The sequence below is a fragment of the Hibiscus syriacus genome, unplaced genomic scaffold, assembly GCF_006381635.1.
Source record: "Hibiscus syriacus cultivar Baekdansim isolate YM2019G1 unplaced genomic scaffold, ASM638163v2 tig00110050_pilon, whole genome shotgun sequence".
Taxonomy (NCBI): Eukaryota; Viridiplantae; Streptophyta; class Magnoliopsida; order Malvales; family Malvaceae; genus Hibiscus; species Hibiscus syriacus.
Genome location: NW_024062576.1, coordinates 1,311,941 through 1,384,029, shown reverse-complemented (window position 1 = coordinate 1,384,029; position 72,089 = coordinate 1,311,941). Strand labels below are relative to the sequence as shown.

Here is a 72,089-nt window from a genome sequence, read left to right as displayed (position 1 = left end):
TTCGGAGACATGGTCTTTTAATGAGCAAGTGGGGCATTAGATTGTAACAACCATGAAGATCTAATCGAGAACCCACATGTCTGATGAGTAATGGGGCATCCTAATTAGGAAGAGATTGTTTCATCCATCGTGAAGCTCTATTTCACTTGCATTGTCTTGTTTGAGTTTGTTTTTATTCTTTCTTTCTTTATTTACCTAAATATTTTGTCAAAAAGTATGGTGATTGAACTTATGTTACTTTTAAGGCTATTATGAGAAATAAATAAAATTTTTAATCTGTTAGTTCTTAGAGTATCAACTGAATTAAAGATTCTTTTAATTTTTTAAGAATTATAGATCTTTGGAAAGTGGCAAAATTAGACCTTTCATATCCCTTCCAAAGCTAAAATCACAATTACTTGATTTTTTACCTTAAATAATTCATGGCCACTACCAAAAACAAATTTTGATACCACATTTATCTGAGACTCCAAATACACCAAATTCATATGGAGCCAATATTTTTATAACACTATCTTTCTCCGTATACACGACTTCAAAGTCACATCATTGTCTTCTTAGACACAACCCTCATTTTTATACCAATAAAATCGAAAGGCCTCGAGTGAAAAACTTTCATTTATCCATGAATCTTCCTGCAAGAATAGACGAGATGGGGCATCATGGGTCAACTTTTTGATGAGAAGCTCGAATAATTGGGGCAAGCTAGAAGCAAAAAGAAAAAGAAATAAAGGGAATGATTTAAATAATTCTATCATTCATTAATTACAATGTTTTCATGTAAATAAAAGTTAATCCTGAGTATTCATCCCCTGGGGATACCTTTTTTTGCAAGGAATTATGTGTATGAAATGATCAATGACTTTCTTTCATTTATCCCCCCACAAAAAGAGAAAATATATCCCTTGTTGTCCCCATTTGAGCCTCAATTATTTTTCTTTTGATTCAACCCTAACCAAGGATCACCTACACATTGGGGGCAAGGTAAAGGATATATTCTCGCAGGAGTAAAGATCGTCAATCCAGTTTTATTACAGGGGCAAGTCTCCGTGAAATAAAGAGTAATAACAAAGAATTACAAGGTAGATCAAATGCAAAGTGCTCGGAGATCAAATTCAGTCGAGAATAACGAAAGAACTCCCAAATGCAAGAAATAAATAGGACAAGAAGGTGCTCAAAGCAATTGGAATCCTATACTCATCCAATAAATTCATAAAAATATATAAAAGAGAAAGAGAGAGAGAGAGAGAGACAAGACATAAAATGAAAAAGAAAAAAGAAAGATAATAGAGAAAAAAAATAGAAAAATAGGAAAAAAGAGAAAAAGAGAAAAAGAGGAAAAAGAAAAAAAAGAGAAAATAAATCAAATATTTCAAGATGAGTGACTCATTTAGCCTCAATCTACAAGGTTGATCAAGTGCAATCGTTTCAAAGATTCATATTTAACAAGAATAATGAGAAATGCTGAAGATATAAAAAATGGAGATGAAATCTAGGGTGAAAACTCAAAAATGGGTAGTCTAGAGGGATCTAGAAAAAGTAAAAAAAAAACAAGTAGTAAGCAGATCCAAGTCAAACAAGGCAAGATTGAAGGCATCAGAATGAATTGATCTTTGGTTCAATTACCCTTAAACACTTGTTTGGGCCTATTTATCCCTTTCTTTCATAATCGTGAGCCTTGGCCTATGTTACGTGCCTGAAAAGTCCATTCTAATCATACATGGATTTCTAAGTGAAAGAGACTATCTTCAAATTTCATTCCACTTCTCATGATTAATTTTTTTATTTGCAAATTTTTTTTCTTAAATATGTAATGCATGATAGGAAAATAATAATGTAACATCCCAAACTATGGGTTAGTAACTAAATTGTAAAATTTCAGAATTTAGTGATTAAAGTGGAAAAGTTGAAAAGTTCAATGATTTATTTGAAAATAATATCTGAATGGTTATTGGTAATTATTGAAAGAGTCAAAGGGCGAATATGTCATTGAACAAAGAAAATAATTAAATAATAATTAATGGGTATTATAATACCATGTGGAGTATATGTTTTTGAAAACAAGTTCCAGACAATTCTCTTCTTCATCTTCTTCTCTTCTCCAACGTGAAGCTCCAAGCAAAGGTGAGTTTCTTTATTAGTTAATTATTTGTTGATTTTATGGTTGGGTTTTTATCATTAAATGATAACTAAGCTTAAGGAAATCTTAAGTTGTCTTAAAATTAAAAGATTAAGAAGTTATGAAAGATTAAAGAAAATGAGTTTTTAAGTGAATTTTTGGAAAAGAGTTGATAAGTTGAATTTGAAACTAAATTTGACTTGTCATCAACTTAATTAAGAGATATGAAGTGATAAAATTGGATTTAAAGCATCTTGAAAATTTGGTATGATTATTGATTTCCATATGATAGATGGAATTTTGAGTTTAAAGATGAGATAAATGGATATAAATGAGTTTAAGCATGTGTATGTGAGTTAAGGATATGAAAGGGGTTGAAATATGGCACAATTAAGTTAGAAGGAAGTAATTTTTGTTCATAAATGAGAATTCTGGATTAGTGTGCATCGGTACACATTAAACATGTACCGATGTATCAAGGGTAAATTTTCAGAAATTATTTATTGTGCATCGATGCACATAGGTAGGCATCGATGCATGGGAATTTCGAAGCTATTTTGTGTAGCGATGCACCCATAGTGCATCGATACACTCCTAAAGGAAAAGTGAATTTTTGGTTTATTAGATTAGCCTAAGTTATTAATACCAAGTTATAAGGTTTAGGCTTCTGAAAATCATCTCAAAATTTATGTTGTGTAGATATCGAGCCTAAACGAGTTACAGAACAATCGAAGAGTTGGGATTGAATCAAATCAAGCAAGGCTGAGGTGAGTGCAATTTAATTTGTGCTTATGTTATAGAATGAACATTGGCTTGCGATGAGCCAGTGACAGAGTTATTATGGTAAGAAGTAACCCTTACAATGTTATGGTATATGACATGATTACATGTATATGTGATATGTTGGATATATTGTTCTATGTGTTGTGTGATATATATATATATATATATATATATATATATATATATATATATATATATATATATATATGAATATAAGTAAACAAGACATGACATATGTGCTTACATAAGAACATGAGAAATAAAATAAGTTATGTGATAAGGATACAGAGAATGAAATGAATGACATGAAATGCATGTATGCTTGATTATATGAGTGAATATGTACTTGTAAATGCTATGTGACTTATGTAAATAAATAGGGATGTGATAATAAGAATAATAATAAGGATAATAAAATGATATGTATATGTGAATATATGTATATGAGAAGACATAAGAGTAAGATATAAACAATGTAACAAGAAGTGTGAAATGACATGAAAAGTTGATATAAGTTATGCCAAGGTGATTTACATGACTATATGTATATTTGATCCAAGTTATGTGAATATATGAGAATAACATATGAGAATAAAATATGAGAATACATGCCTATGTAATGAGCTATGTGAAAGTAAATACATGAAAATAATATATAGTTAATGTGATATAAGTGATTATGTAAAAATTGTGAGAGAAATTATATGGCAGTGATATATGGACTATATGAAAGTATGTATATGAGTACATGTATAAGTTTAGATGTTATTCTATGTGCTATGTGATGTATATATGAATATATGTGAACAAGAAATGACATACGTACATGAACAAATGAGAAATGATATAAGCCATATGAAATGATCTATGTGATTACATGTAATATGAAATATATGCTTACACATACATGTGGTATGTGAAAGAATAGAAAGAACAAGTGATATGAAATGTTATAAATGATAATTCCCATGTTATGTGATATGAGAGCTAGGGGTATAGTTGGCATGCCAAGAGTCGAGGGTTTACCTATGTTCTACGGAACATATGGACAGAATTACCTATGTCTTTCGGGACATATGGACAGTATACCTATGTTCTAAGGAACATATGGACAGTTTACCTAGGTTCTTCAGACCTATGGACAGTTGCCGAGGTTCTTTATGACCTCTGGATAGGTCTTTCGGGACATTTATACGAGTTGTAGTGACAACATAGTGCACAATCTCAATGTACTCTAATACTTTAAGTTCTCACAAGTGCACGTAGGTTAATAAAGAAACAATAACAAATACAATACATATGATGTATATGTTTTGGTGATATGAAATATGTTACATGAATTATATGATGTTATGTGTGTTATATGATATACAAAAATGATAAGTACAAAATCATATGATAAATAGAGATTATGATGATTATGGTATATGTATATGTATATGTATATGTATGCATTTTATTATATGAAATGTTCTACAATTTTATTATATGTTTTATATGCCTCACTAAGTCAACGACTTAGCGTGTGATTATTTCACACATAGGTTTTGAGAAGAGGAATATTGATAAAAGTTGTGCAAGACAGGTCAGTTCCTCCTTTCTAAAGATCAGATCAGAAAAGAAATGTATAGTATGTATTTTGTAATAATGATAGTGGTTGGCATGTAATAAAGATTTGAATCCAATATGTTCTAAATGGTTTGTAAAATCATACGATTGAGTTTTGTAATGTTTTAAATGTGTATATGTAAGTGGTAACTTTATACGGATGAAAACTTAGATTTTTTTTTATGAATTTATACTTATTTTACGAAAGTTACTATAGAAGTGCATCGATGCACAATTTATATTCGAAATTTTTTCACTGTTCATAAATACGTTTTACCTTAAATTTTTATAATGAAGCACAATTTAATAGTATTTATTGTATTTTCTTAATATAAGTTCAAATGTTTTGATATTTTGTAAGAATATTGTTTTAAAAAATCAATGTGACATCTCGAACTCATATCCGGGTCGGGTACGGGTTGGGGGTGTTACAAATAAAGGGGGTTCAAGACGTAAAATTTTGAATAACGTCTTGAAGGCAAAGGAGGATTCGAGTTGAAAACATGAAAAGGTGACTTGAATGTTAAATTGTGCAACTACGACATAAGAAGCGGTCTCACAAACCTCTTGATGAAGCATCACACATCCCAAATGTGTCCCTAAGAGTTTGGAACCAGTGATTATCTCTAGAAGATTAGCATAACAACCACTTCCTCAAGTTAGTGGTCACCAAATAACTAATTACGCTATAATAAAAAGGTCAACCTGAGAAACCTTACCTTTCCAGAGTTAACCCATACCTTAAATTTGTCACTAATATTGACACTTGTCAAAGAGCTATAATTCTTGAAGAATCGAAAGAGCAATTGATTTGTTTGATACTCAATAAACTCATGTTTTATAATTTGTTTCAATTGCGAGTCGGTGCATGGGGCACTCATTTTCAAAATTTCTTCATCAAACGTTTTCATATTTTGAAAATTTAAAAGAGGAAGAAAAACATTCTTAAACAGGACAATCTCTCGAGAATAAAGGAGATCCTTGAAGAACTTGAGATTTGTTCTACCTCAAGAGCCAAGGCAAGAAGAATAAAAGGCATATGAAAAATGAAGACATTCTTCGTTTTCTTTTGAAGCAATGAAGTTTGAAAGATCAAAAGACTCAAGAACAAAACTTTTCACACTTTGATGGGCTGGTGATTTTTGATAAATGATGCGAGAGTGAGATCAGTCAAGGATGAAATTTCAGCACCCAAACAGGGATGAGTAGTGGAAGTACCTACATTGGGGCATGACCAATGACCCAGATCATGCTGAGATAACAAGGTTCAGACCAAAAAGATATTGAGAATGAGCCTCACAACTTGGAGTGTCAAGGGAAAGACATGAATTTGAGTAGAACTTACCTTGTGGAGCACATCAGTCGAGCATTAATTAACTGTAGAGTCCTGGAAAAACAACTTTGATAGCGCAATTGAGTTGAACACAAAAAAGGGCATCAAGGTCATGTTCCTGAACGTAGCAAGAATCTAAGAAATGAAACATCTCTTTTGAGACATTAATGCAGATAAGAGGAAAAATAGAAAAAAGGCAGAAAACAAGGACCACAAGATGATTGGGCAGATCTTTAGAAGTTGCAAGCTTAAAATTATGAGTTGCTACGCCGATATCTGAGTAAACCCATAGAGAAGAATGATCAAGAGGAAGAAGGCTTGGTTCCCCACTTTGGAGTCAAAGAAAAATTGAATCAACATTTATGTATGCATGAGAACATCATTTGCATAAAAGAAAATGCATTACATTGCATTCACATTTCACACACAAAAATTTGGTTTTTACAGATCTTCCAAGGAAAAAAAGATTCATGGTATTAAAATCCCAACAAGTGGAAGCCAGAATTTAAACCTCAAATATAGGTAATCATGTTTAAGGAGGTAGAACCTGAAGAACAGGGTGGACTCAATCAACAGAGGAAGCATTACTTTGAAGTGGGGCATGTTGCCCGACCATTAAGTCGTTTTATAAGTTAAAAAAATGAGAAATCTTTCTTATTCAAATCTGAAAATTAATTTTTTTTAAAGTTAGAAAGATCATCTATAAGTCTTTCGAGCAAGATGATAAGTCCTTTGGGCCATCCATAAGATATTCGAGCAAGATGTTTTCACACGTCTCTTGAAAAATGAGAAAGATTTCTCATTTAAATCTGAAAATTAAATTTTTTTGAAAAGTAAGTAAAGTTTCTTACCTAGTAAACTATTCTCAAATTTGGTAAATCCTTTGGGCCATCAGTGTCTTTCAAACATGATGTTTAAATCATTCGAGTCATCTGTAAGTCTTTCGAGCAAGATGGTAAGTCTTTCGGGCCATCCATAAGACCTTTGTGCAGGATGTTTTCACATGTTTTTTGAAAAATAAGAAAGGTTTCTCATCTAAATCTGAAAATTGAAATTTTTGAAAAGTAAGGAAGGTTTTTTAACTAGTAAACTATTTCCAAAATTGGTAATTCCTTTAGGCCATCAGTAAGTCTTTTGAGCATGATGTTTAAATCCTTCAGGTCATCTGAAAGTCTTTCGAGCAAGATGATAAGTCCTTCGGGCCATCCATAAGAATTCTCATTTAAATCTGGAAATTGAAATTTTGAAAAAGTAATGAAGGTTTTTTCCTAGTAAACTATTTCCGAGTTGGTAATTCCTTTGGACAATCAGTAAGTCTTTCAAGCATGATGCCTAAATCCTTCGGGTCATCTATAAGTCTTTCGAGCAAGATGATAAGTCCTTCGGTCCATCCATAAGTTATTAGGGTAGGATATTTTCGCATGATTTTTTGAAAAATGAGAAAATAATTTCCAAAGCTTTTAATTTCAATCTTTTCTGAAAAATGAAATTTTTGAAAAATAATCGATTCATAGTCCCAAAAAGTGAGAGATTTAATTGACACTCAAGTCGAGACAGACTCCCATATTCAGTGGCTACGAGACAAGTTTCCACACAAAAAATCGATTTTCAAAGATTACCTTGAAGTCCAAATCTTCAAGTATGATTTTTCAAATTTTCAAACATATACTAACAAGTGGTAATTTGCAAATTTGATATTATCGAAGACAAGAGAAGCGAATCGAAGTCGATTCAATCTTCCCTGAGTGACAGTGAAATGAATCAACACCCCATATCTGATTTCCCTCAAGAGAAGCGAACATATCCCTCTCTTCTAAGATTTGATATTCTCTGAGTAACAATGAACAAGTCTGCCTCGATTCAATCTTCCTTGAGTGACAGCGAAATGAATCAACGTCCCTAGATCTGATATTCCCTCCAGAAGAAACGAAATATATCCCTCTCTTCCAAGATTTGATATTCCCTGAGTAACATTTGAACAAGTCTACCTCGATTCAATCTTCCCTGAGTGACAGTGGAATGGATTAACGTCCCCAGATCTGATATTCCCTCATCATATTCCAAACCATGAAGTTGATCGGACGAAAACTCATTGTCTCTTCGTCTTTTCCTATTCTTATTGACACAAGAATGGACAAAGAGGGACAGTTGTCGACACTCATTTTTTGTCTTGCTATTATTATTATTATTATTATTATTATTTGTTTTTACAGACCAAAAAAATAACAGGCCCAATCGGGCCACCAATCTGACCTAACCTAGAAGTAAACTGGCCCAGTACCAAACACCCAACTTCAGGCCCAAACCCAAGCCTGATCTTACCCAACTAGGGTTTTTAAAACCCTAATCTACCATAGTCATCACCAGCCGCCACTGTCACTGGAGCCGACTAGATCTGCCGCCACTAGAGCTAACCAAGTCTGCCGCCCATCTCCACCAGTAGGTTGCCACCAGTTCTGCAACCAATCAAGCCACTTGCCGTGTCAAAAACCTCAAGTCAACAAGAAAGCAAGATCAAAGAAAACACCACACACAAACGCTATTTGTAATCATTTCCATATTCGAAAGAAAGAAAAAAATCTGTAAAAATCGGGGCTTATAAAGCCTCAAGCAATTCTGTAAAAAGGGGGCTCCCCGGAGTTCGAACGAAAATAAAAAAGCAACAAAAAATTTCCAGTATATGTATATTTTTTTCTTCTTCTTCTTCGAAATCAAGTTATTTTAACAGCAAACTAAAAAAAAGAAGTAAGTAGATATACCATTCGGTCAGAACCTCGTTGGCGATTGAGGCCCTTGTTGGCCAATCCGGATGGTGAAGAGAAGCATACGAGGGATGAGAGCAACATACTTCAAAGTGGGCCCTATCCAAAGGCAGACGACGGCGATTGGAGCCCGGGAGAGCCGAAGGGTCTCGACCATTTTCACGATGATTGAGCCACCTTCACAAAAAAAAAGACCCTAGATCTGAGACAAGTGGGTTGAGGAGGATCTCTGGTAAAATTTTGGTGGTGTAGTCGACGGCCAGCGATGGGTCGAAATTCGAGAGAGAAGCTAATTTAAAAAAACAGAAAATGAAAAAAAAATTGTATTATAAAACAAGTTAGGGGAAATTACACTTAGGTCCCTTAACTTGCGCGTGTTTTTGCAAAAAGGTCACTGATAGGGACCGTTTTTAACATTTTCCCATTTATGTTTATGCTTGGTATTTTTTGATTTATTTGTTGTTTAGTCCCCCTAGTTTAGCCGTGTTTTTGCATGTTAGTCACTTGTAAGGATTGTTTTTGTGATTTACCCATTTTATGCATGTTATATATTTTTAAGGTTATTTTCTGAATAGTCTATGTATGTTTAGCGTGTTTTTGCATTTAGGTCATGTGTGATGTCTTTTAATTTTTTTAAAATATTTAGGGATAGATTTAATAAATTTACCTTTTTTATTCGAATATGTATATTTTAGGCTAAAAAATAATATATTTAGGAATTGGTCCCTGTATATTATGCATGTTTATATTTCAACAACTTTAATTCTTATGTAATATCCATTGAAGTATCACAGATTAATCGAGAATTACTTCCTTGCAACTGAAAACGCATTGCAACAAATTCATCTTGTATGTCTCCAAAATTGCTAACAAAATCCGCAACAAATTCCTTCAAAATTCCACAGCCCGAACAATAGCTCATGATACCACTTGTTAGAATTCGAAAGCGAAAAAAATAATAATCAAAGTGATATCAACAAAAAATAAGACATGCACAGGAGATGAGATTTAACGTGGTTCTGTGTATAGATATAGAGAACACGAAGAGTACAAGTACATGATATCACATGTATCCCAAAATCTGATATAGATACCAAAACCCGGTGTATCCCAAAAACTCTCTCAATCCCTACAAAACTATCTATGTAACATAAACTTCGAAAGTTACAGATATCCCAGAAAGATTACATCTCTGCAAAATAATTCTCTCTAACAACTAGGTTGTGACATTATCTCTATTTATAAAACCAAATACTTGATCACCAAGAATTCTTAATTCATAAAAATTCTTACCTAAAATAAGTACAATAAAATCCAACTTAATTACCAATTATAATTTGGATCAAAATATAACAATCCACAAATATACTTAATTGAGCAAAAAGGGAAGAAAAAGAAGAGAAAAATATACTTGAATAAATCACTTCACTAATATATCTTTTGAGCATTTAGTTTCTATTAGACTCTTATAATCTTTTTAATCCTCAAAAAGATTCATCATCGATTCTAAAATTTAAGAAAGAAAATGATCGTCAATATAAAAATATCATTGTTATAGGTAAAGTGATTTAGTTGAGCCTATTGTAATGAATCTACTAGAAAAATTTGAGTTATGATTTGTCCAAAAAAAATATTTTTTTTATATCTATCTCACATGTATTATCGATCACTAAGGTTGGACCATAGATTTAACTTCTATCATTATTGATTTCTTTACACTCGATCTTTTGAGGCGACTTTCATTTTTAACATGATTCATGTCCTTTTTAATATGATTGTTCATTATTATTATTTTAATTTTGAAGATGATTCATCTTCAACATTTAACTCTCCGTTAATGCTAGAACAATAATTATATTAGTGAGTAGAATTATTGGAACCTATTGGTTATAGTGTACTTTGACACCAGCCAACAGTCGATTATCATTAATTATGACTCTTGTTTAAATCAGAAGGGATAAACCGCTTACAACCGCCACAATTCATTCGATCTCATCAACATGATACATAAATTTAAATCATTCCAATAAATTCCCATCAAATATCAAAGATGTCCCATGAATCAAAGAAATTCCATGTAATTCTCTTGTTCCTCTTTTGTTCATTACAAGATTCATCCTTCTTTCCAATTATCGAATTTGCTGCTGTGAAATCGACAATTTTAGACTTGATAATAGTACGTTGTATTTAATAAATGCTAAAAATTTAGTAAGTGTAAAGCATGGTATCACATTGTAGGGTGAAACCAAGGGATGGTGAAATTTTATTTCAGCTGAAATGCCACAATCTCCATTGGTGTGCTTGATGGTGTTTTTGGACCCTACCCTATACTTAACTTCCATCCTAGTACCACAACAAAGCATGAACGGTTAACCAAAAATATCACCACCAAAACCAAACTTAATTTCCCATAAATTTTCACTTTCGTGGAGCTTAATCTTGTCTAAAACCTCTAAGCAACATGTCATTAGGCCGCGTATTTTTTTATATTTCTTTTTAATCATATTTATTGTTTAATACTTATTAAACTGAGGTTTCTGTCTTTATGTCTTCCATTCACTTTTCTTCTATGCCTTTTGCCTTTTAGGAAAATAAATTCCAGAAGCACAAGCTGATATTTAAGTGTTACTTTTTAAATAAATTCCATTCACTTACTTGTACAAGTAACTGATAGAACCATCAATGTTCCAAATTGTATTCAAAAAGATCACTTGGTCCATGGAAATGATATTTTTTTATGGATTTTTTTACAAATTTGTGATTGGATTTCAAATTAATTGGAAAATGTGATTAAGAGTTTTAATGACTTAACTTCCAATTAAGAATTGGTCCTAAAATAACTTAAAGTGAATCGCAAGAAAGCATGGGTGGAATCATGTTATTTCTCGATAATTCTTTGTTTCTAGAGGATATGCACATTCATCCACCTAACCAAAGAAAAATGATATGGCAGCAATTGCTCTCTATCACCCTTTAAAATGGTGTGTGTGTGTTACCGAGTCATTTAAGATTGGAACCGAGTGATTAAACAAATGACAAAAGAAAAAACAAATCGAGCGAACGAGGAGAATAGAAAAGAAGAGACAATGAACTCTTGGGTTCGAATTTTAGTACTTATCGCCTTCTTGTTTCCTGTTCTTGTCGACTCTGCTGTTCGACACTACAAGTTCAATGTAAGTACATAGTTTGATTTTCGACCAAATTGTGTTTGTTCGGATTTTATGATTAATTTACGTAACATGCGTAGGTGGAAATGAAGAATATGACTAGATTATGTTCGAATAAACTAATCATGATTGTCAATGGCGAATTCTCGAGACCGACTTAATACGCTCGAGAGGACGATACATTGCTTGTCAAAGTCGTTAACCATGTTTCTATACATTGGTTAGGACACAAATAATCACAGTTCATAAATTAAATACAACTATTTGTTCATTTTTTTGTTCACTTAATTGTGCATGCATGGTATAAGGCAGCTTCGAACAGGATGGGCAGATGGTCTGACATATATTACACAATGTCCAATCCAGATAGGGCAAAGTTATGTGTATAACTTTACCGTCACAGGCCAAAGAGGGACATTGCTATGGCATGCGCATATTCTCTGGCTACGGTCCACGGTCCATGGGGCGATTGTTATCTTGCCTAAGGCTGGTGTGCCTTATCAGTTCCCGAAACCGGACGACGAAGTTGTTATTGTTCTAGGTGAGCGGTGGAAATCCTATATTGAAGATGTCATCAACGAAGCACTCAAGTCTGGACTGGCACCATATGTCTCAGACGCTCACAAAATAAATGGTCATCCCGGACCGATCTCAAATTGTCCTTCCCGGGGTACTCTCTTTTCCTTTTTCCACAATTTCGAAAACATTGATTGAAACTGTGATCTCTGATGTGAATCTCTGTTCCGATCATATGCAGAAGGCTTTACATTACCGGTTGAAAATGGAAAGACCTATATGCTACGCCTCTTCAATACTACACTCAATAAAAAACTCTTTTTCAAGATTGTCGGCCACAAGCTCACTGTCTTTGAAGTCGATGCCACATATGTTAAACCATTCAAAATCGATACGATCGTAATTACCCCAGTCCAAACCACTAATGTCCTTTTCTCGGCCGGTCAAAAGTCTAGTAAATAGTTGGTCACAACCTCCCCTTTTGTAGACTCTCCTATCGCAGTCGATAACTTTACCGCAACAGCAACCTTGCACTACTAGGGCACACTCGCCAACACAGCCACAACTCTCACTACCCCACCACTGCAAAACGCGACACCGATCGCCAACAGCTTTACAAACTCTCTCCGTGCCCTCAATTCTAAGAAATACCCTGTATTAGTCCCGTAAACCATCGATCATAATCTTTTCTTCAGCGTTGGACTCGGGATCAACCCTTGTCATACTTGCAAAGCATGAAGTCGTGCAGTAGTCGCTATCAACAACATGACATTCGTCATGCCCACCACGGACTTACTTCAAGCACATTACCTCAACATCAGTGGTGTTTTCACCGCTGACTTCCCCGGTAACCTACCACACATGTTAACTACACCAGAACTCAACCAAGTAATCAACTAACCACAAATAAAACAAAGGTCTTCAGACTGTCTTATAACTTGACAGTACAACTTGTTTTGCAAGATACCGGGATCTTAGCCCCTGAGAACCACCCCATCTTTTGCGAAATACAACTATCGGATAAAGCAAAATCGCAACTGATAATTTGAGAAAATGAAGATAACGAAGACACAAATTTTACGTGGAAAACCCCTAAATAATATAGGGTAAAAACCACAGGCAACGGTAGAAGAATTTCACTATGAGAAAATAGAAATTACAACTTCTCTCGATCTAACAAGGAGAAAACAACTCTCAAGAAAGCTCTCTAAATTCTCTAGTATTGGGAGAAAGCTAGAATGATTTGGGAAGATTTTGAAGCTAAATGAGTTAGGGAATTTATAGTTGAAGCTTAAGGACTAATCTTGTAAATACCCTAAAGTTTAGAGACTAAATGAACAATTTTCCCATTACCATTTTTTCAAAAAAATCAAGCTGCAAATTTCGGTGGAGTACTTTCAGTGGAATTCGGTGCATTCACACCAATTTTTAATAATCTCCTACTTGAAGATTTGATTGGAACAATCATATCTTCACACCATTCTTTCTACCTTGTACCTTTATGTTGCTTACATTTCTGACAGGCTATAAGAGGATCGACACCAAGTAAATTTATCAGCATTGATCACTTTCGTCATGAAATCTGCTATGTTGTCTTTGGTATCAATCTTCTACATATCTACCGTCTCTTCTTCCACCTTTTCACGAATGAAATGGTACTGAACTCGTATGTGTTTTATCCTTGAATGAAATGTTAGATTTCGTACTAGATACAAGACGCTTTGACTGTCACAAAACAGATAGACATACTCTTGATTGTGCCCAAGCTCCTCCAATAACATCGTCAACCAAATTACTTCTTTATTGGCTTGTGTAGCTGCTGCATATTCTGCTTTTGTTGTTGACGTAGCCACAATTGACTGTAATTTTGAAACCCAGCTTACAGATCCACTAGTAACTTTGAACACATATCCTGTTGTAGATTTGCTTTTAACCAAATCCCCTGCATAGTCAGAATCAACATACCCATTGATAAGTAAATTTGATCCTCCGTAACATAATGTAACATTTGAGGTCCCTTTGATGTATCTCGGGATCCTCTTTACTGTATTCTAATTCTCTTTGCCTGGATTTTCCATGTACCGACTAACAACTCCCACTGCTTGTGCAATGTCTGGTCTCGTGCATATCATAACGAACATTAAACTTCCCACTGCCGATGCATACGTCACTCGTGACATCTCCATCCTTTCTTCTTCACTGCTAGGACTCATACTGGAGGATAATTTGAAGTTAATAGGAAGAGGGGTAGAAATTAGCTTACAATCTTGCATGTTGAATCGTGACAAGATCTTCTTCAAGTAAATCTTTTGTGAAAGCCAAATCTTTCTATTACTTCTATATCGGTGAATTTGCATCCCTAGAATCTTGTTGTTGATCCCAAGTCCTTCATTTCAAATTCCTTAGCCAGTTGTGCCTTCAATTCTTCAATATGAGCATTGTTGGGTCCTGCAACCAAAATGTCATCCACATACATCAGTAATATAACAAAATCATTATCACCAAACCTCTTGAAATAAGCACAAGGGTCTGTATTAAGTCTGTTGTATCCAAGGCACATAATGAAGGAATCAAATCTCTTATACCAACACCTCGGCACCTGCTTTAGACCGTACAAAGATTTGTTCAACCTGCAAACCAAGTTCTTCTTTTCTTTTTCTTCAAAACCTTCAGGCTGGATCATGTAAATCTCTTCTTCAAGATTTCCATGAAGAAAAGATTTTTTAACAAGACTACTCGAACTGTTGTTAGTCGAACCACAGGAGAAAAGCTTTCATTGAAATCAATACATTCTTTTTTATCATATCCTTTGACTACCAGTCTTGCACGATACCTCTCAACTTGATCGTCACCATTTCTCTTGATTTTGAAGACTCATTTGTTACCAATTGGCTTCCTTCCTTGTGGTAGTGCCACAAGGTCCCATGTATTATTTTTATGAAGGGCTTTAATTTCTTCTAGCATCACCATCATCCACAGTGAAGTATCTTAGTTATTTATTGCCTCCTGGTATATTGATAGCTCACCGTCCTCTGTCAACAGATAATATGCAATATTTCCTTCTATAACATAATCTGAGTGCCAATTGGGACGTCTTTTCACACGATCTGATTGACGAGTTGTTGGATCTTTATAACTCTCTGGTTTTTGTTCATCATGTGTTGGTTCTGCTTCAGAAGAATCTCTTTGTTCAAACTCCTTTTCTATATGTATCTATGTAGTCTTTGACTTTTCAGCGCTATCATCGTCTTCTTTTCTTTATAGTTTATCTTCTACAAAGATAACATTCCTGCTGATAATCACTTTGTGGGTAATGGGATTTCACAAGCGATACCCTTTTAGTCCATCAGCATACCCCAAGAATTTGCATTTCCTGGATTTTGGATCCAACTTTGAAATTTCTTGGGAGTTGTACATCATGTACACAATACTTCCAAATACATGGAGGCTTGAATAATCAGCCTGTTTACCAGTCCACGTCTCCATTGGTATCTTTAGCTCTATTGCAGTTGATGGAGCTCGATTCACCAAATAACAGGCGGTATTGTCTGCTTCTCCCAAAATGATTTTTTAGGCCTGCAGTCCTCAACATTGCTCTTGTTCTTTCTAACAAGGTTCTGTTAATCCGCTTTGTCACTCCATTTTGTTGAGGAGTATTCGCCACTGTGAACTGTCTTTTGATGTCTTATTTCCTACAAAAGTCATCAAATTCTCCACTTGTGTATTCTCCTCCATTATTTGTACGGAAACACTTGATATTATTTCCAGAATCAAGTTCCACCCACGCTTTGAAGTTTTTGAAAGTTGAAACACATCTGACTTCTTCTTAATAGGGTACACCCAACATTTCCTGGAGTAGTCATCAATAAACGAGACAAAGTATTTTGTTCCACCTAGGGATGTAACTGTTTCTTGCCATACGTCAGAATGAACCAATTCTTGAACATTTTTGCCTCTAGAATTTGACGTGTTAAATTTTAATCGGTGCTGCTTATTTGTTATACAATGCTCACACAAAGTAAGTGATACCTTTGTTAAGCCTGGAAGTAGTTTTTGCTCCACAAGGACTTTCATTCCTTGTTCTGACATGTGTTCAAGTTTATAATGTCATAGCATTGCAGAATCTGAACTACATGAGGCAACAGAGGCTTCTGCTTCTAGCAAAGTCTCTCCCTTCAGCATGTACAAGTTTGCTGCTATCTTTTCATCTTTCATCACCACTAGCGCTCTACGGAACACCTTCATGATTCCTTTTCGTGTTTCAATCTTGCTTGCATTATTATCCAACAATCCGTAGGATAATAAAATTTTCTTCAGGCCTTTTACGTGACACACATCTCCAACAATTTTAATTGTTCCATCATACATCTTCAATTTGATGGTTCCAACGCCAACGATCTCTAAGGCATGATCATTGAAACTATACACAAATCTTCCTGTGACAGATTCATAATGATGAAACCATTCTCTTCTTGAGGTCATGTGATATGTTGCTCCCGAATCAATGATCCATATATCTGTAAATCTTTTTCTACCTTCCACAGTGGTTGAAGCTTCACAACATAGAGTATCTCCATCATCTGAAGTGTTTGCGGTATTGCCTTGTGGATTGGAGTTTTTATTTAGGCTCCAACAATCCTTCTTCAAGAGATCTTTCTTTCCATAATTGTAGCACTTTAAATTCTTTTTGCTTCTCGACTTTGATCTACCATGTTTGTGACTGCTGCTTTGGCCACGTTATGTTGATCTCCCTCTCATCGTTGTTAACACTTCTGCTTGTTGCAGATTTACTTATTTGTCTTCCTTGTTCTTGCGCCGATTTTCTTCTTGTGGAACAGCAACTGCAATGTCATCGAAGACTAGACTGGTGACATTATTGTCTGTCAAGTTGATGATGAGTTGATTATACGAATCTGGTAGACTTTGAAGTAAAAGTTTAACACGTTCTTGTTCTCCTATTGTACTTCTTAAGGATGTAAGCTAAGAAAATAAAGTGTTCAGTGTGTTTAAGTGCTCCGTCACTGAAGTAGATTCTAGCATCCGGAGAGTGTACAATTTCCTCTTAAGGAAAATTTTATTGTGCAACGATGTTGCCTCGTACAGTTTGGTGAGATGATCCCATATCTCCTTAGCTGTCTTCTTCTCCTCGATGCTTGACAATACTTCATCTTCTAATGCTAGATGAAAGTTTATCACAACATTCCCGTCCATTTCGATCCATTTTTTATCATCCGTAAAATCTATCAGCCTTTCACTGATAGATGCTAGACAACCGTCTTTCCTTATGATGGCCTTATCTTTAATTTCCATAATGAGAAATTTCTCCCATTGAACTTTTCAATATCAAATTTCGTTGCCATAGCTTCTATTACGGATAGTTCCCACTATTTCACTATCATGAATAGTTTTCTGGAACCTTCAAAGAATGGGTAATACCTTCTTACTTTCTTATGTTGGAGGATCCACCTTTTGGTGGTAACCACAAAGACAATAAGTAGATATTACATGCTCAAATATGGCTCTTGATACAAATTGTTGCGGAATACGGCTATCGGATAGAGCAAAATCGCAACTGATAATTTGAGAAAATAAAAATGAAGATAAAGAAGATACAAATTTTACGTGGAAAACCCCTAAATAATATAGGGTAAAAACCACGGGTAATGGTAGAAGAATTTCACTAAGAGAAAATAGGAATTACAACTTCTCTCGATCTAACAAGGAGAAAACAATGTCAATTCTCTCTTGATAAAAAAGAGAAAACAACTCTCAAGAAAACTCTCTAAATTATGTAGTATTGGGAGAAAGCTAGAATGATTTAGGATGATTTTGAAGCTAAATGAGTTAGGGTATTTATAATTGAAGCTTAAGAACTAATCTTGTAAATACCCTAAAGTTCATAGACTAAATGAGCAATTTTCCCATTACCATATTTTCAACAAAATCAAGCTGCAACTTTCGGTGTAATACTTTCGGTGGAATTCGGTGCATTCACACTAATTTTCAACACCGTCCACTTGCATGGATTCAATTTCTTTGTCGTCGGTAGGGGACTTGGAAACTATAATTCGAAAACCGATCCTCGAAACTTCAATCTCGTCGATCCAGTCGAGACAATTGGGGTACCATCTGGTGGATGAGTATCTGTAAGATTCCGAGCATATAACCCAGGTAAAGAACGATGTTCCAATGATTTCACAAAATCTTTCCCATATTCATTAATACACTAAATCTGTTGATTTGTTTGGAAAATTTGCAGGAATTTGGTTCATGCATTGCCATTTGGAAATTCATACGACATGGGGATTGAAGATGTCATTCTTGGTGGACAATGGAAAAGGACCTAATGAGTCACTTATTCCACCTCCAAGTGATTATCCAAAATGTTAAGGAGGCCGCTGAGATATTTAAACATGCAAAGTGATGAGGTGAGTTGAATTTGTTTCTTGGGTAAATAATGTAAGAATTTACTCAAGCCTGTTTCAATAACATTTGATTAAGCATTGTTGCTGCTGTTACTATTTCTTAAATTTTTGTAATGTATCGGAAACTTTTATTTAAATCTAAAACATCTAAATCGAAACAAAAAACAATATTATCGTCATGAAAACAGAAACATGCATAAGATTTTATGTAAGAGGTTATGAGCTTATATCAATAGCTGATATCTAATTTAAAATCATTATTTTTTTATCATGAACATACATAAAAAATTTGTAATGTATCGAAAGCTTTTATTTAAATTTCAAACTTCTAAATAAAATGTTAATAACAAACAATTAATTAATCCCAAAATTTTATTCAAAATTTATTATCATCCTTCGACACTCACCATCCAAAATTCTAAATGACAAAAGGAAAAAAAAGATCTAAAATTCTTTCACTTCACCGCGAAAATGACCAAACACGTGTTTATACTAACGCTCTAGTTTTCCAATAGGTTTTCCCTTCAACGTCACCTCTCTTATTATGAACCGTCGTGTGACGATCTTGTTGGTCAAGTTTCTTTGCTTAAGTCGAGCATGTAACTCTTTAATTCGTCTTTTGGTATTAATATTGTTTTATTCTATTGAAGTATTCTAGAACGAGTCTAGAATGTTGAATGATCTGCTTTGTAGATGTGCATGTGGTGATGTGTAGCTGTGCATGTGTTGAAGGGATGTTAAGGTAGGTAGTTAGTCGGTTATGCCAGAATAGGGATGTCACACCCCAAAAAATGAGGCTTGATTGATAAGGAAACTACTTGAGAAGATGAAGAAGTGACAATAAATCACAGTTATTTAGGTTGCACCCTGATAGTTAATTCTGTTTCAATGGCATTTGAAATTGCTTTAATTAGTTAAATTACTTTCAACAAATCAAACAATTGTGATTTACGTTTATTGTTTCATCTTGCAATTTTTACTTTTATCAAACGATTACTCACCATGGACGTCCAAATGGCTAATTCTAAAGTTGTGTTTTCTTTTATCTCCCATAGGTCCCTTGTCTTCCGTGATGTCCATTTAGCTGACAGCAGGTGTAAGGTTTCTCGTCGTCACCATCAAATGGCATCTAATGGAACTGTCTATGACATGTCTGTAGATCCCGTGACGGAGGTTGTTGTCACTGTTGGGCAGGTAATTTAAGATCTTGTCATTTCTAAAGGAATAATTGCCATATTCCAATGAAAGCTTCAAGCGATACCTCAATTACTGATACGGGCCCCTTAAATCCATCGTATGGTTAACACTACACATTAATAACTAACCTCTAGTTAACCGCTTGACATAATTTTCAGATGCCACATGCTTGAAATCCTCATTTGAATTGATATGCGGTTACTTTTTACTTGTAGGATAAGAAGATAAATATGTTTGACATTTCTAGTTGTGACTGGTGTCATTTTTTTTACCAGATTGCAAGCATATAGTTTCTGTAAGTTTTTCTCATGCTTAATTATATTTTTTTGACATCATGTATCATGTCTGGATTGAATTTGAACTAATTCAAGGTAACTTGTTTGTAAATTCATTCACTCAAATTCTTCTCAATTTTATGATGCATTCAGGTAGGTGGCGATGGTTGTATTTTTGTGTGGAAACTTCCCAGTCGCTTGGCTTCCAGGATGCTACAGAAAGGGAAGGAAAAATCTCTTTTGTTGTCTCCAAGGGCCCTATACATGCCATTGGCCTTTACTCGAACCACAATTTCTGGAGAGGAAAACAAGTCATGTAGTTCCAAGATTTCATCGGTAGCTCAGAGGTGCAGCCAACATAAACAAAGAGCGAATTGTCATGGATGGGATTCCCAAGAGACTTGTGCATTTAGATTAAGCGTTTCTAGACTTCCAAAATGGGCACAAGACAAAGTAAGGAGCACTGATTTTGTCAGGAGAAATTTTGATATCACTTCACCTCAGGTATTATTGAATATTGATGGTAGACTTTGACATGATGATTTGCATTCATACTTCCAACGTAAAAAGGCAAAGGAAAAAGAAAAGTGCTTTCCCGGACCTCATTTATAGGATCAATAATAATTCTCGTCCAATTTTTTCTGTCGTGGTCTCATAGTAAGTAAAACCAATAAGGTTTTTGGAACACGGAAACTTCCATCAGGGTCTAAGGATAGTCTACTCAATGGATAACTATATGGCTTTAGTGTTTGGAAAGTTTCAGTGAAAGCTTACCATAAAAGAGGGCTGTACTTTGTGTTTCTATAACCATGCATACTGAGACACGATTGGTTTCCTATTTTCAGTTCGGCTCTTTTCAGCCATATTACTTTCAGTTTTAGCCGGATTTATTCATAGATATAAACTGATCACTTTATTCCAAAAAGCATTAGGAGAATTTTCACCATCTCTTGTAGCAAAAAAAAAAGTCAATGATGAATGGTTTTGCATTTCATTGATCCTTGTTTATCTTTCCCATTGATGCCTCTAGCAAATGCAAGTAGACCCAAAAATTTCATCACCTTTGATTAGCAGTGGTGGGAACTATGGTTTATTGAGCTATGAACACCAAACAGCATCTGATCGTTGCTCAGGAGCCAGCAATTCGTGCCCCAGTGACATATGCAGAAGTAGTTCCAATGCTACTACCGAAACCCAAAGTTCTGCATCACCAGATAAACTAGTTCGGTGAGGTTTAAACAATCTATTCTCTTATGCTTTGCATATGTTATGTTATCACTCACCATTAGTTTCTAACTTCTTATCCTAATGCCTCGTGGTCCTTTAACTGTCAGCAGCTCTGCAGCTGAAGATCATTGGTTTATTGTCTACAATGTACATCTGGATCTACTAAACTCCCCAGAGGTGCAAAATCTTGAAGACGTAAAGATGACAGTGTCATCACCAAAACTAGGTAAACCCAAGTTTTTTTCTTCTTGAAATCAAAGTTTTACTGCTCTACTGAATGGCTGCAAAGTGGAAGAAATAGCTACAAATTTCTCAAGGCCAGTTCATTGTAATTCATCATGATGGAAAGATTCCAATGAAATTCAGGATGAAACTGAAGATATAAAACAACAATGTTTATTCATGGACTTGATACTATTAAAGTGCAATGTCAAGAAGGAAAACTAATGGATCCATATGTTACAAAGGGGGAAATTAACTAAAGTAAATCTTAGCCTAAGATGAGCTATTATTAACCCTTTTGGTATATCTTTTGCAGTGCAAGGCCTAGCTGAAATGCCAAGAGAAAGTGAACATTCTTTGGGTCACGGGCCATTTCATTGATGATGGTAAGACTGCTACCTCAGAACATGTCTTAGTAGTTAGCCAGGAGGAAGTTCCCGATGTGATAGAGCAATTCTATTATGATAAAACAGAGCAAAGTGCTATGGATGTTAATGCTTTCTATGTGAAGTCTGAGGAGAGTGATCTGTTCAAGGAGCATTTTGGCAACCTATCTGCAACACTCGAGGTTAGTTTTCATGCGTGGTATTTTTTTTAAAGTAACTTGAAGTTTCAACATGTTTTTTCATTCAGAATATTGGGAGAAAAGGGATCAGATGTGGCTAGAATTGGGTCAGTCGATATTCTTTGAGCCTTAGGCCCAATAAGCTAAAGCTTGAAACTGAAACTGATGTTGCTTTAGTATTTAAACTGGGGTAAATTTACATTTTGATACGTGATATTGGTTTCAAGGTTCAATTTGGTACCCAAATTATTATTGGTCTAATTAGCTATCTGAAGTTGGTCTCGAGGATCAATTTGGTAACTATACTTTTTTCGATCTAAATAGGTACCTGAATTTTTACATTTTGGTTTACATTAGTATTTGAACTTGGCTTCAATATTCAAATTGGTTCAAATAATTAATTTACAATCAGTACCAATTTGGTCTGAAAAGTCAAGTTCATGTACCAATTTGAACTAAGAAATCAAATTCATGTGCCTAATAAGACGAAAGGAAACTTTAATACCAAATTGAACCTTGAAGCTAATGACATGCACCAAAATGTATATTTACTCTTTAAACTATGGGTGTTTTAACATTTGAGAAGACAAAATTCTCCCGGAAAACAAAAGAAACAACCGATTTTTTTTTTCTTTTAGCTGATTTTCTTTCTCGTTATTTCTTACCAAATGCGGTGTAAAAGTTAATGTTTGACATTACAAAAAGTACTTGACAGACCATATAAACCATTTGGTTGACCCCAAAACTTTCAAAGTCTTATTACTATGTGTTTACAGGTTGAGAAAACGCAATCATCTACTAGGAGAAGGTACTCTTCGCAATATTTTGTACGGCGGGATTATTTAGTTGGCTGCAAAAGATTTTTTAACTCGTCCATGCAAAAGAACGAATCGACCACCAATATCACTTTGGAGGAAGTCACGCAGGTGGAGTAAAGCTTGGAATTTTTTTGGGTTTATTAACAGGAGTGTTAACAAAGATGAGGATGAAGATAGGTATAGTAGAGCTAATGATGTGGGGAGGTCGAATTCAGAATCTTGGCCAGAGTTGAGAGGGGGTAATCCAAAGAGTTTGAGGAGCAATAGCAGTGTAAGCTGGAGGAGTTTGAGTAGTTTAGGCAGACCATTTGTCGGTGAAAGGAAGAATTGTGTTGAGTCAAATGGGCACTGTAAGAAGAGAGATGAATTTGCGTTGGAAAGGAATAGGAGTGCAAGGTATTTTCCGAATAACATCGTTAATGGACTGTTAAGATTTTACTTGACTCCGATGAGGGGCAGCCGGAGATGCGAGTCAGGCAAAAACAACGCAAGCCAACATTCCATTGCTAGGAGCTTACCGAGGTTGTATTGAATCTGAGATTCATTAGGTATTTTCTTTGGTTTTTAATGTTTACTAATTTTGCTGCATTTCACACATTTACCTGTTTCATATTCTTCCTGTTGGTTGGATAAAACAAAACATTAGTCTGTATTTTATGGACAAAATTGGTTTCTTTTTGTGTTTTGATAGCTGAGTTATTGCTAAATCGATCTCATACGTTGCATATTCCTAGTAGAAAAAGAAGAAAAAAACAACCAAATATCATCAGAACAAACATCACATCCAATTCTAATTCATAACAATAATATAATAAAATCTTCAAATCAAGTCTACAAATTCCGAAGCCATGTTTGAGTCCTATGCTAAAATGTATTGTTCAAAGGTGTCCCGCCACCCTTTTATACGTATACCACCTTGCAATCCAGAGATACACCAGGAAGTTAAGAAGACTAAGGAGAGCTAGAAGTCAAAAGAAAGTCAAGATTACCCCTATTCAAGTTATCTGGGATCCATCCGAGCTTCTCGTCCCAAGTGGTTATCTTTGTCACAGTGCTCAAGTAGTTTCCTAGTGCATCAGTCGTTAGTGAACCGAGGCTTCTCATTGCATCAGGTGCTTGGTCGTAGAAAAACTCCAGCTGTCCGACGATTGTGAAAACTTCGACACATCAGACTAGAAAATATTCAGGGACCTGCCAGAAGATTGACATGGAGATAGTCTCGAGATCATAGTAGTTGTTCTTCTGGACAATTCGAAGCTGGACAACCTCCAAGATACCTACAGTGATCATTGCAAAGATGGAAAGGACAAGGTCAATGCCCATTCGTTGGAGCATGGTGAAGAAATCTTGAAGCTCGGGCCCATGTGTTGATCCGTTATATTGCCTTGCAAAACAAACAGTGTTCATTTGGCTATAAACAGTAGCAAAGACGATTCTCATACCGGAAGCAATCTGATAACCGATTTCAGCTCCTCAACTTGAGTTACGGTGCACAGCCTCCACGAGTTTAATGATTCCCCGATATAGTCACTTTGAGTATCTACTGCAGCCTTGTCAAATAACCTACAAGTTCAAAAGTTGAAATAAAATCAAATCAAGTAAAAGGCAAGGTTGTCTACGTAAACTAAGTATAAGCAAAATTGTTACCATTAACAACATACTTCAACTTATCCCTGTGCTCTAGCTTTAGTCTCTCATGAATAACAAATTCATGGTTAGCAATCTCTTAAAGGAGAGACAGATCTGTAGGAACTTTGACGTTGAGTTTTCTAAAGGATGCAACAATAACCTGACAAATCCTTGTAAGTGGATTCCCCCAGGTTTCTGAAGGCGATACATTCGACTACCAGCAAAGAAAAATGCAACGGCAACAACCATTGCAACAGCTGGGATTCCACCCCAGTCCCACCCAACATTCATTTGCATCCATACTAGAACAGAAGAAGTAATAAATGCTCCGATATTGATCGAGAAGAAAAACCAATTGAAGAAAGAGCTCTTTTTTCCTCTCAACTTCATCAGTTTCATCAAACTGATTAGCACCAAAAGACGACACACATGGCTTAATCGCACCAATAACAAGAGTAATTAAGTATAAGGCCACAAAGAAGACTGCAGTTTGTCCTTCAGTTGGTAGCAAACATTCTCATTGCACGATGGCTTTAATCTAAGTGCAATATTCTTTGTAGCCTTATACTTGATTGCTCTTGTCAATGGTGCGATTAAGTCATGTGTGTCGTCTTTTGGTGCTGACCAGTTTGATGAAACTGATGAAGTTGAGAGAAAAAAGACGATATTTTTCTTCAATTGGTTTTTATTCTCAATCAATATCGGAGCATTTATTGCTTTTTTTGTTATAGTATGGATACAAATGAATATGGGGTGGGACTGAGGTTTTGGAATCTCAGCTGCTACAATGGTTGTTGTCGTTGCATTTTTCTTTGTTGGTAGTCGAATGTATCGCCTTCAGAAACCTGGGGGAATCCAATTACAAGGATTTGCCAGGTTATTGTTCCATTCTTCAAAAAACTCAACGTCAAAGTTCCTACAGATTTGTCTCTCCTTTACGAGATTGTTGATCATGAATCTGTTATTCATGGGAGCCGAAAGCTAGAGCACATGGATAAGTTGAAGTATATTGTTAATGGTCAACAATTTTGCTTATACTTACTTTACATAGACAACCTTGCCTTTTACTTGATTTTATTTTATTTCAATTTTTGAACTTATAGGTTCTTTGACAAGTCTACAATAGATACTCAAAGTGACTATATCGGGGAATCATTAAACCCGTGGAGGCTGTGCACCGTAACTCAAGTTGAGGAGCTGAAATCGGTTATCAGATTACTTCCAGTATAGGCATCAGAAATCGTCTTTTCTACTGTTTACAGCCAAATGAACACTATGTTTGTTTTGCAAGACAACACAATGGATCAACACATGGGCCCAAACTTCAAGATTCCTTCGACATCTTTTATTCTTTTCAACAGTCTCAGTGTTATCTTCTAGGCTCCCGTGTACGACAGAATCATCGTCCCATTTGCTAGGAAATTCACAGGCAATGAACGAGGCTTCACCATGCTCTAACGAATGGGCATTGGCCTTGTCTTTTCCATCTTTGCAATGATCATTGCAGGTATCTTGGAGGTTGTCCGGCTTCAAATTGTCTAGAAGAACAACTACTACGATCTCAAGACTATACCCATGTCAATCTTTTGGCAGGTCCTTAAATATTTTCTAGTCGGATGTGCCGAAGTTTTCATACTTGTCGGACAACTGGAGTTTTTCTATGACCAAGCACCTGATGCAATGAGAAGCCTCTGCTCGGCTCTCTCACTAACGACTGATTCACTAGGAAACTACTTGAGCACTGTGCTGGTTATCACTGTGACAAAGAAAACCACTCAGGGCGGGAAGCTCGAATGGATCTCGGACAACTTGAATAGGGGTCATCTTCACTACTTTTATCTTCTAGCTCTCCTCAATCTGCTTAACTTCTTGGTGTATCTATGGATTGCAAGGTGGTATACGTATAAAAAGGTGGTGGGACATCTTTGAACAATACATTTTAGCATAGGACTCAAACATGGCTTGGGAATCAAGAGTAATCAAGTATAAGGCTACAAAGAAGACTGCAGTTTGTCCTTCAGTTGGGTCGCAAACATTCCCATTGCACGATGACTTTAGTCTGGGAATAGAAGACGATATCTTGACGCGTTTCCAACCACCTGCTTCTTCAACCCAGAGAATGAATGTAGCAAAATAGTTGAAAGGACTATGAGCTCCTGAGTTTAAAGGTGAAGCTGAGGAAGTCCAATTGTTGCGGACCATTGGCTTAATGATGTAAAGATAATGCTAGATGGGCTCCACTATTCTAATGTGGAGAGATTAGATAGAGTAGTCTCCTTGCTCTGTGAGCAAGCGAGAATTTGGTGGACAAATGTCACTCTGAGGATGACAAGTGACCAAGTGACATGGTTCTTGTTCTTAGAAGAGTTCAAGCACAAGTATATAGGAGATCAATTCATTAAGTAGATGAAACATGAATTTTTGAACCTGAAGCAATTGAATCGCTCTATGTATGAATAAAAGTGCGAGTTCAATAAGTTAATTCATTTTGCGACTGAGCTGGTTCCGATCAAGAATGACACATGCGAGTGGTTTGTTGAGGGCTTGCACTTGAGATTGAAAGAAATGTTGATTATGTTGAACCTGTCCTCGTTTCAAGAGATAGTTAATCGTGCTAAAGCTCAAAGAGAGCTCAAAATGAAAGATTTGGAGAGCAAAGAGTCCAAGCGTCTAAAATAAGTGAGGCTTCATCAAGTTCTGCACCACCTAAGAGAGGTAGAGATTCTGGTTTTCGATCTCAGATGAGGTCTGAGTTAGTGGCATCCTCTGCTAGAGGATCAAATCATATGAGAGCCAGACAAACTCAATCAGTGGGGTTTCGTGTTGGGAAAACAAATCCGGGTCAAGCCAAACAATGTCAGCTCTGTGGAAGAATTCATACTGGAATATTTCGAGTTATCTCTGGAGCTTGTTTCCGATGTGGGGAAATGGGACCTTTCATGTGGGATTGTCCAATGAGGACCGAAGAGCTTCCACAGTCGGAGCGATCTGCTTCGATATATTAGAGAATAAGGGGAAAGGGTAGAGGAAGAAGTCAGCCTGAATCCTTTACTCAACAAGAAGTGCGCTCTACTGCTCGAGTGTATAATATCAAGACCAATGAAGAGTGTGATGATCCAGAGATAATTGCAGGTACTTTCCTACTGTATGAAAAATGTGTAATGGAATTGATTGATCCGGGTTCCACATATTTATATATTAGTAGTAAATTGGTGAGAGAATTGAGAATTTAGTTAGAAGTCACTAGTAATGATGTGATAATGACGAATCCCTTAGGGCACAATGCTCCGGTAAATAGAGTGTGTCGAGGGTGTCCCATACGGATTCAGGGAATTGAATTTCCTACTAATATGATGGAATTACCCTTTGAGGAATTTGAAGTGATATTGGAAATAGACTGGTTATATCATTATCATGCTAACGTTGATTGTAAACTGAAGAGAGTAATTTTGATCAGTTAAGAAGGATTGGAAGTTAAAGTGTTCAGTGAAAGATGGAATCCATTGGCAATTGTGATATCTATGATGTCAGCCAAGAAGTTATTGTTACAAGGATGTCAGGGTTTCAATGCTAATGTGATGGACACCAGAACCAAGGAGAAAGGATTAGAAGAGATTCCCATAATCAGAGAGTTCCTCGATGTCTTTCTTGCAGAGTTGCCAGATTTACCTCCGGATAGAGGTTGAATTCCAAATAGAAATCATACCTGGAACAACACCTATTACAATGGCATCATACATAATGGCTCCGAAAGAGTTGCAAGAATTAAAGATTCAGTTACAAGAATTGTTCGATAAAGGATTTATAAGACCAAGTGTGTCGCCTTGGGGAGCTCTAGTGTTGTTCGTTAAAAATGATGGTTCAATGCGTCTCTGCATTGATTATAGGCAACTCAACAAGGTGACTATCAAGAATAAGTATCCTCTCCCTAGAATTGATGATTTGTTTGATCAGTTAAAAGGAGCTTCGGTATTTTTAAAGATTGATTTATGTTCTGATTATCATCAATTGAATATTCAGGAGAAAGATATTCCGAAAATGACTTTTAGAACGAGATATGGTCACTACGAGTTCATATGTTATACCGTTTGGGGTTACAAATGCACTAACTGCTTTTATGGACCTGATGAATATAATATTTCAAGCTTATCTGGACCAGTTCGTAGTTGTTTTCATAGACGATATATTGGTGTATTCAAAATCGAATGAAGATCATAGTGCACATTTGAGGATAATCTTGCAGATTCTACGAGATAAGAAACTATATATGTCAAATTATCTAAATGTGAGTTTTGGTTGAATAAAGTGACATTCCTTGGACATGTAATTTTTGCAGAATGAATTCGGGTTGATCCCCAAAATATAAAACCCATTTTAGAATGGGAGGTTCCAAAGAATGTGTCGGAAGTTCAAAGTTTTATGGGGCTAGCGGGTTATTTTCGAAGGTTTTTTAAAACTTTTCGATGATAGCTTTACCCTTAACTAGATTGATGGGAAAAAATGAAAAATTTGCTCGGACTTCTGAATGCCAAGAAAGTTTTGAAACGTTGACGAAAATTTTGACAGAAGCTCCAGTCTTAGTTCAACCTGAGTATGGCAAGAACTACGTAGTTTAAGTGACGCGTCTCATAATGGTTTGGGATGTGTACTGATGCAAGAAGGTAAAGTAGTGGCTTATGCGTCTCGGCAATTGAAACCACATGAAAAGAACTATCCAACACATGACTTAGAGTTGGTTGCAGTAGTGTTCGCTCTTAAGATTTGGCATCACTACTTATATGGTGAACGTTGTTACTTATACATAGATCATAAGAGCTTAAAGTATCTGATGACCCAGAAAGAGCTGAATTTAAGACAGAGAAGATGGGTTGAATTTCTAAAGGATTATGATATGGTAATTAATTTACATCCTGGATAAGCAAATGTGGTAGCGAATGCCCTAGGTATTTTTTATTTACATGTAATAACTCTTTCCATAGAAACCAAAAACACACAATCACCCAGATTTACATATAACATATCACATAAGAAATATTTATTTTCCAGCATAACAGAATCAAAAGTCTAATTTGAGTTCAAGATGTCCTAAAGGTTCCTTTCAGTTGTGATTTCTACTGCATGCCTTTTCTCTGTAAAAGGTTACTATGGTAAACATGAAGCAGGAAACCATTTAACATGTATCATACTAAAATTCAATGCTAATTCTAACGTTGTTTATTTTTCTCCAACAAATATAGAAATAGCAATGCCTTGTTCATGCCAAAGCATATCATTCTAATTTCTAAAGGGGAAAAAGAATATTTACATCCAAATGAACACAATTACAAATATCAGGTGATAAAATCCGCGAGCATAAAACCGTGTTTCTATACATTAATTCGGTCTAATTACGAATATCATAATGGGAGAAACACATTTTTCCGAAAACATGAAAGAAAACAACAAAATTGCATATTATTTAAAATTTCATATTTCAATCTGTGACAGGCATAAATAAATAGTGAACTTTAAATTACAATTAAAAGTCATGAAAACGAAACGAGCAAACAAACGAATAAACGGTATGCAGTGGAGTGATTAGCATAAAAAGCATCGAAATTCAATTTTGAAAGCTCAACAACCTTCAGATATATAAATAAACAACCAATAAAACGAATGTATAAGCGAATGATAATCAGAATTGAGAGAAACGAAAAATAAAATAAAAATTAAAGAAGAAAACTTACGTTGAAATCTCGAAAGAGAAATGCGGAGATAATGAAAAACCCTAGAATTTCTTCAAAGAGAAACAGAGAGAGCAAGAGAGAGCAGTTAAACGCGTCGTTTTCTTTTTCAGCATTTATAGACAGGTGGATAAGAATAAGTCGACATTCAAAGATAGATATAGTTTAATCACGAAAACCCCATCTACTTCCACGGAATTAGGTATGGGCTTAGAAAACGTGGTATGTTTCAAACGTAAAGCCGGTCTAAAAGGAGGATTTTCTAAAGTTGCAATATAACCATAATATTTAAACATAATAAAATTGAGCCACCGCGTTCATGTGAGTGGAGAGAATGGAGAGGTGAGGAGCGGCTGAAGGGTTTTCTGCGTGAGGTAGCTTAGGTTAGGTTTAATTTAGGTTTTTATTAAATATTTTGGGTTAATTATTATTTTAGCCACCGCATTCAAGGGTAAAATCACGTTTCGGTTCCCCAAATTTAAGATCATTTTACAAATTAGTAACCTTTGGGGACTGCTTTAGAATTCATCATTTTATTTGTCTTAATGTTGTTATTTCCAGATTTGTTTCCTTGTTTATTTGTTTGGTCTATTCTGCTCTTGCTGTTCCTATTTTAGTTATTTTTACGTTTTAATCATCTATTTGGTTAATGGACAAATTATAACCTTGGTGCCTGGAATGTTATTACTTTTGTAGCATGACTCAATGCTTGTGCAGTTTGCTATTTTAGCCTCAGATTTACATTTCCATTTTAATTTGGTCAATGTCTTTAAGTCCATTTATTTTTTTTATCATTTTTATAATAGTATGTTGTTTACTTCATTTATGTTTTAACCTTAAATTAGTTTTCTTTATATTCTAGTCCATGTTTAAGATTTTATGCATATGCATGTATGGTTAGTTAGGGTTCGTTCCGAATGTATACTTCATATGTTTGAATGATGATGGTATGTACGCAGGTACACATATGTTATTTATTAATTAATTATTTTTTATATTTATATTAATTTTTGCATGATAGCCTCACATGCACAATTCTACACACTTACATAATTGGATTAAGGGTAATACCCTTTTAATTTAAAATTATTTTGAGTGGCTTGTCTTATCTCATTAGATAGCCGCTTTTGATGATTTTAAATTAAAAGTGTATCCCATCAGTGTCACCTAAAAAATTGATTCGTCACTTTAAAATTTGGGAACAAAAGAAAAGAAATGTTCGACTATTTAAATTTGTCGAGAAAAGGTTGTTAGAACTCATCTAAGATCTAGTCTCGATATTTTTAAATAATCGAATATTCATTATCTTTCTAAAAGGCTTGGTAATTTTAATTTAATCTATTTTTGTGCATTAGAATATTATAAGGAGATTTTAATAATTCTTTATTTCGATTGGAGTAGGAATTAATTTTCTCAAGTTCTGAGGAATTTATTTTTTCTCGATAGGAAATAATTTAATATTATTATATTTCATTGTAAAATTCATATTCTGTTGTTTTTTTTTTTTGAGATCATAATCAAATTAAAGTCGAATTTATAAATTTCATTGCAAAGAGATTAATTAATCGACTAGGTACCGATTTAGGGGTTGAGGGGGTGCTAATCCTTCCCCACAGTAACCGACTCTCAAACTCATTTTCTGGTAACACAGACCTAAACTTGTCGTTTTAATTAAAATTAATTTTTTATTTAAAATGGTAAAATGTTTTTGGGTGCCCAATCACACCCTAATCAAAGATTGGTGGCGACTCCTTGAATCGTATTTTTCTATCGTAAAGGAAATTCCAAATTTTTTGAAACGAGAGGTTTTTTAAATCACATTTAATTTTTAATTAAAATCAATCACAAGAAGAAATTAAAAATGGTGTAGTTTTAAAAATCTCACTCTTAAGGGAAAAATTGTTTTGACATGTTTTCAGTATTTTCATTAAAATTGATTTTAAAATTTTGAAAAATAGGGAAATATAATATCTAGATTTTTAACTTAACTTACATAAGTTTAAATCATTCTAACAATAATTTTTTGATTTAATGATAATTAAAACCCCAAACTTTTGTAAACAAATAAATATGATCCCTAATTTTTTTTACACTTAATGTAGTCCTTAAATTAGATTTTTTTAATTATTTAATTTTGTAGTATTTTTATATTTAATATACGAATATCTCAATTTTTTTTTATATTTTTAAGCTAAATAAATGTTTTTAATATTTTAAAATTTAAATAAGTCATCAAACTTTCTAAAATAATCAATTAAGTCCATATATCACATCATCGTCCATCGAGTACTACCACAACAGTATCATGAACTATCACGTTAATATTTTGGATTTTCATGTAAGTTTGTGAACTGTCATATAAGCGTTGTGACGGCCAATGTTTGATTCCGCTATTTTAAAGGATTAAATTAATTTTTTTCTAAGTTTAAGGATCATATTTGGTATAAAAAACATTCAGGGACTACACTAATTATTTTTTCTCAAAGGTTTGAGGGTATCAATTACCACTAAACATATTTTGTATGTTAATGAAACTTTTGTATTTTATTGCTTATAACAATATTTTTGTGTATTTTTTAAAGTTAATTGATGTCCAATATGTATTAACATTATATTCTTATTATAAGCTAAAATAAATTTTGCGTTATGAAATTTCTTATCAATTTTATTATTTTATATTTACATAACTCACATGTTGAATTTCTGTAATGATTTTTTAATAATATAGTTTAATTTAATTATTTAATAACTATTTATTTATTTTATATTTTAAAAAATTAGATACCACGTACATTTTTACTATTGTAGTTTTGAATTCAAATTTTCATTTATATAAACTAAACATGTTTTCTAATTTCTAAAAAAATGAAAATGAAAACTATTTTCTGAAAACAAAATTAAAAAAAATCAAGAAACCAAACGGACACTAAATTTCTCATTTATGAAAAACATGACTGACTTCTTCTTAATTTACTTTGTTTTAATATAATGATAAAGGGAGACCAATCAGATTGGTGATATCACCCCTTTCCCCGTCATCGTTTCTCCTTATTTTTGCTCATTCAAACCTTAGTGATAGAATACTTAAGTTAACATATTTTATTCAAGACAACCATTCAAGATTAAAAAGGGTAAGATTAATGATTAATAACTCTAGCTTCAGTAAAAGTTTACCATGTTCCATATAAGAAGTTGTGAAGCTAACTTGGGATTTTAAACCCATGAGGTTGCTTCAAGCTTCTTCCATTGTATTTTTATGGTTCTAAATTTGTGTTAAATATTGCTCTCTTTAATTTTGTGTTTGATTAACAATTTATTTTAGTGCTTGTTTGATTATTAAAAAAGTGAGAGAGTCTTCAAGTGATAGAGGAAAGGGAAGTTGATGGAAGTTAAGTGTGTTTTGCATTAAGGTTGTACACTTATATTTTGAATCTCACATGGGGAGTATAATATCTGTAAGGTAGGTCAGGAGACGAACCTAGACTATAACTTGGGATGAGTGTTGCTCACAAGTGGAAAACTCTCTACTCCAAGGTTGTACCGTGGCGACGTAATTGTCATAGATTGTCCAGGGCCTTCTGTGAGAATTTTGACATAATCATATTCTTTTTCAAATTTGATTAGATAGTAATTAGCTTCAAGATCGATAAGGTTGAGATTTCCGATCAAGTTCCACATAACATGGATTCTGTTAACAAGGGCTTTGTACCTAATATTTTTCCTCAAGAGTCGAATTATCACTGTTTGTCTCATATTCCGATTGATTATATCGTGCATCCTGTTTGAGAATTGAATTTTTGGGTAAGATCCATTAACGTCTATGGATATATCCCATCTTAGAATACGAGATCTTCCTCCATGAAGGTTTCCAGTGTTATTTTCTCATTCTTTGAGGGACTTGCTAGCATCGTCGTGTAGGAGAGTTTTCCTCCATCGTTATCCTTGTGTCTAGGGTTTTTTGAGGGACACCTATGTTATCTTTTAACAGTGTGTTGTCGCAACTAAATTCCCCACCTGACAATATCTTCCACTCGGATCGATCGACCGAAGTTGATTTCGGGGTCCAAAAAGAGGGGTCGTTCCTTGCTTTCAATTCACAGAATAAATAAAATAATGTTAAAAGTAGTGATATTTCAATTTTGCCCGAGAGCTCCCAGTTATCCTACATCTCTCAAGTCATTTCACAAAGTCAAACTAGAGTCAAGCTCAACAGGGTCTTCTTTTCCCGTTGGTTCTGCCAAGCCCATTCTCTTGGTTGTGGTTTTGCTGGATAGTAGACATGGACATTGAGAATCTCGTTAATCCATTCATGCCCGTCGCCAATTAGATGATGAGACATTTGGCTACCTTATGAGAGTTATAGTTACCCCCACCATTTACATGTGTTTGGTTGAATTTCTTCACTTTGACATTTAGAGCACTTTTTAAGATTATTGAATAAGTGAAAGCAGACAATTGAGACTAATAGTAGAAAATGTGAAGATATTCACTTGAAAAAAGATGATAATCTCAACCATCTATATTTACTCATTAAACGACACTAAAAAGATGAGAAACTAAATTTTTTTACACTAAGTGTATTAGATGAGTGAAAATAGACGATATGATTATCTTATTGTGTTTTTTCCACTGAACATCTTCTCATTTCATATTATTAATCCCACCCTCTATTTTAACTCGTATAGTTATCTTAAAAAGATGTGGAATAAAAAAATTACATTGTATGAACGAATCATGCCTTATATATATTATATATATATAATTTTCTCCAAATAATTATTGATTTTATTTGTATCTATCCGTATAAAAAATGATGTTATTAACATATATGCGTCCACCCAAAAAATATTTACGACTCACCACTTTGTTAGTTATTATTACTATTTGACAGATTATTTGCAAATAGTCATTCTTTAACGCACATAGCATGCTATGATCATAGACCGAGCAAGCTACTCTTACACAACGTTGTCTTAAATTGGCATGGAAGGCAATTTGGCAAGTAAACGTGAATCGAACTCATTGCCAAAGGAGATGATCATAATCTGGTAGCTAACCTCTGGCTTTAATTGGCTATTTGGCATCAAACCAGCAATCCACCAACTTATAACCCAATTGGCTTCGGAAGGAGAGAGGAAGGCAGAAGAAATTAGATAATGGGAGTTGATCTTTGCTTGCTTTAGGTCTTGGCTTTCAAATAAGCCATTATACACTTAATTTGTTTGGTTCCCATCTTGAAAGCCATTTCTCAGTGTCGACACTCATTTTTTCGTCCTACTATTATTATTATTATTAATTAATTTTTGTTTTTGTTTTTGTTTTTACAGACCAAAAACAAACAAACAAAAGGCCCAATCGGGCCACCAATCTGACCCGACCCGAAAGTAAACTGGTCCAGTACCAAACACCTAACTTCAAGCCCAAACCCAAGCCCGATCCTACCCAACTAGGGTTTCTAAAACCCTAATTTGCCACAGTCATCACCAGCCGCCGCTGCCACTGGAGCCAACCAAGTCTGCCGCCCATCTCCACTAGTCGACTACCACCATTTCTGCCACTAATCGAGCCCCTCCCGTGTCAGAAACCCCAAGTCAGCAAGCAAACAAGACCAACGGCCACCAGTGACGGTCGACAGCGGGCATGCTCTCTCTAATTTTTTAAAATGAAAATGAAAAAAAAGGAAAAAAAGTTGTATTTATAAAATAAGTTAGGGGAAATTGCACTTAGGTCCCCTAACTTGCGCGTGTTTTTTGCAAAAAAGTCACTGGCATGGACCGTTTTCAGTATTTTCCCATATATGTTTATGCTTGGTATTTTTGGTTTATTTTCTGTTTGGTCCCCCTAGTTTATCCGTGTTTTGCATGTTAGTCATATGTAGGGATTGTTTTTGTGATTTACCCATTTTTATGCACGTTATATATTTTTAGGGTTATTTTTCGAATATTCATTGTATGTTTAGCGTGTTTTTGTATTTTGGTCATATGTGGTGGTTGTTTATTTTTTTTTAAATATTTAGGGATAAATTTAGTACTTTTACCTTTTTTATTCGAATAAGTATATTTTAGGCTAAAATGGTATATTTAGGAATTAGTCCATGTATCTTATGCATGTTTATATTTCAAACCCGAGTATGTTTTATTTATTTTAATTTAGCCATGCAATTTTAATTTATTTTTAATTTAGTCCTCATGTTTTATTTATTTTTATTAATTGTAATCTTAGTACTTAATATTGAAAATATTCATTTTTGTCACTTGTATACTTTTTTTTGTTTTACTTTTTGCATGATAATTTGATAATATATGTTTTAGTCCTATTTTTATTTTTATTTTTATTTTTGCATGTTGTCTGCATGTTAATTCATTTGAGTCCTAATTAATTTTGCATGATACCCTCATAAGCATCACTTGACTCGATTCAAAAAAAAATTGACTAAGGGTAATATTCGATCATTTTAATATTTTCGTAAAGTGATTGTCTTAACGTATAAGAAAGTTACTTTTGATAATTTTAAAATGAAAGTCTATCCCATTAAGTAACACGGATTAAATCAAATTCATTTTAAAATTTGGGGATCAGGAAAAGATCATGTTCTTTTAATTAAATTCATCGAGAAAAGACTGTTAGATCGAATCTAAGGTCTCGTCGTGAGATATTTAAATAATTGAACATCCTTATTCTAATTAAATATAGGTAAAGTAAATAATTAATTACTTGTTTGTTATACTTTTAATTCGCTTTATTTTTGCATGTGTTTTCTCGATAGGTTTTCAAAATAAAAACATTTGAATCGATATTGAGAATAGTAATATCTTTTCTTTTCGGTATGAGTGATAAATGATTGCTTTAAGGTATGAGATGTCATTTATTCTCGATTGGAAATCATTAGATATTATCGTTTCCATTCGAATTGCTATGTAATTTTAAGACAAAATAGTAATATCTCTTTATTTCAATTGAGGTAATAAATGATTGTTTCAATGCACAAAAGGTCATTTATTCTCTATTGGAAATAATTAGATATTATCGTTTTCACTCTTAAAATTATTTTGGGTGTTATTATTTTGAAATTGATAGTGAAATTTAGAATGAAATTTTAATATTTCTTTATTTTGATCGGAGTAAGAATAAATTGTTTCAAGGTATGAGAGATCAATTTTTCTCGATAGAAAATAATTAAATATTATTATGTATCATCCAAAAATTCAAATAATCTTATTTTTAGGGGACATAAATTAAATTAGACTCGAACTTGTACATTTTATTACAAAGACAATTAATTAATCGACTAGGTACCGATTTAGAGAGTTGTGGGGGTGTTAATCCTTCCCCACACGTAACCGACTCTCGAACTCGAATTTTGGTAACACATACAAGTTTGTTATTTTAATTAAAATTAATATTTTATTAAAATGGAAAATAAGCTTTTGGGTGCCCAATCACACCCTAATCAAATATTGGTGGCGACTTCTCGAACCATGTTTTATCGTTAACCGATCATCGAAAAATTATTTCAAAACGAGACTCCCTTTTCCCGTTTAGGAAAAATCCATTTTGACAGCTTGGCGACTTTGCTGGGGACATTTTTTTAGAGAGTCAGGCCATTAGTCGATTAATTAATTGTCTTTCCAAAAAAAATTATAAGTTCGTTCTAATTTGGTTTTTGATCCCCTGTCTGGTTTAAATAAGTGTTTATGATTTGATTAACCACTAAATAGTTGTATTGACTTGTTTGTTGGTGTTTTCAGAGTAAATAATTGTTCAGGGTTTTGAGTTTTCTGTTTAGTGTTGTTTACTTCATTTTCGTTTTTCCTCACATACTGCACAACCTCATTTTCATAACATAAGCTAAAACTCCGATCTACCTTATTTAAGTAGGAGTGAGAAGCTACTCCATCGTGAGGTTTTTACCTCCGTACGGGATAGTGGATCGCTCATGAGGCTCACACCTTATGGTCATCGTGATGGTTTGATGGTTTTTACCTCCGTATGGATATAAGGATGTGTGACCCCTCGAATTGACCTCGATTCGAAAGCCTATAATGGGCCAGGATTAAGGGTTCGATAACCCAAGGGGGCATCGACAAGGATAATTCGAGGACCTCTTACTTTAGGATCGAACCCAACATATAGTAAATTTAGAACCTAAATAGAGCCTTACCAAGGTTATATGAGTCCCGTGAGGAGAGTACATAAGGAAAAACATGTTTGATCCTTTTAATTGTTGTAGTGTAATTTTAATTCTTGAATAAATGCATGCGAACTAGATATTATGCAGTTAGGTTATTTTTTTTTATCAAAACAAGAATGCGAATTAGATGGCATGAGGTTAGGATTTATATGTTGAAAAAAACATGAGGGTAGGAAACATGTCTAGGTAGAACTGTTATAAAAGCATGTTAGAGTAGATACCATGTTAGGTTGGATCTTTTCATTTTGTAAATATCTCTTCAGCACTTTGGTTAAGAGGTACTAACAATTTCTTTTGTTTTATCTGATTTTTATCTGTCTTATATTTTCATTTGCATTTTCACATCATAACCAAACAAAATGTTAATTTGCAAGTGATTGACCAAATTAAAAGGTCTTCATATCGACATAAGAGTTCCATAGCTAAATAGTCAAATCCGAAAATGCGATGACTTACAAACAAAGTTGATCGAAGATTCCTATTAAACGAACAAAGACCGAGATCGTATCAAATATCCAGATGATAGTTGATTTAAGAGTGAAAAGATCTTTCTCAAGATATCAAGGCCACTTTCCTCTTGGACAATCCCACGGAAATGGAAGTCTAGAGATCCAATAATCACAATAGGAATTAAAATGAAGAAATGTGGATCAACACTTTGAGAAGTCCAACAACGATTATGAAAACAATATCAGATCGTGAGAAAGGCCTAGATCAATTAAATGAAGAAAATGAAGCTCGTCTGTCTAATGTAAGGAACACTTATGGTCTGATGAAGGTTGTTCTATGGTGATCACTTTTGAAATTAACACATTTACATTTCTATTTGCATTCTGGTTTTACATTAGCTTATTACTTTATTTTGATTGCTTTTACAGAAATTCTTGTCATTTTGTACTAACATGTTTTTATATGTCTTTTCTTGCATCGCATGATCATAACATAATCAAAAGGTGTTGATTTATGAGTGATCATCAGAGTAAAAGGTTTTCATGATAGACAAAGGGTTTTATGATCAAGTAAACTATAACACAACTAAGGAATGACATCTTGAAGAAACTCCGAGGATAGTAGAGAGCTACGAGCCCAAGGATCGTATGTCCGACGAAGAGCAAAAGGAGATAAGAGAAATAATAGAACAAATGTCCAAGATGATAGATAGAGTAACTGCTTTGGCTAAAGAAAAGGAAAATTTTGTGAAGGAAGGGAAAGAACTCGATGGAAATGATCCTGTAATGTCAAGTACACAAAGGACTACTTTAGAACAAGCTAATCCTAGCCAATATGAGGAATCACGTATAATCGCTATTCACATCAACAAGTTGTCTGGAGGTACTAAGAAAATGGTGGCAACTGTAGAAGTTCAGAAATATGAAATGAAGCCATCAATAAAAATTCGTGGGCATTTGAGAGTCAACTCCCAATATCAGGAGAAATAAATCTGAAGACTCCATCAATCCGAGCCGAGAGGTGGCTCTCATTTTGATCATATCCATGTATCATATGATAAGCTTTTAGAAGCCTGAGAGGTAGCCATGCATTATGTGAAACCTTGGTAACCTCCGTATCCAAATTGGTGTAATGTTAATGTTTGTTGTGAGTATCATGTTCGAGCCCAAGGACATTCCATTGAAAATCGCACCACCTTTAAACATCGAGTCCAACATCTTTTGGATCATGGGTTGACCTAGTTGGGTAATTGATTGTCCTGTTAAGATGAAGCCAAAAGTGTTCAAATGTAAGGGTATCAGTGGGGGCATCCAAGAGGAAGAAGGTTTGCTAAAGTATGAAGCCCAAGTTTTTCATTTGAGGAGTGAAAATATAAGCCATGTGTGATGGTTTTCAAAGGATCGATCAAGCCTTTAAAAATACTGGTATAGGAAATACCTTAGAGGAGTGGATAATAGGGGTCACTAAACTAAAAAATGACGCTGAACACTGGAGAAAGAATTGCAAGAAGCATGAAGGTTGAGCCAAGAAGTTCTCTCATAATTTACAGATTGTAGAAAAAGATGCAATACATCCATGGATGATTTGGAAAGATGCCAAGTCAAAAATCAGATGTTGAATATATCCATAGCCAATATGGAAGCTTCATAAGTGTGAGAATGATACCGAGCTAGAAGCCACTAGAGCTAAGAATAAGACATTAATGAGACTAATAGATGATTATGGAGATATTGCACAAGAACTTCGTGACCGCAAAGAATTTTTTTTTGTAAGGAAAAATGAACAACAGTGTCTACAGCTCCAAGAATTGACACATAAGATGGAGGAAAAGACGTTGTCATGAAAGAAGTTATGATTCGAGCAAGCAATGTGGATCACAAGTTGATTCATTTAGCTGGCTTTGCAAGAGAATTTAAGTAGATTGACATTCAACACCTGAATATGAGTGGAAGTTAACTTGGCTTTTGAGAGAGATAGAGAAGTTATGAGTTAAAGATATCACTTATGTCTAAAGTTTGTTTGGCATACCGAAACCCTTATGTTCAATGAAATTTTTTGTAGGATGGCCACTCTGGAATGAAAAATTTTGCATACATGCATTTGCATCGCACATTTTGCATTCCCATTTCTGTATTTTTGCATTCGTATGTGTTTTTTTGCATCTTTACATTCACATCTATGCATCATACATTGTATAATATACATTACATCTTAACTGCATTAATCACATATCCTGGTAGTAACTCGTGGAGAATCGTGTGACAAAAATATTGAAGGTAAATCGAGGCCACCTCGTTCAAGCCTAGAGAAGATTTGAGAGCTAGATATGAAGTTTAGGGCATGTTACTAATAACTGTGGGGTACCGAAGAGCAAGTTACAGAATCTGATCGGTTCGGAGACATGGTCTTTTAATGAGCAAGTGGGGCATTAGATTGTAACAACCATGAAGATCTAATCGAGAACCCACATGTCTGATGAGTAATGGGGCATCCTAATTAGAAAGAGATTGTTTCATCCATCGTGAAGCTCTATTTCACTTGCATTGTCTTGTTTGAGTTTGTTTTTATTCTTTCTTTCTTTATTTACCTAAATATTTTGTCAAAAAGTATGGTGATTGAACTTATGTTACTTTTAAGGCTATTATGAGCAATAAATAAAATTTTTAATCTGTTAGTTCTTAGAGTATCAACTGAATTAAAGATTCTTTTAATTTTTTAAGAATTATAGATCTCTGGAAAGTGGCAAAATTAGACCTTTCATATCCCTTCCAAAGCTAAAATCACAATTACTTGATTTTTTACCTTAAATAATTCATGGCCACTACCAAAAACAAATTTTGATACCACATTTATCTGAGACTCCAAATACACCAAATTCATATGGAGCCAATATTTTTATAACACTATCTTTCTCCGTATACACGACTTCAAAGTCACATCATTGTCTTCTTATACACAACCCTCATTTTTATACCAATAAAATCGAAAGGCCTCGGGTGAAAAACTTTCATTTATCCATGCATCTTCCTGCAAGAATAGACGAGATGGGGCATCATGGGTCAACTTTTTGATGAGAAGCTCGAATAATTGGGGAAAGCTAGAAGCAAAAAGAAAAAGAAATAAAGGGAATGATTTAAATAATTCTATCATGCATTAATTACAATGTTTTCATGTAAATAAAAGTTAATCCTGAATATTCATCCCTTGGGGATACCTCTTTTTGCAAGGACTTATGTGTATGAAAGGATCAACGACTTTCTTTCATTTACCCCCCCACAAAAAGAGAAAATATATCCCTTGTTGTCCCCATTTGAGCCTCAATTATTTTTCTTTTGATTCAACCCTAACCAAGGATCACCTACACATTGGGGGCAAGGTAAAGGATATATTCTCGCAGGAGTAAAGATCGCCAATCCAGTTTTATTACAGGGGCAAGTCTCCGTGAAATAAAGAGGAATAACAAAGAATTACAAGGTAGATCAAATGCAAAGTGCTCGGAGATCAAATTCAGTCGAGAATAACGAAAGAATTCCCAAATGCAAGAAATAAATAGGACAAGAAGGTGCTCAAAGCAATTGGAATCCTATACTCATCCAATAAATTCATAAAAATATATAAAAGAGAAAGAGAGAGAGAGAGAGACAAGACATAAAATAAAAAATAAAAAAGAAAGATAATAGAGAAAAAAATAGAAAAATAGGAAAAAAAAAGATAAAAAGAAAAAAGAGATAAAAAAGAAAAGAAAAAGATAGAAAAATAAGAAGAGAAAAAGAGGAAAAAGAAAAAAGAAAAAAGAAAAAAGAGAGAAAATAAATCAAATATTTCAAGATGAGTGACTCATTTAGCCTCAATCCACAAGGTTGATCAGGTGCAATCGTTTCAAAGATTCATATTTAACAAGAATAGTGAGAAATGCTGAAGATATAAAAAATGGAGATGAAATCTAGGGTGAAAACTCAAAAATGGAGATGAAATCTAGGGTGAAAACTCAAAAATGGGTAGTCTAGAGGGATCTAGAAAAAAAAACAAGTAGTAAGCATATCCAAGTCAAACAAGGCAAGATTGAAGGCATCAGAATGAATTGATCTTTGGTTCAATTACCCTTAAACACTTGTTTGGGCCTATTTATCCCTTTCTTTCATAATCGTGAGCCTTGGCCTATGTTACGTGCCTGAAAAGTCCATTCTAATCATACATGGATTTCTAAGTGAAAGAGACTATCTTCAAATTTCATTCCACTTCTCATGATTAATTTTTTATTTGCAAATTTTTTTTTCTTAAATATGTAATGCATGATAGGAAAATAATAATGCAACATCCCAAACTATGGGTTAGTAACTAAATTGTAAAATTTTAGAATTTAGTGATTAAAGTGGAAAAGTTGAAAAGTTCAATGATTTATTTGAAAATAATATCTGAATGGTTATTGGTAATTATTGAAAGAGTCAAAGGGCGAATAGGTCATTGAACAAAGAAAATAATTAAAATAATAATTAATGGGTATTATAATACCATGTGGAGTATATGTTTTTGAAAACAAGTTCCAGACAATTCTCTTCTTCATCTTCTTCTCTTCTCCAACGTGAAGCTCCAAGCAAATGTGAGTTTCTTTATTAGTTAATTATTTGTTGATTTTATGGTTGGGTTTTTATCATTAAATGATAACTAAGCTTAAGGAAATCTTAAGTTGTCTTAAAATTAAAAGATTAAGAAGTTATGAAAGATTAAAGAAAATGAGTTTTTAAGTGAATTTTTGGAAAAGAGTTGATAAGTTGAATTTGAAACTAAATTTGACTTGTCATCAACTTAATTAAGAGATATGAAGTGATAAAATTGGATTTAAAGCATCTTGAAAATTTGGTATGATTATTGATTTCCATATGATAGATGGAATTTTGAGTTTGAAGATGAGATAAATGGATATAAATGAGTTTAAGCATGTGTATGTGAGTTAAGGATATGAAAGGGGTTGAAATATGGCACAATTAAGTTAGAAGGAAGTAATTTTCGTTCATAAATGAGAATTCTGGATTAGTGTGCATCGGTACACATTAAACATGTACCGATGTATCAAGGGTAAATTTCCAGAAATTGTTTAGTGTGCATCGATGCACATAGGTAGGCATCGATGCATGGGAATTTCGAAGCTATTTTGTGTAGCGATGCACCCATAGTGCATCGATACACTCCTAAAGGAAAAGTGAATTTTTGGTTTATTAGATTAGCCTAAGTTATTAATACCAAGTTATAAGGTTTAGGCTTCTGAAAATCATCTCAAAATTTATGTTGTGTAGATATCGAGCCTAAACGAGTTACAGAACAATCGAAGAGTTGGGATTGAATCAAATCAAGCAAGGCTGAGGTGAGTGCAATTTAATTTGTGCTTATGTTATAGAATGAACATTGGCTTGCGATGAGCCAGTGACAGAGTTATTATGGTAAGAGGTAACCCTTAAAATGTTATGGTATATGACATGATTACATGTATATGTGATATGTTGGATATATTGTTCTATGTGTTGTGTGATATATATATATATATGAACATAAGTAAACAAGACATGACATATGTGCTTACATAAGAACATGAGAAATAAAATAAGTTATGTGATAAGGATACAGAGAATGAAATGAATGACATAAAATGCATGTATGCTTGATTATATGAGTGAATATGTACTTGTAAATGCTATGTGACTTATGTAAATAAATAGGGATGTGATAATAAGAATAATAATAATAAGGATAATGAAATGATATGTATATGTGAATATATGTATATGAGAATACATAAGAGTAAGATATAAACAATGTAACAAGAAGTGTGAAATGACATGAAAAGTTGATATAAGTTATGCAAAGGTGATTTACATGACTATATGTATATTTGATCCAAGTTATTTGAATATATGAGAATAAAATATGAGAATACATGCCTATATAATGAGCTATGTGAAAGTAAATACATGAAAATAATATATAGTTAATGTGATATAAGTGATTATGTAAAAATTGTTAGAGAAGTTATATGGCAATGATATATGAACTATATGAAAGTATGTATATGAGTACATGTATAAGTTTAGATGTTATTCTACGTGCTATGTGATGTATATATGAATATATGTGAACAAGAAATGACATACGTACATGAACAAATGAGAAATGATATAAGCCATATGAAATGATCTATGTGATTACATGTAATATGAAATATATGCTTACACATACATGTGGTATGTGAAAGAATAGAAAGAACAAGTGATATGAAATGTTATAAATGATAATTCCCATGTTATGTGATATAAGATCTAGGGGTATAGTTGGCATGCCAAGAGTCGAGGGTTTACCTATGTTCTACGGAACATATGGACAGAATTACCTATGTCTTTCGGGACATATGGACAGTATACCTATGTTCTAAGGAACATATGGACAGTTTACCTAGGTTCTTCAGACCTATGGACAGTTGCCGAGGTTCTTTATGACCTCTGGATAGGTCTTTCGGGACATTTATACGAGTTGTAGTGACAACATAGTGCACAATCTCAATGTACTCTAATACTTTAAGTTCTCACAAGTGCACGTAGGTTAATAAAGAAACAATAACAAATACAATACATATGATGTATATGTTTTGGTGATATGAAATATGTTACATGAATTATATGATGTTATGTGTGTTATATGATATACAAAAATGATAAGTACAAAATCATATGATAAATAGAGATTATGATGATTATGGTATATGTATATGTATGCATTTTATTATATGAAATGTTCTACAATTTTATTATATGTTTTATATGCCTCACTAAGTCAACGACTTAGCGTGTGATTATTTCACACATAGGTTTTGAGAAGAGGAATATTGATAAAAGTTGTGCAAGACAGGTCAGTTCCTCCTTTCTAAAGATCAGATCATAAAAGAAATGTATAGTATGTATTTTGTAATAATGATAGTGGTTGGCATGTAATAAAGATTTGAATCCAATATGCTCTAAATGGTTTGTAAAATCATACGATTGAGTTTTGTAATGTTTTAAATATGTATATGTAAGTGGTAACTTTATACGGATGAAAACTTAGTTTTTTTTATGAATTTACACTTATTTTATGAAAGTTACTATAGAAGTGCATCGATGCACAATTTATATTCGAAATTTTTTCACTGTTCATAAATACGTTTTACCTTAAATTTTTATAATGAAGCATAATTTAATAGTATTTATTGTATTTTCTTAATATAAGTTCAAATGTTTTGATATTTTGTAAGAATATTGTTTTAAAAAATCAATGTGACATCTCGAACTCGTATCCGGGTCGGGTACGGGTTGGGGGTGTTACAAATAAAAGGGGTTCAAGACGTAAAATTTTGAATAAATTCTTGAAGGCAAAGGAGGATTCGAGTTGAAAACATGAAAAGGCGACTTGAATGTTAAATTGTGCAACTACGACATAAGAAGCGGTCTCACAAACCTCTTGATGAAGCATCACACATCCCAAATGTGTCCCTAAGAGTTTGGAACCAGTGAGTATCTCTAGAAGATTAGCATAACAACCACTTCCTCAAGTCAGTGGTCACCAAATAACTAATTACGCTATAATAAAAAGGTCAACCTGAGAAACCTTACCTTTCCAGAGTTAACCCATACCTTAAATTTGTCACTAATATTGACACTTGTCAAAGAGCTATAATTCTTGAAGAATCGAAAGAGCAATTGATTTGTTTGATACTCAATGAACTCATGTTTTATAATTTGTTTCAATTGCGAGTCGGTGCATGGGGCACTCATTTTCAAAATTTCTTCATCAAACGTTTTCATATTTTGAAAATTTAAAAGAGGAAGAAAAACATTCTTAAACAGGACAATCTCTCGAGAATGAAGGAGATCCTTGAAGAACTTGAGATTTGTTCTACATCAAGAGCCAAGGCAAGAAGAATAAAAGGCATATGAGAAATGAAGACATTCTTCGTTTTCTTTTGAAGCAATGAAGTTTGAAAGATCAAAAGATTCAAGAACAAAACTTTTCACACTTTGATGGGCTGGTGATTTTTGATAAATGATGCGAGAGTGAGATCAGTCAAGGATGAAATTTCAGCGCCCAAACAGGGATGAGTAGTGGAAGTACCTACATTGGGGCATGACCAATGACCCAGATCATGCTGAGATAACAAGGTTCAGACCGAAAAGATATTGAGAATGAGCCTCACAACTTGGAGTGTCAAGGGAAAGACATGAATTTGAGCAGAACTTACCTTGTGGAGCACATCAGTTGAGCATTAATTAACTGTAGAGTCCTGGAAAAACAACTCTGATAGCGCAATTGAGTTGAACACAAAAAAGGGCATCAAGGTCATGTTCCTGAACGTAGCAAGAATCTGAGAAACGAAACATCTCTTTTGAGACATTAATGCAGATAAGAGGAAAAATAGAAAAAAGTCAGAAAACAAGGACCACAAGATGATTGGGCAGATCTTTAGAAGTTGCAAGCTTAAAATTATGAGTTGCTATGCCGATATCTGAGTAAACCCATAGAGAAGAATGATCAAGAGGAAGAAGGCTTGGTTCCCCACTTTGGAGTCAAAGAAAAATCGAATCAACATTTATCTATGCATGAGAACATCATTTGCATAAAAGAAAATGCATTACATTGCATTCATATTTCACACACAAAAATTTGGTTTTTACAGATCTTCCAAGGAAAAAAAGATTCATGGTATTAAAATCCCAACAAGTGGAAGCCAGAATTTAAACCTCAAATATAGGTAATCATGTTTAAGGAGGTAGAACCTGAAGAACAGGGTGGGCTCAATCAACAGAGGAAACATTACTTTGAAGTGGGGCATGTTGCCCGACCATTAAGTCGTTTTATAAGTTAAAAAAAATGAGAAATCTTTCTTATTCAAATCTGAAAATTAATTTTTTTAAAAGTAAGAAAGATCATCTATAAGTCTTTTGAGCAAGATGATAAGTCCTTCGGGCCATCCATAAGACATTCGAGCAAGATATTTTCACACGTCTCTTGAAAAATGAGAAAGATTTCTCATTTAAATCTGAAAATTAAAATTTTTTGAAAAGTAAGTAAAGTTTCTTACCTAGTAAACTATTCTCGAATTTGGTAAATCCTTTGGGCCATCAGTGTCTTTCAAACATGATGTTTAAATCATTCGAGTCATCTGTAAGTCTTTCGAGTAAGATGGTAAGTCCTTCGGGCCATCCATAAGACCTTTGTGCAGGATGTTTTCACAAGTTTTTTGAAAAATAAGAAATGTTTCTCATCTAAATCTGAAAATTGAAATTTTTGAAAAGTAAGGAAGGTTTTTTAACTAGTAAACTATTTCCAAAATTGGGAATTCCTTTGGGCCATCAGTAAGTCTTTTGAGCATGATGTTTAAATCCTTCAGGTCATCTGAAAGTCTTTCGAGCAAGATGATAAGTCCTTCGGGCCATCCATAAGACCTTTGGGCAGGATGTTTTCACATGTTTTTCGAAAAATGAGAAAGAATTCTCATTTAAATCTGGAAATTGAAATTTTGAAAAAGTAAGGAAGGTTTTTTCCTAGTAAACTATTTCCGAGTTGGTAATTCCTTTGGACAATCAGTAAGTCTTTCGAGCATGATGCCTAAATCCTTCGGGTCATCTGTAAGTCTTTAGAGCAAGATGATAAGTCCTTCGGTCCATCCATAAGTTATTAGGGTATGATATTTTCGCATGATTTTTTGAAAAATGAGAAAACAATTTCCAAAGCTTTTAATTTCAATCTTTTCTGAAAAATGAAATTTTTGAAAAATAATCGATTCATAGTCCCAAAAAGTGAGAGATTTAACTGACACTCAAGTCGAGACAGACTCCCATATTCAGTGGCTACGAGATAAGTTTCCATAAAAAAATCGATTTTCAAAGATTACCTTGAAGTCCAAATCTTCAAGTATGATTTTTCAAATTTTCAAACATATACTAACAAGTGGTAATTTGCAGATTTGATATTATCGAAGACAAGAGAAGCGAATCGAAGTCGATTCAATCTTCCCTGAGTGACAGTGAAATGAATCAACACCCCATATCTGATTTCCCTCAAGAGAAGCGAACATATCCCTCTCTTCCAAGATTTGATATTCTCTGAGTAACAATGAACAAGTCTGCCTCGATTCAATCTTCCTTGAGTGACAGCGAAATGAATCAACGTCCCTAGATCTGGTATTCCCTCCAGAAGAAACGAAATATATCCCTCTCTTCCAAGATTTGATATTCCCTGAGTAACATTTGAACAAGTCTACCTCGATTCAATCTTCCCTAAGTGACAGTGGAATGGATCAACGTCCCCAGATCTGATATTCCCTCATCATATTCCAAAGCATAAAGTTGATCGGACGAAAACTCATTGTCTCTTCGTCTTTTCCTATTCTTATTGACACAAGAATGGACAAAGAGGGACAGTTGTCGACACTCATTTTTTGTCTTGCTATTATTATTATTATTATTATTATTTGTTTTTACAGACCAAAAAAATAACAGGCCCAATCGGGCCACCAATCTGACCTGACCTAGAAGTAAACTGGCCCAGTACCAAACACCCAACTTCAGGCCCAAACCCAAGCCCGATCTTACCCAACTAGGGTTTTTAAAACCCTAATCTACCACAGTCATCACCAGCCGCCACTGTCACTGAAGCCGACTAGATCTGCCGCCACTAGAGCTAACCAAGTCTGCCACCCATCTCCACCAGTAGGTTGCCACCAGTTCTGCCACCAATCAAGCCACTTGCCGTGTCAAAAACCTCAAGTCAACAAGAAAGCAAGATCAAAGAAAACACCACACATAAACGCTATTTGTAATCATTTCCATATTCGAAAGAAAGAAAAAAATCTGTAAAAATCGGGGCTTATAAAGCCTCAAGCAATTCTGTAAAAAATGGGCTCCCCAGAGTTTGAACGAAAATAAAAAAGCAACAAAAAATTTCCAGTATATGTATATTTTTTTCTTCTTCGAAATCAAGTTATTTTAACAACAAACTAGAAAAAAGAAGTAAGTAGATATATCATTCGGTCAGAACCTCGTTGGCGATTGGGGCCCTTATTGCCCAATCCGGATGATGAAGAGAAGCATACGAGGGAGAAGAGCAACATACTTCAAAGTGGGCCCCATCCAAAGGCAGACGACGGTGATTGGAGCCCGAGAGAGCCGAAGGGTCTCGACCATTTTCACGACGATTGAGCCACCTTCACAAAAAAGGACCCTAGATCTGAGACAAGTGGGTTGAGGAGGATCTCTGGTAAAATTTTGGTGGTGTAGTCGGCGGCCGGCAATGGGTCGAAATTCGAGAGAGAAGCTAATTTAAAAAAACAGAAAATGAAAAAAAATTGTATTATAAAACATGTTAGGGGAAATTACACTTAGGTCCCTTAACTTGCGCGTGTTTTTGCAAAAAGGTCACTGATAGGGACCGTTTTTAATATTTTCCCATTTATGTTTATGCTTGGTATTTTTTGATTTATTTGTTGTTTAGTCCCCCTAGTTTAGCCGTGTTTTTGCATGTTAGTCACTTGTAAGGATTGTTTTTGTGATTTACCCATTTTATGCATGTTATATATTTTTAGGGTTATTTTCGGAATAGTCCATGTATGTTTAGCGTGTTTTTTCATTTAGGTCATGTGTGATGTCTTTTAAATTTTTTAAAATATTTAGGGATGGATTTAATAAATTTACCTTTTTTATTCGAATATGTATATTTTAGGCTAAAAAATAATATATTTAGGAATTGGTCCCTGTATCTTATGCATGTTTATATTTCAAACCCGAGTATGTTTTTTTATTTATTTTAATTTGGCCATGCAATTTTAATTTATTTTTATTTAGTGCCCATGTTTTATTTTTTATTAATTGTAATCTTAGTACCTAATATTGAAAATGTTTATTTTAGTCACTTGTATACTTTATTTTATTTTAATTTTGGCATGATAGTTTGATTATTTATGTTTTAGTCCTATTTTTTTTTAATTTTTTCATGTTGTTTTCATGTTAATTCATATTAGTCCTAATTAATTTTTCATGATACCCTCATAAGCATCACTTGGCTCGATTCGAAATGAATTGACTAAGAGTAGTATTCGATCATTTTAATATTTTCCTAAGTGATTTTCTTAACATATAAGAAAGTTACTTTCGATAATTTTAAAATGAAAGTCTATCCCATTTAGTAACAAAAATTAAATCAAATTCGTTTTAAAATTTGGGGATCAGGAAAAAGATCATGTTCTTTTAATTAAATTCATCAAGAAAAGACAATTAGATCGGATCTAAGGTCTCGTCTTGAGATATTTAAATAATTGAACATCCTTATTCTCATTAAATATTGGTAAAGCAAATAATTAATTACTTGTTTGTTATGCTTTTAATTCGTTTTATTTTTGCATGTGTTTTCTCGATAGGTTTTCAAAATAAAAACATTTGAAACAATATTGAGAATAGTAATATCTTTTCTTTTCGATCATATTGATAAATGACTGCTTTAAGGTATGAGAGGGCATTTATTCTCGATTGGAAATCATTAGATATTATTGTTTCCATTCGAATCGCTATGTAATTTTAAAATGAAATAGTAATATATATTTATTTCAATTGAGGTAATAAATGATTGTTTTAATGCACAAAAGGTCATTTATTCTCGATTGAAAATAATTAGATATTATCGTTTTCACTCTTAAAATCATTTTGGGTGTTATTATTTTGAAATTGATAGTGAAATTTAGAATGAAATTTTAATATTTCTTTATTTCGATTGGAGTAAGAATCAGTTGTTTCAAGGTATGAGAGATCGATTCTTCTCGATAAGAAATAATTAAATATTATTATGCTTCATCCAAAAATTCAAAGAATCTTATTTTTAGGGGATCTAAAATTAAATTAGACTCAAACTTGTAAATTTTATTGCAAAGACAATTAAATAATCGACTAGGTACCGATTTAGGACATTGTGGGGGTGCTAATCCTTCCCCACATGTAACAGACTCCCGAACTCGAATTTTGGTATTGCATACCATAAGTTTGTTATTTTAATTAAAATTAATATTTTTTAAAATGATAAATATATTTTTGGGTGCACAATTACACCCTAATCAAATATTGGTGGCGCCTCCTCGAACAACGTTTTATCGTTAACCGATAATAGAAAAATTATTTCGAAACGAGATCCCCTTTCCCCCTTTAGGAAAAAAACCTTTTCGACACTCATCCTTTCATTTTCTTGCCTCATAAGATACCATCATCCCACTCTCATGCTTTTTATTTCATTGGTATTTGGAGCCTAATGCATCTAACATCTTGCTGTGAATTTCTTCCATTTTCGTTAATCAGTAGCATGTTTTGAAAACTATATAGTCAATTGGTCAGAGATCTACAATTTTTACTTGGATTTATCTTTTTTCCGAATGCAGTCACATTTAGTGGGCGCACTTTTAGAATTGATTTTCAATAAAGTTAAAAAACTTTAGGTTATAATGTGTCTTAAAAGTAGTTTAAAAAAACTCTACAAACATAATTATGAAGGTATCATTTGTTCTTATCCTGTATTAGAGACAATAATATCTAATGCATTAATAATATATGATTCTTGAAAAGGTTAATGTTCAATGCACTGGTAATATAGTTAAAAGAAATATCCATGTTAGAATTTGAAAGCGAAAAAAAATAATCAAAGGGATATCAACATCCACGGGCGAGATGAACAATAATCCACTATAGATGTAGAAAACACGAAGAATACAAATACATGATATCATATGTATCTCAAAACCCAATATAGATACCAAAACCCCGTGTATCCCAAAAACTCTCTCAATCCCTACAAAACTATCTCTTTAACATAAACTCAGAAAGTTACAAAGATCCCAGAAAAATTACATCTCTAAAAAATAATTCTCTTTAACAAATTAGGTTATGACATTATTTCTATTTATAAAGCCAAATATTTGATCACCAAGAATTCTGACCTAAAACAATTACAATAAAATCCAACTTAATTACCATTTATAATTTGGGTCAAAATATAACAAATCTCCCCTTGACCCAAATTTCATCCAAAAATTGGTCTTCAAGTTTTCAACAACTTCTATCTTTACGTAAGTCGTATATCCGTTGAAGTGCCGTTGTCAAGTCTTCAACAACTTTAATTCTTATACAATATCCATTGAAGTATCACAGATTAATCGAGAATTACTTCCTTGCAACTGAAAACTCATTGCAACAAATTCATTTTGTATGTCTCCAAAATTGCTAACAAAATCCGCAACAAATTCCTTCAAAATTCCACAGCCCGAACAATAGCTCATGATACCACTTGTTAGAATTCGAAAGCGAAAAAAATAATAATCAAAGTGATATCAACAAAAAATAAGACATGCACAGGAGACGAGATTTAACGTGGTTCTGTGTATAGATATAGAGAACACGAAGAGTACAAGTACATGATATCACATGTATCCCAAAATCTGATATAGATACCAAAACCCAGTGTATCCCAAAAACTCTCTCAATCCCTACAAAACTATCTATGTAATATAAACTTCGAAAGTTACAGATATCCCAGAAGGATTACATCTCTGCAAAATAATTCTCTCTAACAACTAGGTTGTGACATTATCTCTATTTATAAAACCAAATACTTGATCACCAAGAATTCTTAATTCATAAAAATTCTTACCTAAAATAATTACAATAAAATCCAACTTAATTACCAATTATTAATTTGGATCAAAATATAACAATCCACAAATATACTTAATTGAGCAGAAAGAAAAGGGAAGAAAAAGAAGAGAAAAATATACTTGAATAAATCACTTCACTAATATATCTAATGAGCATTTAGTTTCTATTAGACTCTTATAATCTTTTTAATCCTCAAAAAGATTCATCATCGAATCTAAAATTTAAGAAAGAAAATGATCGTCAATATAAAAATATCATTGTTATAGGTAAAGTGATTTAGTTGAGCCTATTGTAATGAATCTACTTGAAAAATTTGAGTTATGATTTGTCCAAAAAAAATATTTTTTTTATATCTATCTCACATGTATTATCGATCACAAAGGTTGGACCATTGATTTAACTTCTATCATTATTGATTTCTTTACACTCGATCTTTTGAGGTGACTTTCATTTTTAACATGATTCATGTCCTTTTTCATCTGATTGTTCATTATTATTATTTTAATTTTGAAGATGATTCTTCTTCAACATTTAACTCTCCGTCAATGCTAGAACAATAATTATATTAGTGAGTAGAATTATTGGCACCTATTGGTTATAGTGTACTTTGACACCAGCCAACAGTCGATTATCATTAATTATGACTCTTGTTTAAATCAGAAGGGATAAACTGCTTACAACCACCACAATTCATTCTATCTCATCAACATGATACATAAAGTTAAATCATTCCAATAAATTCCCATCAAATATCAAAGATGTCCCATGAATCAAAGAAATTCCATGTAATTCTCTTGTTCCTCTTTTGTTCATTACAAGATTCATCCTTCTTTCCAATTATCGAATTTGCTGCTGTGAAATCGACAATTTTAGACATGATAATAGTACACTGTATTTAATAAATGCTAAAAATTTAGTAAGTGTAAAGCATGGTATCACATTGTAGGGTGAAACCAAGGGATGGTGAAATTTTATTTCAGCTGAAATGCCACAATCTCCATTGGTGTGCTTGATGGTGTTTTTGGACCCTACCCTATACTTAACTTCCATCCTAGTACCACAACAAAGCATGAACGGTCAACCAAAAATATCACCACCAAAACCAAACTTAATTTCCCATAAATTTTCACTTTCGTGGAGCTTAATCTTGTCTAAAACCTCTAAGCAACATGTCATTAGGCCGCGTATTTTTTTATATTTCTTTTTAATCATATTTATTGTTTAATACTTATTAAACTGAGGTTGCTGTCTTTATGTCTTCCATTCACTTTTCTTCTATGCCTTTTGCCTTTTAGGAAAATAAATTCCAGAAGCACAAACTGATATTTAAGTGTTACTTTTTAAATAAATTCCATTCACTTACTTGTACAAGTAACTGATAGAACCATCAATGTTCCAAATTGTATTCAAAAAGATCACTTGGTCCATGGAATAATGTTAAGGAAATGATATTTTTTATGGATTTTTTACGAATTTGTGATTGGATTTCAAATTATTTGGCAAATGTGATTAAGAGTTTTAATGACTTAACTTCCAATTAAGAATTGGTACTAAAATAACTTAATGTGAATCGCAAGAAAGCATGGGTGGAATCATGTTATTTCTCGATAATTCTTTATATCTAGAGGATATGCACATTCATCCACCTAACCAAAGAAAAACGATATGGCAACAATTGCTCTCTATCACCCTTTAAAATGGTATGCGTGTGTTGCCGAGGCATTTAAGATTGGAACCGAGTGATTAAACAAATGACAAAAGAAAAAACAAATCGAGCGAACGAGGAGAATAGAAAAGAAGAGACAATGAACTCTTGGGTTCGAATTTTAGTACTTATCGCCTTCTTGTTTCCTGTTCTTGTCGACTCTGCTGTTCGACACTACAAGTTCAATGTAAGTACATAGTTTGATTTTCGACCAAATTGTGTTTGTTTGGATTTTATGATTAAATTACGTAACATGCGCAGGTGGAAATGAAGAATATGACTAGATTATGTTCGAATAAACTAATCATGATTGTCAATGGCGAATTCTCGAGACCGACTTAATACGCTCGAGAGGACGATACATTGCTTGTCAAAGTCGTTAACCATGTTTCTACACATTGGTTAGGACACAAATAATCACAGTTCATAAATTAAATACAACTATTTGTTCATTTTTTTGTTCACTTAATTGTGCAGGCACGGTATAAGGCAGCTTCGAACAGGATGGGCAGATGGTCCGACATATATTACACAATGTCCAATCCAGACAAGGCAAAGTTATGTTTATAACTTTACCGTCACAGGCCAAAGAGGGACATTGCTATGGCATGCGCATATTCTCTGGCTACGGTCCACGGTCCATGGGGCGATTGTTATCTTGCCTAAGGCTGGTGTGCCTTATCAGTTCCCGAAACCGGACGACGAAGTTGTTATTGTTTTAGGTGAGCGGTGGAAATCCGATATTGGAGATGTCATCAACGAAGCACTCAAGTCTGGACTGGCACCAAATGTCTCAGACGCTCACAAAATAAATGGTCATCCCAGACCGATCTCAAATTGTCCTTCCCGGGGTACTCCCTTTTCCTTTTTCCAGAATTTCGAAAACATTGATTGAAACTGTGATCTCTGATGTGAATCTCTGTTCCGATCATATGCATGAGGCTTTACATTACCGGTTGAAAATGGAAAGACCTATATGCTACGCCTCCTCAATACTACACTCAATAAAAAACTCTTTTTCAAGATTGTCGGCCACAAGCTCACTGTCTTTGAAGTCGATGCCACATATGTTAAACCATTCAAAATCGATACGATCGTAATTACCCCAGTCCAAACCACTAATGTCCTTTTCTCGGCCGATCAAAAGTCTGGTAAATAGTTGGTCACAACCTCCCCTTTTGTGCACTCTCCTATCGCAGTCGATAACTTTACCGCAACAGTAACCTTGCACTACTAGGGCACACTCGCCAACACAGCCACAACTCCCACTACCCCACCACTGCAAAACGTGACACCGATCGCCAACAGCTTTACAAACTCTCTCCGTGCCCTCAATTATAAGAAATACCCTGTATTAGTCCCGCAAACCATCGATCACAATCTTTTCTTCAGCGTTGGACTCGGGATCAACCCTTGTCATACTTGCAAAGCATGAAGTCGTGCAGTAGTCGCTATCAACAACATGACATTCGTCATGCCCACCACGGACTTACTTCAAGCACATTACCTCAACATCAGTGGTGTTTTCACCGCTGACTTCCCCGGTAACCTGCCACACATGTTAACTACACCAGAACTAAACTAAGTAATCAACTAACCACAAATAAAACAAAGGTCTTCAGACTGTCTTATAACTCGACAGTACAACTTGTTTTGCAAGATACTGGGATCTTAGCCCCTGAGAACCACCCCATCTTTTGCGGAATACAACTATCGGATAAAGCAAAATCGCAATTGATAATTTGAGAAAATGAAGATAACGAAGACACAAATTTTACGTGGAAAACCCCTAAATAATATAGGGTAAAAACCACAGGCAACGGTAGAAGAATTTCACTATGAGAAAATAGGAATTACAACTTCTCTCGATCTAACAAGGAGAAAACAACTCTCAAGAAAACTCTCTAAATTCTCTAGTATTAGGAGAAAGCTAGAATGATTTGGGAAGATTTTGAAGCTAAATGAGTTAGGGAATTTATAGTTGAAGCTTAAGGACTAATCTTGTAAATACCCTAAAGTTTAGAGACTAAATGAGCAATTTTCCCATTACCATATTTTCAAAAAAATCAAGCTGCAAATTTCGGTGGAATACTTTCAGTGGAATTCGGTGCATTCACACCAATTTTTAATAATCTCCTACTTGAAGATTTGATTGGAACAATCATATCTTCACACCATTCTTTCTACCTTGTACCTTTATGTTGCTTACATTTCTGACAGGCTATAAGAGGATCGACACCAAGTAAATTTATCAGCATTGATCACTTTCGTCATGAAATCTGCTATGTTGTCTTTGGTATCAATCTTCTACATATCTACCGTCTCTTCTTCCACCTTTTCACGAATGAAATGGTACTGAACTCGTATGTGTTTTATCCTTGAATGAAATGTTAGATTTCGTACTAGATACAAGACGCTTTGACTGTCACAAAACAGATAGACATACTCTTGATTGTGCCCAAGCTCCTCCAATAACATCGTCAACCAAATTACTTCTTTATTGGCTTGTGTAGCTGCTACATATTATGCTTTTGTTGTTGACGTAGCCATAACTGACTGTAATTTTGAAACCCAGCTTACGGATCCACTAGTAACTTTGAACACATATCCTGTTATAGATTTGCTTTTAACCAATTCCCCCTGCATAGTCAGAATCAACATACCCATTGATAAGTAAATTTGATCCTCCGTAACATTTGAGGTCCCTTTGATGTATCTCGGGATCCTCTTTACTGTATTCCAATTCTCTTTGCCTGGATTTGCCATGTACCGACTAACAACTCCCACTGCTTGTGCAATGTCTGGTCTCGTGCATATCATAGCGAACATTAAACTTCCCACTGCCGATGTATACGTCACTCGTGACATCTCCATCCTTTCTTCTTCACTGCTAGGACTCATACTGGAGGATAATTTGAAGTTAATAGGAAGAGAGGTAGAAATTAGCTTACAATCTTGCATGTTGAATCGTGACAATATCTTCTTCAAGTAAATCTTTTGTGAAAGCCAAATCTTTCTATTACTTCTGTATCGGTGAATTTGCATCCCTAGAATCTTGTTGTTGATCCCAAGTCCTTCATTTCAAATTCCTTAGCCAATTGTGCCTTCAATTCTTCAATATGATCATTGTTGGGTCCTGCAACCAATATGTCATCCACATACAACAGTAATATAACAAAATCATTATCACCAAACCTCTTGAAATAAGCACAAGGGTCTGTATTAAGTCTGTTGTATCCAAGGCACATAATGAAGGAATCAAATCTCTTATACCAACACCTCGGCGCCTGCTTTAGACCGTACAAAGATTTGTTCAACCTGCAAACCAAGTTCTTCTTTTCTTTTTCTTCAAAACCTTCAGGCTGGATCATGTAAATCTCTTCTTCAAGATTTCCATGAAGAAAAGATTTTTTAACAAGACTACTCGAACTGTTGTTAGTCGAACCACAGGAGAAAAGCTTTCATTGAAATCAATACATTCTTTTTTAGCATATCCTTTGACTACCAGTCTTGCACGATACCTCTCAACTTGATCGTCACCATTTCTCTTGATTTTGAAGACCCATTTGTTACCAATTGGCTTTCTTCCTTGTGGTAGTGCCACAAGGTCCCATGTATTATTTTTATGAAGGGCTTTAATTTCTTCTAGCATCACCATCATCCACAGTGAAGTATCTTAGTTATTTATTGCCTCCTGGTATGTTGATAGCTCACCGTCCTCTGTCAACAGATAATATGCAATATTTCCTTCTATAACATAATCTGAGTGCCAATTGGGACGTCTTTTCACACGATCTGATTGACGAGTTGTTGGATCTTTATAACTCTCTGGTTTTTGTTCATCATGTGTTGGTTCTGCTTCAGAAGAATCTCTTTGTTCAAACTCTTTTTCCATATGTATCTATGTAGTCTTTGACTTTTCAGCGCTATCATCGTCTTCTTTTCTTTGTAGTTTATCTTCTACAAAGATAACATTCCTGCTGATAATCACTTTGTGGGTAATGGGATTTCACAAGCGATACCCCTTTACTCCATCAGCATACCCCAAGAATTTGCATTTCCTGGATTTTGGATCCAACTTTGAAATTTCTTGGGAGTTGTACATCATGTACACAATACTTCCAAATACATAGAGGCTTGAATAATCAGCCTGTTTACCAGTCCACGTCTCCATTGGTATCTTTAGCTCTATTGCAGTTGATGGAGCTCGATTCACCAAATAACAGGCGGTATTGACTGCTTCTCCCAAAATGAATTTTTAGGCCTACAGTCCTCAACATTGCTCTTGTTCTTTCTAACAAGGTTCTGTTAATCCACTTTGTCACTCCATTTTGTTGAGGAGTATTTGCCACTGTGAACTGTCTTTTGATGTCTTCTTTCCTACAAAAGTCATCAAATTCTCCACTTGTGTATTCTCCTCCATTATCTGTACGGAAACACTTGATATTATTTCCAGAATCAAGTTCCACCCACGCTTTGAAGTTTTTGAAAGTTGAAACACATCTGACTTCTTCTTAATAGGGTACACCCAACATTTCCTGGAGTAGTCATCAATAAACGAGACAAAGTATTTTGTTCCCCTAGAGATGTAACTGCTGCTTGCCATTCGTCAGAATGAACCAATTCTTGAACATTTTTGCCTCTAGAATTTGACGTGTTAAATTTTAATCAGTGCTGCTTATTTGTTATACAATCACACAAAGTAAGTGATACCTTTGTTAAGCTGGAAGTAGTTTTTGCTCCACAAGGACTTTCATTCCTTGTTCTGACATGTGTTCAAGTTTATAATGTCATAGCATTGCAGAATCTGAACTACATGAGGCAACAGAGGCTTCTGCTTCTAGCAAAGTCTCTCCCTTCAGCATGTACAAGTTTGCTGCTATATTTTCATCTTTCATCACCACTAGCGCTCTACGGAACACCTTCATGATTCCTTTTCGTGTTTCAATCTTGCTTGCATTATTATCCAACAATCCGTAGGATAATAAAATTTTCTTCAGGCCTTTTACGTGACACACATCTCCAACAATTTTAATTGTTCCATCATACATCTTCAATTTGATGGTTCCAACGCCAACGATCTCTAAGGCATGATCATTGAAACTATAAACAAATCTTCCTGTGACAGATTTATAATGATGAAGCCATTCTCTTCTTGAGGTCATGTGATATGTTGCTCCCGAATCAATGAGCCATATATCTGTAAATCTTTTTCTACCTTCCACAGTGGTTAAAGCTTCACAACATAGAGTATCTCCATCATCTGAAGTGTTTGCGGTATTGCCTTGTGGATTGGAGTTTTTATTTAGGCTCCAACAATCCTTCTTCAAGAGATCTTTCTTTCCATAATTGTAGTACTTTAAATTCTTTTTGCTTCTCGACTTTGATCTACCATGTTTGTGACTGCTGCTTTGGCCACGTTATGTTGATCTCCCTCTCATCGTTGTTAACACTTCTGCTTGTTGCAGATTTACTTGTTTGTCTTCCTTGTTCTTGCGCCGATTTTCTTCTTGTGGAACAGCAACTGCAATGTCATCGAAGACTAGACTGGTGACATTATTATCTGTCAAGTTGATGATAAGTTGATTATACGAATCTGGTAGACTTTGAAGTAAAAGTTTAACACGTTCTTGTTCTCCTATTGTACTTCTTAAGGATGTAAGCTAAGAAAATAAAGTGTTCAGTGTGTTTAAGTGCTCCGTCACTGAAGTAGATTCTAGCATCCGGAGAGTGTACAATTTCCTCTTAAGGAAAATTTTATTGTGCAACGATGTTGCCTCGTACAGTTTGGTGAGATGATCCCATATCTCCTTAGCTGTCTTCTTCTCCTCGATGCTTGACAATACTTCATCTTCTAATGTTAGATGAAAGTTTATCACAGCATTCCCGTCCATTTCGATCCATTTTTTATCATCCATAAAATCTATCGGCCTTTCACTGATAGATGCTAGACAACCGTCTTTCCTTATGATGGCCTTATCTTTAATTTCCATAATGAGAAATTTCTCCCATTGAACTTTTCAATATCAAATTTCGTTGCCATAGCTTCTATTACGGATAGTTCCCACTATTACACTATCATTAATAGTTTTATGGAACCTTCAAAGAATGGGTAATACCTTCTTACTTTCTTATGTTGGAGGATCCACCTTTTGGTGGTAACCACAAAGACAATAAGTAGATATTACATGCTCAAATATGGCTCTTGATACAAATTGTTGCGGAATACGGCTATCGGATAGAGCAAAATCGCAACTGATAATTTGAGAAAATAAAAATGAAGATAAAGAAGATACAAATTTTACGTGGAAAACCCCTAAATAATATAGGGTAAAAACCACGGGTAATGGTAGAAGAATTTCACTAAGAGAAAATAGGAATTACAACTTCTCTCGATCTAACAAGGAGAAAACAATGTCAATTCTCTCTTGATAAAAAAGAGAACAACTCTCAAGAAAACTCTCTAAATTCTGTAGTATTGGGAGAAAGCTAGAATGATTTAGGATGATTTTGAAGCTAAATGGGTTAGGGTATTTATAGTTGAAGCTTAATGACTAATCTTGTAAATACCCTAAAGTTCATAGACTAAATGAGCAATTTTCCCATTACCATATTTTCAACAAAATCAAGCTGCAACTTTCGGTGTAATACTTTCGGTGGAATTCGGTGCATTCACACTAATTTTCAACACCATCCACTTGCATGGATTCAATTTCTTTGTCGTCGGTAGGGGACTTGGAAACTAAAATTCGAAAACCGATCCTCGAAACTTCAATCTCGTCGATCCAGTCGAGACAATTGGGGTACCATCTGGTGGATGAGTATCTGTAAGATTCCGAGCATATAACCCAGGTAAAGAACGATGTTCCAATGATTTCACAAAATCTTTCCCATATTCATTAATACACTAAATCTGTTGATTTGTTTGGAAAATTTGCAGGAGTTTGGTTCATGCATTGCCATTTGGAAATTCATACGACATGGGGATTGAAGATGGCATTCTTGGTGGACAATGGAAAAAGACCTAATGAGTCACTTATTCCACCTCCAAGTGATTATCCAAAATGTTAAGGAGGCCGCTGAGATATTTAAACATGCAAAGTGATGAGGTGAGTTGAATTTGTTTCTTGGGTAAATAATGTAAGAATTTACTCAAGCCTGTTTCAATAACATTTGATTAAGCATTGTTGCTGCTGTTACTATTTCTTAAATTTTTGTAATGTATCGGAAACTTTTATTTAAATCTAAAACATCTAAATCGAAACAAAAAACAATATTATCGTCATGAAAATAGAAACATGCATAAGATTTTATGTAAGAGGTTATGAGCTTATATCAATAACTGATATCTAATTTAAAATCATTATTTTTTTATCATGAACATACATAAAAAATTTGTAATGTATCGAAAGCTTTTATTTAAATTTCAAACTTCTAAATAAAATGTTAATAACAAACAATTAATTATTCCCAAAATTTTATTCAAAATTTATTATCATCCTTCGACACTCACCATCCAAAATTCTAAATGACTAAAAGAAAAAAAAGATCTAAAATTCTTTCACTTCACCGCGAAAATGACCAAACACGTGTTTATACTAACGCTCTAGTTTTCCAATAGGTTTTCCCTTCAACGTCACCTCTCTTATTATGAACCGTCGTGTGACGATCTTATTGGTCAAGTTTCTTTGCTTAAGTCGAGCATGTAACTCTTTAATTCGTCTTTTGGTATTAATATTGTTTTATTCTATTGAAGTATTCTAGAACGAGTCTAGAATGTTGAATGATCTGCTTTGTAGATGTGCATGTGGTGATGTGTAGCTGTGCATGTGTTGAAGGGATGTTAAGGTAGGTAGTTAGTCGGTTATACCAGAATAGGGATGTCACACCCCAAAAAATGAGGCTTGATTGATAAGGAAACTACTTGAGAAGATGAAGAAGTGACAATAAATCACAGTTATTTAGGTTGCACCCTGATAGTTAATTCTGTTTCAATGGCATTTGAAATTGCTTTAATTAGTTAAATTACTTTCAACAAATCAAACAATTGTGATTTACGTTTATTGTTTCATCTTGCAATTTTTACTTTTATCAAACGATTACTCACCATGGACGTCCAAATGGCTAATTCTAAAGTTGTGTTTTCTTTTATCTCCCATAGGTCCCTTGTCTTCCGTGATGTCCATTTAGCTGACAGCAGGTGTAAGGTTTCTCGTCGTCACCATCAAATGGCATCTAATGGAACTGTCTATGACATGTCTGTAGATCCCGTGACGGAGGTTGTTGTCACTGTTGGGCAGGTAATTTAAGATCTTGTCATTTCTAAAGGAATAATTGCCATATTCCAATGAAAGCTTCAAGCGATACCTCAATTACTGATACGGGCCCCTTAAATCCATCGTATGGTTAAACACTACACATTAATAACTAACCTCTAGTTAACCGCTTGACATAATTTTCAGATGCCTCATGCTTGAAATCCTCATTTGAATTGATATGCGGTTACTTTTTACTTGTAGGATAAGAAGATAAATATGTTTGACATTTCTAGTGGAAAGCTTGTTAGATCATTCAAGCAAAACAAAGATTTGGGTGACCCAATAAACGTGATTTATGAGTTTTGAGTTAATAATCAGTAGGATGTAATCATCAACGTTCTTCTACTGACACATAAATATGTGCGTCAGGTTACAATGGACACTAGAGGCAGCTACATCGTATGTTCATTTTCAAACAATTCTATATGCGTGTATGATTTTACGAGTGGAGAGATGATTGCCCAAGCTGTAGGACATGGAGAAGTTGTGACTGGTGTCATTTTTTTTACCAGATTGCAAGCATATAGTTTCTGTAAGTTTTTCTCATGCTTAATTATATTTTTTTGACATCATGTATCATGTCTGGATTGAATTTGAACTAATTCAAGGTAACTTGTTTGTATATTCATTCACTCAAATTCTTCTCAATTTTATGATGCATTCAGGTAGGTGGCGATGGTTGTATTTTTGTGTGGAAACTTCCCAGTCGCTTGGCTTCCAGGATGCTACAGAAAGGGAAGGAAAAATCTCTTTTGTTGTCTCCAAGGGCCCTATACATGCCATTGGCCTTTACTCGAACCACAATTTCTGGAGAGGAAAACAAGTCATGTAGTTCCAAGATTTCATCGGTAGCTCAGAGGTGCAGCCAACATAAACAAAGAGCGAATTGTCATGGATGGGATTCCCAAGAGACTTGTGCATTTAGATTAAGCGTTTCTAGACTTCCAAAATGGGCACAAGACAAAGTAAGGAGCACTGATTTTGTCAGGAGAAATTTTGATATCACTTCACCTCAGGTATTATTGAATATTGATGGTAGACTTTGACATGATGATTTGCATTCATACTTCCAACGTAAAAAGGCAAAGGAAAAAGAAAAGTGCTTTCCCGGACCTCATTTATAGGATCAATAATAATTCTCGTCCAATTTTTTCTGTCGTGGTCTCATAGTAAATAAAACCAATAAGGTTTTTGGAACACGGAAACTTCCATCAGGGTCTAAGGATAGTCTACTCAATGGATAACTATATGGCTTTAGTGTTTGGAAAGTTTCACTTAAAGCTTACCATAAAAGAGGGCTGTACTTTGTGTTTCTATAACCATGCATACTGAGACACGATTGGTTTCCTATTTTCAGTTCGGCTCTTTTCAGCCATATTACTTTCAGTTTTAGCCGGATTTATTCATAGATATAAACTGATCACTTTATTCCTAAAAGCATTAGGAGAATTTTCACCATCTCTTGTAGCAAAAAAAAAAAGTCAATGATGAATGGTTTTGCATTTCATTGATCCGTGTTTATCTTTCCCATTGATGCCTCTAGCAAATGCAAGTAGACCCAAAAATTTCATCACCTTTGATTAGCAGTGGTGGGAACTATGGTTTATTGAGCTATGAACACCAAACAGCATCTGATCGTTGCTCAGGAGCCAGCAATTCGTGCCCCAGTGACATATGCAGAAGTAGTTCCAATGCTACTACCGAAACCCAAAGTTCTGCATCACCAGATAAACTAGTTCGGTGAGGTTTAAACAATCTATTCTCTTATGCTTTGCATATGTTATGTTATCACTCACCATTAGTTTCTAACTTTTTATCCTAATGCCTCGTGGTCCTTTAACTTTCAGCAGCTCTGCAGCTGAAGATCATTGGTTTATTGTCTACAATGTACATCTGGATCTACTAAACTCCCCAGAGGTGCAAAATCTTGAAGACGTAAAGATGACAGTGTCATCACCAAAACTAGGTAAACCCAAGTTTTTTTCTTCTTGAAATCAAAGTTTTACTGCTCAAGGAGCATTTTGGCAACCTATCTGCAACACTCGAGGTTAGTTTTCATGCGTGGTATTTTTTTAAAGTAACTTGAAGTTTCAACATGTTTTTTCATTCAGAATATTGGGAGAAAAGGGATCAGATGTGGCTAGAATTGGGTCAGTCGATATTCTTTGAGCCTTAGGCCCAATAAGCTAAAGCTTGATACGTGATATTGGTTTCAAGGTTCAATTTGGTACCCAAATTATTATTGGTCTAATTAGCTATCTGAAGTTGGTCTCGAGGATCAATTTGGTAACTATACTTTTTTCGATCTAAATAGGTACCTGAATTTTTACATTTTGGTTTACATTAGTATTTGAACTTGGCTTCAAGATTCAAATTGGTTCAAATAAGTAATTTACAATCAGTACCAATTTGGTCTGAAAAGTCAAGTTCATGTACCAATTTGAACTAAGAAATCAAATTCATGTGCCTAATAAGACGAAAGGAAACTTTAATACCAAATTGAACCTTGAAGCTAATGACATGCACCAAAATGTATATTTACTCTTTAAACTATGGGTGTTTTAACATTTGAGAAGACAAAATTCTCCCGGAAAACAAAAGAAACAACCGATTTTTTTTTTCTTTTAGCTGATTTTCTTTCTCGTTATTTCTTACCAAATGCGGTGTAAAAGTTAATGTTTGACATTACAAAAAGTACTTGACAGACCATATAAACCATTTGGTTGACCCCAAAACTTTCAAAGTCTTATTACTATGTGTTTACAGGTTGAGAAAACGCAATCATCTACTAGGAGAAGGTACTCTTCGCAATATTTTGTACGGCGGGATTATTTAGTTGGCTGCAAAAGATTTTTTAACTCGTCCATGCAAAAGAACGAATCGACCACCAATATCACTTTGGAGGAAGTCACGCAGGTGGAGTAAAGCTTGGAATTTTTTTGGGTTTATTAACAGGAGTGTTAACAAAGATGAGGATGAAGATAGGTATAGTAGAGCTAATGATGTGGGGAGGTCGAATTCAGAATCTTGGCCAGAGTTGAGAGGGGGTAATCCAAAGAGTTTGAGGAGCAATAGCAGTGTAAGCTGGAGGAGTTTGAGTAGTTTAGGCAGACCATTTGTCGGTGAAAGGAAGAATTGTGTTGAGTCAAATGGGCACTGTAAGAAGAGAGATGAATTTGCGTTGGAAAGGAATAGGAGTGCAAGGTATTTACCGAATACATCGATAATGGACTGTTAAGATTTTACTTGACTCCGATGAGGGGCAGCCGGAGATGCGAGTCAGGCAAAAACAACGCAAGCCAACATTCCATTGCTAGGAGCTTACCGAGGTTGTATTGAATCTGAGATTCATTAGGTATCTTCTTTGGTTTTTAATGTTTACTAATTTTGCTGCATTTCACACATTTACCTGTTTCATATTCTTCCTGTTGGTTGGATAAAACAAAACATTAGTCTGTATTTTATGGACAAAATTGGTTTCTTTTTGTGTTTTGATAGCTGAGTTATTGCTAAATCGATCTCATACGTTGCATATTCCTAGTAGAAAAAGAAGAAAAAAACAACCAAATATCATCAAAACAAACATCACATCCAGTTCTAATTCACAAATTCATAACAATAATATAATAAAATCTTCAAATCAAGTCTACAAATTCCGAAGACATGTTTGAGTCCTATGCTAAAATGTATTGTCCTATGCTAAAATGTATTGTTCAAAGGGTGTCCCGCCACCCTTTTATACGTATACCACCTTGCAATCCAGAGATACACCAGGAAGTTAAGTAAACTAAGGAGAGCTAGAAGCCAAAAGAAAGTCAAGATGACCCCTATTCAAGTTATCTGGGATCCATCCGAGCTTCTCGTCCCGAGTGGTTATCTTTGTCACAGTGCTCAAGTATTTTCCTAGTGCATCAGTCGTTAGTGAACCGAGGCTTCTCATTGCATCAGGTGCTTGGTCGTAGAAAAACTCCAGCTGTCCGACGATTGTGAAAACTTCGACACATCAGACTATAAAATATTCATTGACCTGCCAGAAGATTGACATGGGGATAGTCTCGAGATCATAGTAGTTGTTATTTTAGACAATTCGAAGCCGGACAACCTCCAAGATACCTGCAGTGATTATTGCAAAGATGGAAATGACAAGGCCAATGCCTATTCGTTAGAGCGTAGTGAAGCCTAATTCATTACATGTGAATTTCCTAGCAAATGGGACGATGATTCTGTCGTACATGGAATCCCAAAAGATAACACTGAGAGTGTTGAAAAGAAAGAGATGCCGAAGGAATCTTAAAGTTCGGGCCCATGTGTTGTCTTGCAAAACATAGTGTTCATTTGGTTGTAAACAGTAGCAAAGACGATTCCCATACCGGAAGCAATCTGATAACCGATTTCAGCTCCTCAACTTGAGTTACGGTGCACAGCCTCCACGGGTTTGATGATTCCCCGATATAGTCACTTTAAGTATCTACTGCATCCTTGTCAAAGAACCTATAAGTTCAAAAGTTGAAATAAAATCAAATTAAGTAAAAGGCAAGGTTGCCTATGTAAACTAAGTATAAACAGAATTGTTGACCATTAACAACATACTTCAACTTATCCGTGTGCTCTACCTTTCAGCTCCCATGAATAACAGATTCATGGTTAGCAATTTCGTAAAGGAGAGACAGATCTGTAGAAACTTTAACGTTGAGTTTTCTGAATGATACAACAATAACCTGACAAATCCTTGTAAGTGAATTCCCCCATATTTTGAAGGCGATACAATCGACTACCAGCAAAGAAAAATGCAACGCCAACAACCATTGCAGCAGCTGGGATTCTAAAACCTCAGTCCCACCCAACATTCATTTGTATCCATACTAGAACAGAAGAAGTAATAAATGCTCTGATATTGATCGAGAAGAAAAACTAATTGAAGAAATCTTTTTTTTTTCTCTCAACTTCATCAGTTTCATCAAACTGATCAGCACCAAAAGATGACACACATGGCTTAATTGCACCAGTAACAAAAGCAATCAAGTATAAGGCCACAAAGAAGACTGCAATTTGTCCTTCAGTTGGGTGGCAAACATTCCCATTGCACGATGGCTTTAGTCTAACTGCAGTCTTCTTTATGGCCTTATACTTGATTGCTCTTTCTTCAATTGGTTTTTCTTCTCGATCAATATCAGAGCATTTATTGCTTCTTCTATTCTAGCATGGATACAAATTAATGTGGGGTGAGACTGGGGTTTTGGAATCTCAGCTGCTACAATGGCTGTTGCCGTAACATTTTTCTTTGCTGGTAGTCGAATGTATCACCTTCAGAAACTTGGGGGGAATCCACTTACAAGGATTTGTCAGGTTATTGTTGCATCCTTCAGAAAACTCAACGTCAAAGTTCCTACAGATCTATCTTTCCTTTACGAGATTGCTAACCATGAATTTGTTATTCATGAGCCAAAAGATAGAGCACACGGATAAGTTGAAGTATGTTGTTAATGGTCAACAATTCTGTTTATATTTAGCTTATATATGCAACCTTGACTTTTACTTAATTTGATTTTATTTCAACTTTTGAACTTATAGGTTCTTTGACAAGGCTGCAGTAGATACTCAAAGTGACTATATCGGGGAATCATCAAACCCGCGTAGGCTGTGCACCGTAACTCAAGTTGAGGAGCTGAAATCGGTTATCAGATTGCTTCTGGTATGGGCATCATGAATTGTCTTTGCTACTATTTACAGCCAAATGAATACCATGTTTGTTTTGCAAGGCAACACAATGGATCAACACATGAGCCCGAACTTCAAGATTCCTTCGACATCTTTTTTTCTTTTCAACACTCAATGTTATCTTCTAGGCTCCCGTGAACGACAGAATCATCGTCCCATTTGCTAAGAAATTCATAGGCAATGAACGAGGCTTCACCATGCTCCAACGAATGGCATTGGCCTTGTCTTTTTCATCTTTGCAATGATCATTACAGGTATCTTGGAGGTTGTCCGGCTTCTAATTGTCCAGAAGAACAACTATTATGATCTCGAGACTATCCCCATGTCAATCTTTTTTCAGGTCCGTGAATATTTTCTAGTCGGATGTGCCAAAGTTTTCACACTCGTCGAACAGCTGGAGTTTTTCTGTGACCAAGCACCTGATGCAATGAGAACTCTACTCGGCTCTCTCACTAACGACTGATGCACTAGGAAACTACTTGAGCACTATGCTGGTTATCACTGAGACAAAGATAACCACTCGAGAACCAAGGAGAAAGGATTAGAAGAGATTCTCATAGTCAGAGAGTTCCCCGATGTCTTTCTTGCAAAGTTGTCAGGTTTATCTCCGGATAGAGAGGTTGAATTCCAAATAAAAGTCATACCTGGAACAGAACCTATTGCAATGGCACCATACATAATGGCTCCAAAAGAGTTGCAAGAATTAAAGATTCAGTTACAAGAATTGTTGGATAAAGGATTTATAAGACAAGTGTGTCGCCTTGGGGAGCTCCAATGTTGTTCGTTAAAAAGAAGGATGGTTCGATGCGTCTCTGCATTGATTATAGGCAGCTCAACAAGGTTACTATCAAGAATAAGTATCTCCTCCCTAGAATTGATGATTTGTTTGATCAGTTAAAGGGAGCTTCGTTATTTTTCAAGATTGATTTATGTTTTGGTTATCATCAACTGAATATTCAGGAGAAAGATATTCCGAAAACGACTTTTAGAACGAGATATGGTCACTACGACTTCATATGTTATACCGTTTGGGGTTACGAATGCACCAGCTGCTTTTATGGACCTGATAAATAGAATATTTCAAGCTTATATGGACCAGATCGTAGTTGTTTTCATAGACGATATGTAACACCCCAAAAATTTAGATAATGACCAAAATGAAAAGTTTAAAAGTTTAAAGGTCAAAGTAGAAAATTTGGGAAAAGTTTAAGGAATTAAGTGGTAATTTTCTCAAAAAGAATGTTATTCCATAAATGGATTTATTTAGTGATCAAATTATACATTTGGTAAAGTTTGGTGACTAAAGTATAAATTTTGAAAAGTTCAAGGACCAAAATGTAATTTTGGAAAAATTACAAATAGGTCACGAAAATAGAAAATAAGAAATAAAAATACTATTTTAACATTTTTAAAATGTTGGTAAATAATATTTTATGGTTTAATTTCATGTTTAAGTTGAACTATTTGATTAAAGTGATTGAATTATAAATTTTGGAAATTTCAAGGGCAAAAAGGTAAAGTTGAAAACTAATTTGTTCATCTTTGACTATTAAAAGATGACAAGGCTGATATTTATTTGATTTTGAAGATGATAAGGATATGTATCTTGGTTTGATGGTGATTATAAAGTTTTATTAAGGGTAAATTGGTATTTTCCAAGTTAATGATTTAAATATTTTTTTAAAGGATGATAAGCATGATATCAATCAAACATATTATGCCAAAGTGTTCTCTTCTCCATGGACGTGAGAAAGCTTTCAAGGTAATAAAAATATTTTATTTTCAATTTTTGAGCTAATTCCTTTGGAATTGGAGTTATGTCATGAGATAGGAAAGTGATCTAAGCGAAAAACACTATCATTTGGTACCAATATTGCTTTCTAATCTTGTTGGATTTCAAAGATCCCAAATCTAAGGGTTTATGTTCATGATAGGATTCATGAAATTAATGATAAATCTAGATGATTTACATATTGTAGATTCATATTCAAGTATGTATGATGATTAGAACATGTTTAATCTTTCTAAAACTTGTTCTTTAAGTTTTGGCCATGGATTGTTTGAGTAAGAAAAATTATGGAAAAATTATATATGGGTTGGAAATGATGAAGGAAGTATTGATATGAATTTGTGATCGAAGCAAGTCAAATAGAAAATGATTTATTGTGGACAATTAATGAGGATCATATTGTGGAATATATAAAGTGTCAAGGTGAGTGCAATACATGCATGACATTTATATATGGATGTTGTATACATCATTAGGAAAACTTGCGATAAGTCGACCTTGTTTATATTAACATAATATAAGTCATTTTTATAACTTGAACATGACATTGAAATGTCACTGTATGAAATCAAAACGCATTGATCATAAACAATGTGATATTTTACCATGAATGTTTTCGGGTATGAACTGCCCAATGTTAAATTTGATAATATACTTTGCCATGGATGGATCAAATAAAATAGACTATATGCCCAAGTAAGTCATTGAGGGACAGGGTATAGTTGACATGCCACAAAGTATAGCAGCTGCAGGTTTATATTACACTATAATGTGTAAGGACACTAAGTGTACATGGTGAGCACGACCTTATGTGTAATACACTTCGGTGTATATGGTG

General features: G+C 34.4%; 4 pseudogenes; 3 read left to right on the top strand and 1 right to left on the bottom strand.

Moving 5' to 3' along the window:
- The first annotated feature begins 11,631 nt into the window (after positions 1-11,631).
- LOC120214084 lies at positions 11,632-18,678 on the top strand (annotated as a pseudogene).
- A 5,169-nt stretch (positions 18,679-23,847) lies between these two features.
- LOC120214085 lies at positions 23,848-25,163 on the bottom strand (annotated as a pseudogene).
- Positions 25,164-25,378: 215 nt separating this feature from the next.
- On the top strand, positions 25,379-70,007 carry LOC120214007 (annotated as a pseudogene).
- On the top strand, positions 55,467-62,497 carry LOC120214082 (annotated as a pseudogene).
- Positions 70,008-72,089: the final 2,082 nt, after the last annotated feature.